The 72,089-nt window shown below is 37.0% G+C and overlaps 2 protein-coding genes across 3 annotated transcripts; one reads left to right on the top strand and one right to left on the bottom strand.

The window, feature by feature from the left end:
* Positions 1-26,662: 26,662 nt before the first annotated feature.
* LOC107780054 (limonoid 21-O-acetyltransferse-like) lies at positions 26,663-32,395 on the top strand. Of its 2 annotated transcripts, none has more exons than XM_075238756.1 (3): positions 26,663-27,064; positions 29,073-29,352; positions 29,492-30,176. In XM_075238756.1, the coding sequence occupies exons 2-3, from the start codon at positions 29,312-29,314 to the stop codon at positions 30,117-30,119; spliced, it is 669 nt and encodes a 222-aa protein (XP_075094857.1). In that variant the 5' UTR covers positions 26,663-27,064; positions 29,073-29,311; the 3' UTR covers positions 30,120-30,176. The 2 variants fall into 2 exon arrangements, with proteins under 2 accessions (XP_075094857.1, XP_016456062.2); XM_016600576.2 differs by lacking the exons at positions 26,663-27,064; positions 29,492-30,176 and adding exons at positions 30,920-30,986; positions 31,075-32,395 and having other exon boundaries at positions 28,226-29,352.
* Positions 32,396-35,929: 3,534 nt separating this feature from the next.
* On the bottom strand, positions 35,930-40,444 carry LOC107780053 (bifunctional riboflavin biosynthesis protein RIBA 1, chloroplastic-like). The gene is given in 7 exon segments (NM_001325296.1): positions 35,930-36,193; positions 36,314-36,610; positions 36,868-36,997; positions 37,614-37,936; positions 38,845-39,066; positions 39,167-39,545; positions 40,395-40,444. Coding segments are annotated over 7 exon segments (1,665 nt in total).
* Between the last annotated feature and the right edge of the window lie 31,645 nt (positions 40,445-72,089).

The following is a 72,089-nucleotide window of genomic DNA, read 5'->3' as shown; positions in this document are numbered from 1 at the left end:
GGATTCGAGACGTGGGTCCCACTGTCGATTTTTAAAATGAATTTCGGATTTTAATCTAGAATATTAGTAAATTCATATGGAATTAATTTCTATGATTCGTGTTGAATGTATTGAATTGTTTGTGACTATATTTGAAGCTTTCGAACATGAATTCGTGAAGCAAAGGTGTATTGAAATCTTGAGTTGGTTGCAAATCGAGATAAGTGTCGTGGTTAACCTTATCTTGAGGGAGTAGGATTTATTTGTCTATTTGCTACATAATTTAACGTACGGGTACAATGTATATGTGAGGTGACGAGTACTTATACGTTGTGGTTGAGTCAAATGATGCGGGAGTAATTTATTTCATTTTGAATAATTGCCTATTTAATTAAGATATTCATGCTTAAGTTATTATTAGTTATTTGATCATTTTTCATGAAATTATTGTTGAATATTTTGGAAGGTGAGGTCGGTATTCTGGTAGTGAATTGATTGATAAGTATATATCCCCGCATTTTAATACTCTTCCGAATTTATATTATTATTTTCATGGTAAGGAAGAGTGTAAAAGCACGAAGGGTAATGTCGTGCCAATTTCACATTATTATTTATTGAATTATGAAGTGAGGAAGAGAGTTAAAGCACAAAGGGTGATGCTATGTCATTTTCAAAGAGTGTAAAAGTACGAAGGGTGATGCCGTGCCAGAAGAGAGTTAAAGCATAAAGGGTGATGTCGTGTCAATCTTATTATTTATTTATCAATTTATGGAAAGAATGAGAGAAAAATTACGAAGGGTGGTGTCGTGCCATTTTCATATTATCAGTTGCTCATTTTATTGTTGAGGAATTAATTGGTTGTTAAGTGATACTTCTCCTGCTGAAATTATTATATCAACCCCCTTCGCATGTTCCCTCCCAAATTATAAATTGTTATTTATTATATATTATTGCTTCGTATTTGTATATACTTGTACAACTTGTTTACGTATGTGTCTTGTCATAGCCATGTCACTACTTCGTCGAGGTTAGGTGTGATGACCCAAAGTGTCATCTTTAAATTTAATAAGTAATTCTGTGTTCTAAGACCTCGAAAGCACTATTTATCATTTCTCGACTTGCGTGCGCAATCAGTATAATTTTTCGGAAAGTTTTTGTGTGAAAAATGGATTAAAATGTGAAATAGAGCTTTAAAACTCAACTGAGTTGACTTTGGTCAACATTTTGAGCAAACGGACTCGGATCAGTATTTTGATAATTCCGGCAGGTCTGTATCGTGATTTGGGACTTAAGCGTATGCCCGGAATCGAATTCCGAGGTCCCTAGCCCGAGATATGAAATTTTGATGAAAAATTAAAAGTTTGAAAGCTTAATGATTTTTAAGAATTTACCGATATAGGATTTATTGACACTGGGTTTGTATTTTGGTTTCAGAGCCCGGTATAGGTCCACTATAATATTTATGACTTGTCTGCCAAAATTGGCGAGAAACAGAGTTGATTTGGCGTGATTCGGATGTCTGGATGTAAAAATATAAGTTTAAAAGTTTTCTTGAAAATTTTTTTTGATTTGGTATCTGATTCGTAGTTCTAGGTGTTAAATTGGTGTTTTGATCACGCGAGCAACTTCGTATGAGGTTTTTGGACTTGTGTGCATGTTTGGTTTGGAGCCCCGAGGGCTCGGATGAGTTTCGGACAACCTACGGACCATTTGAACTTTGAGAAAAATCTGGTTTTTACCTTCTGCTGTCATCTGGTGTTTTGTGCTTCGCGATTGCGAAGCCATTCCTGCAATCGCGAAGAGGAAATTTGGAATGGCACAATTGTGCTTCGCGTTCACGAACCAGGGCACGCGTTAGCGAAGGGTCTAAGTGCAAAGCTTCGCGTTCTCGATCGAATCCTCGCGTTCGCGAAGAGGAAATGAGGCAGAAGTTGGGGTACTCAAATTTGTTCTTCGCGTTCGCATGAAACGGTTCGCGATCGCGTAGGTCTACGTGGTTATGCTTCGCGTTCGCGGATGAGATGTCGCGTTTGCGTAGTGCAAATTGGCAGCCTGTGCAAATTATGCTTCGCGATCGCGAAGAGTAAAATGAACCTGGGCAAAAGTGTTCTACGCAATCGCGAACAAATTTCCGCGATCGCGATGAGTAAAAATCTGAAAAACAGAACTTAAGTTCTAGAAATGGGGTTTCGACCCATGTTCAACCATTTCCAATTTTTGAGCTCGGGCAAGGCGATTCTTGGGCGATTTTTATGAAAAATATTGGGGTAAGTGTTCCTTATCCTATATTGATTATATTTCATGATTCCATACTCATTTATATCATGAACCCATGAAATTTTGGGAGAAAAATCAGATTTTTATAAAATCTTCCAAAAAACGAAAATTTAAGATTTGAAGGTCCATTTAATATCTGAATTTGATAATTTTTGTATGGCTGGACTCATCTCGGAATGGGTGTTCGGATTTCATAAGTTTTTCCAAGATTCGAAATGTGGGCCCCATTGTCAATTTTTAAAGTAAATTTCGAATTTTATCCGGAAATTTAGTAAATTCATATGGAATTAATTCCTATGATTCGTATTGAGTATATCGAATTGTTTGTGAAAAGATTTGAAGCTTTTGAAGATAAATTTAAAAGAAAAAGTTGTGGTTGAGTAATTGATTGATATTGCAAAACTAGGTAAGTGTCGTGGCTAACCTTGACTAGAGGGAATATAACCCTTAAATTATTTGTTATATGAAATGCATGGGAACAACGTATAGGCAAGGGGACGAGTGTCTATACGTCGTCAAATTAATTGTTTGCATAATTATTTGAAAATCATAAATTATTCTAAGACACGAATTAATTGTTATAATAATTATTTCTTCCCCATTCTTTGTCAAATATTAATTTTTGAATTTTTGCAATAATTGTTACATGCTTATTTGATTTATGCGTCTTAATTGTTACTTGACATTTAGCATAGCCTATTTTCTCCCTGATTTTCAAAATAAATTGCTACTTGTCATTGCCTGTTTCATAAATAAATCATAATTATTGTATGCTTGTTGTCTTATAATTTCATATTAATTGTTGCATTTATTGGGGCAATTTCTTTTATAAGAATTGGCAAATGAATATATTGGAGGAGCGGGTTGCCCGCCGCAACGGAAATGAAAATGAATATATATATTGGGGGATCAGGTTGCACGCCGCAACAGACGTATTAAAAAGTATATATTGGGGGATCGGGTTGCACGCCGCAACAGACTTTATTAAAAGTCCATATTGGGGAATCAGGTTGCACGCCGCAACAGACTTATTTAAAAGTCCACATTGGAGGAATCGGGTTGCATGCTGCAACAGAATTATTTAAAAGTCTATATATACTTGATTGAAATAAATATATTGGAGGAATAAAAAGGAATATATTGTGGAAGCGGGTTGCATACTGCAACGAAAATTGATTGAAATAATTGGTTATGACTGGTGAATTGGCTTCAACTATAACAATAAGAGTTACCTGATTTAATTCTATTATTGTGGTTATTATTATTATTGCGTGCAGGTTAATGTAAGTGACCTGCCTTAGCCTCGTCACTACTTCATCGAGGTTAGGCTCAGCACTTACCAGTACATGGGGTCGGTTATACTGATACTACACTCGGCACTTCTTGTGCAGATTTCGGAGTTGGTCCCAACGGCGTACCATAGACTTGCTCGGATTTCAGCTACCAAAGGAGACTTGAGGTATAACTGCACGGCGTCCGCAGTTCTGAAGTCTCCATCTACTTTACTTTAGTTGTGTATTTGTTTTCAGACAGCTTTATTTTATTCAAATTATTTGTATTATTCTAGAAGCTCGTGCACTTATGACGCCAATTCTGGGGTGGTATTTAGACACTGTTATTTTATGAATTATTCACTACATTTCAGACTTTACTTCCGCATTTAATTCTTTGTTATTAATAAATTTTAAATTATTTTTAAAATGGATAATATTATTCTAACATTGGCTTGCCTAGCAAGTGAAATGTTAGGCGCCATCACGGTTCCGAAGGTGGGAATTTCGGGTCGTGACAGTTGGTATCAGAGAACTAGGTTACATAGGTCTCACGAGTCACGAGCAAGCTTAGTAGAGTCTGAAGGATCGGTACGGAGACGTATGTACTTATCTCTCAGAGGCTATGAAGTTTAGGAACAATATCACTTATTTCTTATTCTATCGTGCGATTTTATTCTATTATCATCGATGATTGAACCATTCTACTCTTATTCTCTCGCAGATGGTAAGAACACATAATACCTATACCGATGGACAGGGACCAGATCCCCGGTGGCAACTATGGCCAGGGGTAGAGGTCGAGGCCGAGGTCATGCTAGAGGCCGAGGCCGAGGTAGAGCTCAATCTAGAGCTCGAGCAGCAGCACCTGTTGTAGAACCTCAGGTGGACCTTCAGGAGGAGGTTCTAGTTCAGAATGTACTAGTTGGACCAGTTCAAGTCCCAGAAGGATTCATAGCCACTCCAGTGCTTCAGGGCGCTTTAGTCCGTTTGGTGAGTCTTATGGAGGGCGTGGCCCAGAATGGTACATTTCTAGTGGCACCAGCCGTCTCACAGGCTGGGGGAGGAGCACAAACTCCCACTCCGGAGCAGTTGGCTCCCCAGAATTAGGCTCCAGCAGCCTCGCCAGTTGGGGTAGTTCATCCAGTTGCTGCAGCACAGACCAGTAATAGGCCCGCCATGTCTTTTGAGGCCTTATTGAGACTGGATAAGTTTACTAAGCTCTTTCCAGTTCACTTCAGTAGTACACCTCCTGAGGACCCACAGGATTATCTTGACCGCTGCCATGAGGTACTGCAGAACATGGGTATAGTTGAGACCAATGGGGTTGATTTTGTTGTATTTCAGATGACGGGTTCCGCCAAGAAGTGGTGGAGAGATTATACATTGACCAGACCAGTCAGATCGCCTGCACTTACCTGGGAGCAGTTCTCTCAGCTATTTCTGGAGAAGTTCCTTCCTATCACACTAAGAGAGGATTACCGCAAGCAATTTGAGTGTCTACAGCAGGGCAGTATGACTGTTACTTAGTATGAGTCCCATTTTGTGGATTTGGACCGTCATGCTCTCCTTTTACTACCTACTGAGGGAGAGAGAGTGAGGAGGTTTATTGAGGGACTCACTCACCCCATCAGGCTTCAGATGGCCAAGGAGACCGAAAGCGAGATTTCTTTTCAGGCAACTGCTAATGTCACGAGGAGAATCGATATGGTTCTTGCATAGGAGAGAGGGTAGAGGTCTGATAAGAGGCCTCGTCAGTTCGGTAGTTTTAGTGGTGCCTTGCCTGGAGGCAGGGGTAATTTTGGTAGGGGTCATCCTCCCAGACCGTTTCATTCAGCACTTCATGCATCTCCCGGTGATTCAGGGAGTCACGGTCCTATTATTCCTTACTTTGGGCAGCCAACATTTAGTGCACCTTCAACTCTTATCAGTGCACCACCCCTCCAGAGTTACTACAGTGGTTATCCGGCCCATTCGGGTCAGCTTCAGCTTCAGCAGCCATGGTATCAGGATGGGTGTTATGAGTGTAGGAACATTGGTCGCATCAGGAGTTATTGCCCTAGGTTGGCAAGTAACAGATCTCGGCAGGATTCTCATACCATCATATCGGCACCGGTTGCTTCACCGCCTGCTCAGCTAGCTAGAGGCCGGGGTCAGACAGCTAGAGGTGGAGGTCAGGCCATTAGAGGTGGAGGTCAGGCCATTAGAGTTGGAGGTCATACCGTTAGAGGTGGAGGCCAGCTAGTTAGAGGTCGTCCCAGAGACGTAGTTCAGAGTGGTGGGGCCCAGCCTCGATTTTATGCTTTTCCAGCTAGGCCTGAGGCCGAATCATATGATGTTGTGATCACAGGTATTATTCCAGTTTGCCATAGAGATGCTTCAGTTCTATTTGATCCAGGATCTACTTATTCCTACGTGTCCTATTTTGCTTCATATTTGGTTATGCCTTGTGATTCTCTGAGTGCTTCTGTGTGTGTATCTACACCGGTGGGATATTCTGTTGTAGTAGATCATGCCTATCGTTCGTGTGTGGTTATTATTGATAGTCTTGAGACTAGTGTGGATCTTATACTTCTTAATATGGTAGATTTTGATGTCATCTTGGGTATGGATTGGCTGTCACCTTATCATGATACATTAGATTGTCATGCCAAGACAGTGAATCTAGCTATGCCGGGGTTACCTCGGTTAGAGTGGAAAGGAACTCCTAGTCATTCTGCTAGTAGGGTTATTTCTTATATAAAAGTTCGGCGTATGGTAGAGAAAGGGTGTCTAGCCTATTTGACTTATATTCGCGATCCCAGCGCGGATGTCTCTTCTATGGACTCAGTACCAGTTGTTCGTGAATTTCCAGAAGTATTTCCTGCAGATTTGTCGGGGATGCCACCCGACAGAGATATTGACTTCTGTATTGATTTGGCTCCAGGAACTCAGCCCATTTCTATTCCACCATACCGTATGGCCCCGCCGGAGTTAATTGAAGGAGCAGTTACAAGACTTGCTTGATCAGGGATTCATTAGACCCAGTGTCTCGCCCTGGGGTGCACCAGTACTATTTGTAAAGAAGAAAGATGGCTCTATGCGGATGTGTATAGATTATCGACAGTTGAACAAGGCCGCTATCAAAAACAAATATCCGCTGCCAAGAATTTATGACTTATTTGATCAGCTTCAGGGTGCCAAGGTATTTTCGATGATCGATTTGAGGTCTGGTTACCATCAGTTAAAGATTAGGGCATCTGATGTCCCTAAGACAGCTTTTCGGACTCGATATGGGCATTACAAATTCCTAGTGATGTCATTTGGGTTGACAAATGCCCCAATAACATTTATGGATTTGATGAATCAAGTGTTCAAGCCCTATTTGGATTGTTTTGTGGTTGTATTCGTTGATGATATCTTGATTTACTCCAGCAGTCGAGAGATGCATGAGCAGCATCTTTAGAGTGTGCTTCATACTTTGAAGAATAATTAGTTATATGCCAAAGACATAAAGGTGGATCCTCAGTTGCCTTTTGGGGGCATGTTGTATCCGCAGAAGACATAAAGGTGGATCCTAAGAAGATTGAGGTTGTTTAGAATTGGCCTAGACCTACTTCAGTTATAGAGATCCGGAGTTTTCTGGGTTTGGCAGGTTATTATCGTCGGTTCGTGGAAGGGTTTTCATCTATAGCAAGCACATTGACCAGACTGACCCAGAAAGATGTTCCATTCAGATGGTCAGACGAGTGTGAGTTGAGCTTTCAGAAGCTCAAGACCGCTTTGACTACGGCACCAGCGTTGGTATTACCCACAGGTTCAGGATCGTATACGGTATATTGTGACGCATCTCACATTGGTCTTGGTGCAGTATTAATGTAAGATGGCAGGGTAATTGCATATGCGTCACGGCAGTTGAAAGTTCACGAGAAGAATTATCATGTTCATGACTTAGAATTGGCAACCATTGTTCATGCGCTGAAGATTTGGAGGCATTATCTCTACGGTGTCTCGTGTGAGGTATTTACTGATCATCGTAGCCTTCAGTATCTATTCAAACCAAAAGATCTTAATTTGAGGCAGAGAAGATGGTTAGAATTATTGAAAGACTACGATATCACCATTTTGTATAACCCCGGAAAGGCCAATGTGGAGGCCGATACTTTGAGTAGAAAGGCTGTGAGTATGGGCAGTCTTGCGTATATTCCGGTTGGTGAGAGGCCGTTAGCTGCAGATGTTCAGACCTTGGCTAATCAGTTCGTGAGGTTAGATGTTTCAGAACCCAGTCGGGTTCTAGCTTGCACAGTCGCTCGGTCTTCTTTATATGAGCATATCCGAGAGCGACAGTATGATGATCCTCATTTACTTGTCCTTAAGGACACAGTGCGGCATGATGATGCCAAACAGGTTGTTGTGGGAGAAGATGGAGTTCTACGAATGCAAGGTCGTATTTGTGTGCCTAATGTTGACGGGCTTCGTGAATTAATCCTTGAAGAGGCACACAGTTCCAGGTATTCTATTCATCCAGGTACCGCCAAAATGTATCAAGATTTGCGGCAACATTATTGGTGGAGGAGAATGAAAAAGGATATAGTTGCATATGTAGCTCGGTGTCTGAATTGTCAGCAAGTTAAGTACGAGCATCAGAGACCTGGTGGTTTGCTTCAAAAGTTAGAAATTCCTGAGTGAAAATGGGAGCGTATCACTATGGATTTTGTTGTTGGACTCCCACAGACTCAGAGAAAAGTTGACGTAGTTTGGGTCATTGTGGACAGGTTGACCAAGTCAGCACATTTCATTCCAGTGGCAATTACCTATTCTTCAGAAAGGTTAACTGAAATTTACATTCGTGAGATTGTCCACCTTCACGGTGTGCCCGTGTCTATTATTTCAGATTGAGGTACGCAATTTACCTCACACTTCTAGAGGGCTGTACAGCGTGAATTAGGCATACGGGTTGAGTTGAGTTGAGTACAACATTTCATCCACAGACAGACGGACAGTCAGAGCACACCATTCAGATATTGGAAGATATGCTTCGCGCTTGTGTTATAGACTTTGGAGGTTCTTGGGATTAGTTCTTGCCATTTGCAGAGTTTGCTTATAATAATAGCTACCAGTCGAGCATTCATATGGCTCCATATGAGGCATTATATGCAAGGCAATGCCGTTCGCCATTTGGCTGGTTTGAACCGAGAGAGGCTCGGTTGTTGGGTACCGATTAGGTACAGGATGCCTTGGATAAGGTCAAGATTATTCAGGATCGACTTCGCACAACTCGGTCTAGGCAAAAGAGTTATGCCGGTAAAGTTTGTGATATTGCATTCATGGTTGGAGAAAGAATATTGCTCTGGGTTTCACCTATAAAAGGTGTAATGAGGTTCAGAAAGAAGGGCAAGTTGAGCCCTAGGTATATCGGACCCTTTGAAATTCTTGAAAGGGTGGATAAAGTAGCCTACAGGCTTGCATTACCACCAAGTTTATTTAACGACCCGACTTGTCGTTTTAAGAATTAACGCCCCGTTCAGTGACTTAAGGTCTCAAGCAGCTTCGCAATATGTATTATGACCCGCAGGTGTGGTCGAGTTTAAATTACTGAAGATTCGAAATTAAATTAAAAGAACAATCCTTATTTAGAAGCTTAAATGGAAAGAGTTGATCGGAGAATCGACTTTTGAGCAAACGACTCCGGAATAGAATTTTGATGATGTCAATAGCTCCGTATGGTGATTATGAACTTAGGTGCGTGTCCGAAAAATTATTTGGAGATCTGTAAAGGAATTAAGCTTGAAATGGCGAAAGATGAATATTTGGGACGTTTGACTGGGGGGTTAACTTTTTTATATCGGTGTCGGAATCCAGTTCTGAAAATTTTTCATAGCTCAATTATGTTATTTATGACTTGTGTGTAAAATTTAAGATCAATCGTAATTGATTTGATACGTTTCGGCGCAAAATATAGAAGTTGGAATATTTGAAAACTCATAATTCGATTCGATGCGCGATTCGTAATTTCGCCGTTGTTTGGCGTAGTTTGAAGCCTCAACTAAGTTCGTATTATATTTTGGGACATGTTGGTATATTTGGTTAAGGTCCCAAGGGCCTCGGGTGGATTTCAGAAGCTAAACGGAATGGATTTCGGACAAAGAGGGTTGTTGAAAATTTCTGTTGCAGAGCTGTTCGCCAGATATTTCTGGTGCGTGGAGCCAACTTTGGAAGCTTATATCTCGCAATATAAAATGAATCTGAAAATGTTTAAGACATCAAAGTTGTAGCCCTTTGATTTTAGTTTCCAGAATGTTGAACCATTCATCATTTGGACATTTTTACAGAAAGTTATGATGGATTGAATGAAGGATGGTAGGGCAGTTTTGCCAGAAATTTCTGATGCGTGGAGCCAACTTTGGAAGCTTATATCTCGCAATTCATAAGGAATCAGAAAATTATCAAAACATCAAAGTTGTAGTCCTTTGATTCTAGTTTCCAGAAAGTTAAACCATTCATCATTTAGACATTTGTACATAAAGTTATGATCAATTGAATGAAGACTGGTGCAAGTAAATTCTGGTGTGGACTTTTAGTGACAGAAAATGGACTTTTAGTGACGGAAAATGGACTTTAGTTCATCCGGATGGGCAGAAACTTAAGGATCAAAAATGGTCATTTCCTTTGTTTCGTTTTTGATTTTTGGAGCACGGTTCTTGGGCGATTTTCATGGGAAAATATTGGGGTAAGTGTTTCTTATCCTATATTGATTTTATTTTATGATTCCATACTCATTTACATCATGAATCCGTGAATTTATGGAAGAAAAATCAAGATTTTTGCAAAATCTTCCAAAAATAAAAATTTAAGATTTGGAGGTCAAGTTGTTATCGGAATTTGATAAAATTGGTATGGGTGGACTCATAATTGAATGGGTTGTCGGATTTCGTAACTTTTATCAGATTCCGAGACGTGAGCCCCACGGGCGAATTTTTGAGTTAATTTCGGAATTTTATTGAAAAATGTAGTATTTTCTTATGGAATTGATTCTATAATTTTTGTTGACTCTATCGAATAATTATGACTAGATTCGAGCGGTCCGGAGGTCAATTCAAGCAAGAAGGTAATTTTGGAATATCGTCATAACTTCAAAAAGGTAAGTGCCTTGCCTAACCTCGAGTGGGGGAATTACCCCTTAGGCATCAAGTCTTATGTGCCATTTGTGAAATGTGAAAAGCCATGTACGCGAGGTGACGAGTACGTACTCGGGCTTATATGTGCAAATTTTATTGGATTAAAGTCTTAGGCATTATTGTGTAGTAAATTGGATAATTCCTGGCATTTATTAAATCATCTAATTGCCATGCCTAAATTCTTGTTGTTGAATTTATTTTTATATGACAATTTGATGTGATTGTTACTTGAAAATGTATGTAATTTCGTGAGTATTGCTGGTTTGATATTTCTTGGAATTTAATTTCATTATGAATTTTCCCTATGCAAATATTTAATTAAGCAAGTTTAACAAGAAGTGTTAATATAATTATCTAAATTTGGACTAATGAAGGTGTTGCCCTATGCTGATTATTTTCTATCTCTGTTGACTGTTTTTAAGGTTTTATATACATTGTGTGGAGCCTTGGGCTATTTGTTGTGAAATTAATTGATTTGGTTGTATCTTTGAAATTGTTTGTGGCGATTGAGCAAATTGTGATATGAATTGGTTTTGTTATGTTGCCGTGATAATTTTTCATGTAAATTATTGTGTTGTGTGAGTTATTATTTTGAGGATATAAGGGTGGCATTTCACTGTTGATATTATGTGGGTATAAGGGTGGCATTTCACTGTTATTGTGTTTGTTGGAATATTGTCTGGGCGGAGCGATAAGGGTGGCTAAATGAGGGATAAGGGTGGCAATATGAAGCATAAGGGTGGCTATTGATATTGTCAGGGCGGAGGGATAAGGGAGACTATTATAGAAGTGATAAAGGTGGCTATAGGAGAGATAAGGGTGGCTATTGTCAGGGAAGATATGTGATGATGTGGTGTTGATAATTTTCATGTGATTTTCTTGTGTTTATTTTTATACCTTGTGCAATTTATCTTGTTGTTGGTAAATTGATAACAATCTGATTTATGTTAAAATTGGGAGCATGTGGCTATTGCCAGGCGGATTATAAAATGAAATATGGGCACCAGGTGTCGTGAGTAAATAATGAGGATATTGGCACGTGAATTATCCGTGCAGTTATGGTATGAAATGAGGACACGAGGTGCTGTAATTAAATGATAATGATACTTGGCACGTGAATTGTCCGTGCAGTTGTGATATGAAATGAGGGCACGAAGTGCCGGAGAAATATGATAATTTAATTATGGCACGAAGTGCCGTGGAGATATGCAAAATGAGCTGAGACCCGTATTTACGATAAATATAAAAATGGGATGAGACTCATATTTTTATGATAACAAAATGAGTTGTCACATAGTGACTTTTTAATTGAAGAATTACATTCAAAATATTTATTCGGAAGGATTTTTATTTAGAAAGAATTGTATTTGAAAGATATTTATTTGAGAAAATTATATTTGAAGAGATTTATTGAAAGAATTATATTTGAAAGATAATTATTTGAGAAAATTATATTTAAAAGAGAGTTATTTGGAAGAATTATATGTGAAAGACATTTATTTGAAGAATTTGATTTAATTGGGTGTACTTGTATTTATTATTTGTTGAGCGATATTAATGGTGTTTTGTTGTCTTGCTGTGCATATCAATGGTTGTTTTATGTTGCCCTTATTGTTATTTGTTCATATTATTTTGTATATTATATTGCACAGGTTATTAGACTAGTGAGTGTCTTGACTGTACCTCGTCTCTACTCCACTGAGGTTAGTCTTGATACTTACTGGGTACCGACCGTGGTGTACTCATACTACACTTTTGCATATTTTTGTGTAGAGCCAAGTATTGGAGATATCGGACTCGGACAGAGTTAAAGTGGGATCGCAAGGATTCAAGGTAGAGCTGTTTGGTCGTCGCAGTTCCTTGGAATCTTTCCATTTTATTGTACTGTTATTTATTATTCAAACAATATTGAGTATTCGATCCTTGAGATCATTTCATGTATTCCGTTAGAGTTCGTGACTCACTACTACCAGTCTTGGGAGGTTGTTATATTTGTAATTATTCCGCTGTTAGTTTCTATTTTTTTTAAAAAAATGGTTTGACTTATAATTAAAATCGGCTTACTTAGTCTTAGAGACTAAGTGCCATCACGACGCCTGTGGTGGAATTTTGGGTCGTGACAGTTTATCAGCGGTTCATCTGGTGTTCCATGTGTCTATGCTCCAGAAATATCATGGTGATCCATCTCATACGTTAAATTTCAGCTCAGTCCAAGTGGACAAAGTTTGACTTACGAGGAGGAGCCAGTGTCTATTCTAGCCCAGCAGGTCCGGCAGTTGAGATCTAAGAGTTATCCTACAATTCAGGTGCAATGGAGAGGTTAGCCAGTAGAGGCATCTACCTGGGAGTCCGAGTCGGACATGCGGAGTAAATATCCACACCTTTTATCCAGCTCAGGTACTTTTTCTAACTCCGTTCGAGGACGAATGTTTGTTTTAGAGGTGGAGAATGTGATGACCCAAAGTGTTATCTTTAAATTTAATAAGTAATTATGTGTTCTAAAATCTCGAAAAGTACTATTTATCATTCCTTGACTTGTGTGCGCAGTCCGTATAAATTTTCGAAAAATTTTTATGTGAAAAATGGATTAAAATGTGAAATAGATCTTTAAAACTCAACTGAGTTGACTTTGGTCAATATTTTGAGCAAACAGACTCGGATCAGTATTTTAACAATTTCGGTAGATCCGAATCGTGATTTGGGACTTAGGCGTATACCCAGAATTGAATTCCGAGGTCACTAGCCCGAGATATGGAATTTTGATAAAAAAATTAAAAGTTTGAAAGCTTAATGATTTTAAGAATTTACTGATATTGGATTTATTGACACCGGGTCCGTATTTTGGTTCTGGAGTCCGGTATAGGTCCACTATACTATTTATGACTTGTCTGTCGAAATTAGCGAGAAACGGAGTTGATTTGACGTGATTCGGAGGTCTGGTTGTAAACATATAAGTTTTAAAGTTTTCTTGAAAATTTCCTTTGATTTAGTGTCCGATTCGTAGTTTTAGGTATTAAATTGGTATTTTGATCGCGCGAGCAAGTTCGTATGAGGTTTTGGACTTGTGTGCGTGTTTGGTTTGGAGCCCCGAGGGCTCGGATGAGTTTCAGATAGCCTGCGGACCATTTGAACTTTGAGAAATATATGGTTTTTAGCTTCTGCTGTCATCTGGTGTTTTGTGCTTCGCGATCGCGAAGAGGAAAATTGGACTGGCACAATTGTGCTTCGCGTTCGCGACCGAGGGAACGCGTTCGCGAAGGATCGAAGTACAAAGCTTCGTGTTCGCGAAGAGGAAATGAGGCAGAAGATGGGGTACTCAAATTTGTTCTTTGCGTTCGCATAAAACGGTCCGCGATCGCGTAGGTCTACGGGGTTATGCTTCGCGTTCGTGTATGAGATGTCGCGTTCGCGTAGTGCAAATTGGAAGCCTGTGCAAATTGTGCTTCGCGATCGCGAAGCCATTTCCGCGATCGCGAAGAGTAAAATGAACCTGGACAAAAGTGTTCTACGCGATCGCGATGAGTAAAAATCTGAAAAACAGAACTTAAGTTCTGGAAATGGGGTTTCGACCCATTTTCAACCATTTCCTATTTTTGAGCTCGGGTAAGGCGATTCTTGGGCGATTTTTACGGAAAAATATTGGGGTAAGTGTTCCTTATCCTATATTGATTATATTTCATGATTTCATGCTCATTTATATCATGAATCCGTGAAATTTTGGGAGAAAAATCAGATTTTTATAAAATCTTCCAAAAACGAAAATTTAAGATTTGAAGGTCCATTTGACATCGGAATTTGATAATTTTTGTATGGTTAGACTCGTCTCAGAATGGGTGTTCGAATTTCGTAAGTTTTTCCGAGATTCGAGACGTGGGCTCCACTGTCAATTTTTAAAGTGAATTTCGGATTTTATCCGAAAAATTAGTAAATTCATATGGAATTAATTCATATGATTCGTATTGAGTATATCGAATTATTTGTGAATAGATTTGAAACTTTTGAAGACAAATTTAAAGGGAAAAGCTGTGATCGAGTAATTGATTGATATTGCAAAGCGAGGTAAGTGTCGTGGTTAATCTTGACTTGAGGGAATAGAACCCTTAAATTATTTGTTATGTAAAATGCATGGGAACGACGTATAGGTAAGGTGACGAGTGTCTATACGTCGTCAAATTAATTGTTTGCATAATTATTTAAAAACCATAAATTGTTCTAAGACATGAATTAATTGTTATAATAATTATTTCTTCCCCATTCTTTGTCAAATATTAATTTTTGAATTCTTGCAATAATTGTTACATGCTTATTTGATTTATGAGTCTTAATTGTTACTTGACATTTAGCATATTAAATATCAAACTACCTATTTTCTCCCTGATTTCCAAAATAAATTGCTACTTGTCATTGTCTGTTTCATAAATAAATCATAATTATTGTATGCTTGTTGTCTTATAATTTCATACTAATTGTTGCATTTATTGGGGCAATTTCTTTTATAAGAATTGGTAAATGTATATATTGGAGGAGCGGGTTGCTCGCCGCAACGGAAATGAAAATGAATATATATATTGGGGGATCGGGTTGCACGCCGCAACAGACTTATTAAAAAGTCCATATTGGGGGATCGGGTTGCACGCCGCAACAGATTTTATTAAAAGTCCATATTGGGGGACGGGTTGCACGCCGCAACAGACTTATTTAAAAGTCCATATTGGGGGAATCAGGTTGCATGCCGCAACAGACTTATTTAAAAGTCTATATATACTTGATTGAAATAAATATATTGGAGGATTAAAAAGGAATATATTGTGGAAGCGGGTTGCATACTGCAACGGAAATTGATTAAAATAATTAGTTATGACTGGTGAATTGGCTTCAACTATAACAATAAGAGTTACCTGATTTAATTCTATTATTGTGGTTATTATTATTATTGCGTGCAGGTTAATGTAAGTGACCTGCCTTAGCCTCGTCACTACTTCATCGAGGTTAGGCTTAGCACTTACCAGTACAAGATTTCGGAGTTCTCTCGCGAACGCGATTCCCAAGAGCCCATCCTACGCGAACACGACGACAATTCTTCTGTCTGACACCACGCCATCGTGAACGTTGCACGAGAAAATGATGCTCCTTCCCTCAACCCTACGTGAACTCGACACCACTCATGCGAATGCGAAGAGCAAAAGTTTGCCTGCCAACTCCTCTTCTCCACGATTGTGAGACAAGCTCTGCAAACGCGAAGCATTATCATGTATTAGAAAACCAGTAACTCCAAAACATGAGAAAATTGTCAGAAACCACCTCGAATAACATCCCCCCCCCCTCCGGCGGCCCCATCCAATCACACCAACAAGTCCATATGCCTAATCCAAACTTTTCCTAGGGCTCGAAACACCACAAATAACATCTGAATTCTAACGTTGGCTTGCCTAGCAAGTGAAATGTTAGGCGCCATCACGGTTCCGAAGGTGGGAATTTCAGGTCGTGACAGTAGGCTCGACACTTACGAAGTACATGGGGTCGGTTGTACTCATACTACACTCTACACTTCGTCTGCATATTTTGGAGTTGGTCCCAGCGGCATACCATAGACTTACTCGGATTCAGCTAGCTACAAGAGGAGACTTGAGGTATAACTGTATAGTGTCCGCAGTTCTGAAGTCCCCTTCTATCTTATCTTAGCTGTGTATTATCTTTCAAACAAATCGAATTTTATTCAGACCTTTATTTGTATTATTCTATTAGCTCGTGCACTTGTGACACCAGATTCGGGAATGTATTTGGATAATTCGTTTGTTATGTTTTTTCGCACTTTATTTCAGTAATGGACTTCTGTTTAATTTAATTTATTTAAAAATGGCTAAGATTATTCTAATGTTGGCTTGCCTAGCAAGTGAAATGTTAGACGCCATCACGATCCCGAATGTGGAAATTTCGGGTCGTGACAGATATATAGTCAAATTTCAATTTTCCTCCGAAACATCCTTAAAAAAATACTTCTTTCTTTCTTCCTTTTTCCAATGAGGGACAAAACAACCTCTTTTCAAATACTCTCGTCAAACACTAACTAATCTAACACTCGAGAGTAACTATTTTTACTTTGAGGAATCCAGAAAGAAACTTGTCTGTTTTTTCCTAAAGAATATACATGTAATATTTCTCTAAGGGCAATAAATTTATTCACACCATAAAGTATTCTTTTCTGTTTCTCTTCTTCTTGTTTTGTTCCAACAAAGGTAAATCAATAGTGGAAAAAACAGAATATATCTTAGAAGGATCAGTAATTCTTCTCAACTTCATTTTCGTTTAAAAAGAAACTAAATGAACACAGTTTATTATCGTCTATCAAGGAGATTGAATCTTTATTCTTCATTGCGGTTGTAAGGTGAAAAAAATGAAGCAAACAAGTTTTGCCTAGTAAACTTGTATGGTATACTAGATTTCAGTTGATTGTTACTTACCCAGAAGAAAAAAAAGATTTCAATTGGTTGTCATAAACAGATATAGGAACACTAAAGGAAAGAAAAAGAGCTTTACTTTCCGCTGTCATTCCAAACATGATGGGATTCTGCAAACCAAAACTTAATTCATCATAGCTTTTGACTAAATTGTTTAGAAAGGGGTGGGTGGATTAGGCCTCTCTCTCTCTCTCTCTCTCTCTCTCTCTATATATATATATATATATATATATATATATATATATATATATATATATATATATATATATATATATACTAGTTTCTCCTTGCACGAGTGTCCCATATGAATTAGTATAAACTTTTAAACTATATAGATAATATCAAAACATATGTAAGTAAAGAGTAACTGAATGAAAGGAAAGTACAAATATTGGTATAACCTTTTTCTTATGTAGTTCTAATATATCAAAAATTCTTTGTGACATTTCTTTTTTGATATTTCAACAACACATAGTATAGATGTGAATATGAGTAACGTCATCTATGTTTATAAATGCTTCATGTCTTAAAATTTGCATCTTGTCTTTAAGAAACTGTAGCCTCATCCTTTTTAAGATCACATACCTAGTATTTTGTAAACGTTGTACAAATATTTGACCAACATACGTCTTCTTTAAGATGCCTAGTATATCATTATTAGTTTCATGGTGTTCACTTTGAAAAAAAATAGTAGTTATTCGTGATAGAGATAGTTAATAATTATATTACTAATATTAGAAAATTTAATCGATCTATAAAAATAATAAATTGCATGTACAAGTATTCATTGTTTGATTGGATTATGAATAATTTTGTCTGATTTTGACAGAAGAATATGAGTTGAATTGTTTAAACACAAAGTAACTGTGACTGAGGTGACAGTCAGTCTCACCGACTTAAAATTCTAGATTTGTGCATCGCCTTGCAAGATAATGAAATTTCAGGACAAATAGCAAATAACTTGAATAGTTGATGTATTGGAGGTGTTCATCCCATATAAAATTTGTCATAAGTAGGAAATAGTAAAAATACATTAAAATCATACTAATTTTTCGGCACATGCGTTGTACGTGTATGTTAAAACTCGTAGTGTACGGCATTGTAAAATTATCAATGTTATTAAAACAAAACTTTAAATAAATTATTACGCATGAAAAAATAAAATACAAGTTTTTATTAATGCATGATTAATCATATAGTAACGTGTTTGTTGAGGTTAAAATGATTGGGTCTCGCGCTTACAAGAACTTGATATAAACTGTTCAAATATGTAAAAGTTACGTTGTTTAAAAATAATGGATGTAAATATCTAAAAAAAAGTATCCAAACGATTTCTCAAAGAACTAATAATTATGTATTGCATCTTAAGTCTATATCTTTTATATTTCTCAAAAGTTTCATATATATATATATATATATCACCGTCTCCCCTACAAATTCATTATATATTTCTATGAATTTTTTTTAAAGAAAAGGATTATTATAAACATCATATTATTATGTACATGATGATGTGATTGAAAAGTGAAAACTGCACAACTGCAAGGTAAAATCTGAAATAAAAATAAACACATAAGAATTAGTTAGTAAACAAAACTCAAGAAAATTTCATATATTAGAGCAAACCAAATGCAAGAAAGAGAACTACAAAAGGACAGGAGGTAAATAAATGTAACGACCCGACTTTTCGTTTTGAGTAATTACTCTATTTTCTACTATTTGAAGTCTTGAATAGCTTCATATGATGTATTATGACTTGTGTGCAAAATTTGAAATCAATCGGACTTGATTTGCTATGTTTCGATGTCGATTCTTCAAGAATACGTAGTATTACATTAAGCAAATGAGCTGGAAATTCAGTTTTAATAGAAGTATTAGATCCGTATTGAAATTATGGAGCCATAGCAAAATAAATCGTCGAATTCGGATATCGTATGAGAATTATGCCCATTTCCGTATCAAAAATGATTTCATGTCGTCGTCAGCGTCCAGGGTAGCGTGGGGCGCTATACCTGGCGCTGGGACTGCTGGAGGTACTGGAAAGGGCGCCACAGGCAGCGCCCCATGCCACATGTAGAGCCACAGACGTAAAAACCCCATAAAACGGGGGGTTTTTTGCCATTTTTACTCATTTTTTAGTTTGGGGAGCTCGGTGAAGGCGATTTTTGGGTGATTTTCGCGGAAAAAATATTGGAGTAAGTGTTTCTTATTCTATATTGATTATATTTTATGATTCCATATTTATTTACATCATGAATCTGTGAATTTATGGAAGAAAAATCAGATTTTTATAAAATCTTCCAAAAATGTAAAATGAAGATTTGAAGGTCAATCCGATGTCGGAATTTGATAATTTTGTATGGTTGAACTCGTATCGGAACGGGTGTTCGGATTTTGTGAGTTTCATCAGATTTCGAGACGTGGGACCTACTGTCGATTTTTCGAGCGGAGTTGAGAATTTTTGTAAATTGTTAAATTGTAAGCATTAGAGTAAGTTGTGATTAATTTGCATGTTGTTTGAATAGATACGAGTCGTTTGGCTTGAATTGAGGAGATAGGAAGGCGTATGGAGGTTGATACGCGCGGAATAGTATTTTCGGAGTATTGTACAACTTACTCGGTATTGGATTTGGCTTGTTCGAGGTAAGTAACTTTTCTAATCTTGGAGTTGAGGGTATAAACCCAGAATTATACATGTTATGTGTTTGGTGTTGAGGTGACGCACATGCTAGGTGACGGGCGTGTGGGCGTGCACCGTGTGAACTGTGATTTCGTTATTCCTGCGGAATTGTGTAGTTATCTGAACTTATCTGAAATCATGGAAATCTCCACGTACTAGAGCTATTGAGCTGAGAATCATGTTAAAATCATGTTGAGGCTATATGCAAGTATTATTGAGACCCACATAGGTCATATTGTTGTTGAATTTGTTTAAATTAAAATTTTAAAACTCGTTCAAGTTCATCCATTTCATATCATCTCTCAGTCTCTGTTGCTATTTATTGATTCATTATATCATCATTTTGGGCTAGTTTCATGATATTGTGAGCTCGAGAGACTGGAGAGATTGATGACTGAGTGAGACCGAGGGCCTGATTGTGAGGATAATTATGAGATCGGGCTGCACGCCGCAGCAGGCCATATTAGCTTTATATATTTTATTATTATGGGATCGGACTGTACGCCGCAACAGGCCAGATTGGCTTATTATCGCACGTGAGTTATCCGTGTGGATACATATATTGATACTATAGCACGTGAGTTGTCTGTGCAGCACGCGGGTTGTCCGTGCAAATTATAGCGCTTGGGCTGAAGGAGCCCCTCCGGAGTCTGTACCCACCCCCAGTGAGCGCATGTACCTACTGAGTGCGAGTGCCGAGCGTGAGTGTCGAGTGACTTAGGAGGATTGAGTGACTGTGAGGCATGAATGACTGGGAGGACTGAGTGACTGTGAGGATTGAGTGACTGGGAGGACTGAGTGACTGAAAGGATTGAATAACTGGGAGGACTGAGTGAAATGATATTCTGAGAGTATGCATATGGTTTTATCATTGAGGTTCATCGCATTGACATGCACACTTGGCATACATGCATAGAGATGCATTTTTCTCATGATGTACAGTATCACGTCATTCATGACTTCTCACACATATTGGTATATGGGCATATTGATGCATTTTTCACTGGCTATGTGGAAAGAAAATGAAACATCTTATTTATTGTTGAAAGAAATTTTTGAAAAAAATTACTGTTTCAAACTTACTCATATTTTTGGCAACTTCGGTAAAGGACTTGAGTTTTCACTGATACACTTGAAAGGCAAAGCTATTTTCAGAAATCATGATTAAGTTGAGCATGTTATTCTTGAACTATTACTTGTGCTGCTTTAAATTATATTGTTATGAAATGTTGTTGGCTATTGGTGTTAGACCCCGACTTGTGTTCCAGCTCGTCACTACTTTCAACCTAAGGTTAGGTTTGTTACTTATTGAGTACATATGGTCGGTTGTACTCATACTACACTCCTGCACCTTGCGTGCAGATATTGGATATTGATGTTGCTGCGATCGACGGGAGCTGGATTTGAAGATGTACCTGTGTTCCGGTCATAGCTGCCTCGTGTTCATGGTAGCCTTTGATTTATAAGAATCTGTTTATATACACTTCGAACAGATGATGCATTTATTTCATACCAGTTTTGTAAATTCTAATTTTAGAAACTCATGAGTTGTACTACCAGTCCTTGGGGAGTTTAATAGGGCCAGTTAAATATTATTTGAATTAGATATTTGTAAATTGGCTTACCTAACGGGTTGAGTTAGGTGTCATCACGGCTAGTTGAATTTTGGATCGTGACAATAAATGATTACCAGTCCACACTATATATGTAAAAGAATTAGTTGTCTAAATTCGTAACAGATGAAAGCTAAGGGATCAATGATTTTTTTTTCTTTTTTGGTTTTATTGCATCATTTAATTTAATTAAATGATTAGAAAACTGAAATAACAACCGATCCTTACGGTTTTGAATACTTGGAATTGTAAGGTTGTTGTTCCGATTCAATTTACGTTGAACCAAAGAGGTGACAGGTAAATTAAATATTTAATTAGGAATTAGTTGAACATGTTTAGAAAGAAGTGGATGTGGAGCATTAAAATAGGACTTATGAGCTTCTTATTCACTCATCTTTTTAATTAGGATTACACAATGCATTAAATAACTTAAATGCTCCTGAACGTGATTAACCTTCATGTAATTATAATATAACTATTTCATATTTATTATATAAAATGTTTAATGTTTTATTATATTTTACTTAAAATTAATTTACAACAAGGGCAAAATCGTAATCCAATTTAGAAGGTAGGAGCTTCCCACTTTTAGAGCCCGTTTGGACATAAGAATTTTTTCACTTTTTTTGAAACATTTTTACTTTTTTTCGAAATCAGTATTTGGCAATAAAATTTTCAATAATTACTTGAAGATGAATTTTAGAATTTTTCAAAAATTTGAAAAACTTCCAAAAACTGTTTTTAAAAATCTTCACTCAGATACTCATAAAACTTTATAAACAACCCAAAATTATATTCATGTCCAAACACAACTCTAATTTTCAAATACCATTTTCACTTGAAATTATTTTTCACTTCTTTTTTTTGAAATTTTACAATTCTTATGTCTAAACGCCCACTTAGACAATGGATATTTAAAATCTGACTAAACTGACCGAACCGTACCGTACCGTACCGAACTAATTTTTAGGTTTCTTTTAATAAAATAATATATTTTTATATAAATCTACAACCGTACCGATAATTAGGATAAGTTTTTTATTTTATTGTAATAAACCAAAAAAATACCAAACCGTACCGAATAAATTTACATGTGAAAACTATATTTATATATTAAGTTTAAAAATAATAAAATATTAAATTTTTCCTTGGGCCTTAGAATTATAAAAATGGTTACAAGCCACGTGATTAAAATCAAAATCTTAATTCCCAAATCTATTATGCTACTCCTACTAAACTAAATTATTTTCAGCATATTCACTAACAAGACACAAAGTATTCTACCGATTATGAGTAGCAAACTACAATATATTGAATATGTTTCCTTTCGTATGATTTAGATTTATCTTTTCGAATATTTAATCTTCTATAGACTTTATTCTCGAGTCCCAACTTGGTTAATGTGATGACCCGATAGGTCATCTTATGTTTTAGAACCTAATTTTGTACTTTGAAGCCTTAAATATCTTATTTTAGCCTTTTTCGATTTACGTGGTAGCCCGGGTGTTTTTCCGGAAAGCTTTTATGTTAAAAAGTGAGAAAATATAAAACTTTTGCCTTAAAATCTATTTTAATTGACTTCGGTCAACGTTTTAAGCAAACAGACCCGGATTCGTATTTTGACGGTCCCGGTGGGTCCGTATCGTGATTTGAGACTTGGGCGTATACCCAGAATCGAATTCGGAAGTCCCTAACCCAAGTTATCGGACTTTGTTGAAATATTAAAGTTTGAAAGCTTAATGACTTTGAAAGCTTGACCAATGTCTGATTTTATTGATATCGGGTCCGTATTTTAGTTTCAGAACCCGGTATAGGTCCAATACTATATTTATGACTTGTTTGTCAAATTTGGTGAGAAACGAAGTTGGTTTGACGTGATTCGGACGTCCGGTTGTGAAATTTGAAGTTCATGAGTTTTTCTTAAAAATTTTCTTTGATTTGATGCTAAATTCATAGTTTTAGGTATTATTTTGGCGATTTGATCACGCGAGCAAGTTCGTATGATGTTTTTACACTTGTGTGCATATTTGGTTTAGAGTCCCAAGGGCTCGGGTGAGTTTCAGATAGGCTACAGAGTGGTTTAGACTTAGAACTCGTGTTCTGCAATTTTCTGGTATTGGTCTCTGATCTCGCAATTGCGAGATCAGTGTTCGCATCTGCGAACATCCCAAATTCTACCAGGCTCGCATTTGCGAGCAAATTCTTCGCATTTGCGAAGAGAACCTGGGTCAGCATAAGTTCGCATTTGCGATCAAGAAGTCGCAATTGCGGGGAGGCCAGAGTTCGCATTTGCAACCAACACTTTGCACTGGCGAAGTGAGGCTGGGGCAGGCTTGGTCGCCAATGCGGAAGATCAATATTCACAATTGCGAACAAGTCATCGCATTTACGATGAAAGTAGAGATGGGAAGAACTTCGCATTTGCGATGGTTTCTTCGGTTCGCAAATGCGACATCTGCAACTGATCAAAATGGGACTTAGACGGGATTTTGGTTCATTCTCTCAAATTTTCAAAATAAGAAACCCTAGAGGCAATTTTTCAAAGAATTTTTCTTCGCCATATCATTGGTAAGTGATTCTAAACTAATTTCTTTCAATCTTTCACTACATTTCCTAGGATTTCAAACTAAAATCTTGTGTTTTCATGGTGGAAATTAGGGGTTTTGGGTAGAATTAAGGATTTTTATAAAATGGGGATTTAGACCTCAAATTGAGGTCGGATTTCAAAATAAATTACATAACTGGGCTCGTGAGTGAATGGGTATTCATATTTTGTGACTTTTACCCGATTTCGAGATGTGGGTTCGGGGAGGCTTTTTGGGATAATTTTCTAATTTCTTGCTTTAGCTTTGATTTCATTAATTAAATTAGTTTCTTATAGTTGTATTTATGGTATGTAATTGATTTTGGCTAGATTTGGGCCATTCGAAGTCGGGTATTCGTGGAAAAGGTATTGTTACCAATTGATTGAACTTGGTTCGAGGTAAGTGGCTTGCCTAATCTTGTGTGAGGAAAATCCCCTTAGGATTTGGTACTGTTGTGATATGTGAGCGCCGTGTACGTGAGGTGACGAGTACATACTGTAAAACTCGATTTTTTACTGAGTATCATTCTGTTTTTCTTTTAAATTGAGTTATATCGTTTTAATGAGTATTAGTCTGTTTCCATTCTTATTTGAGCTATTCGAATATGTGTAGTTATCCTATTTAGTCTAATATCGCATGTTTACGTGCTTTAACTGCTTATTTGAAATCTGTGAAGCATGCCTAGTTGATTTTCGGTTTTCCTTGTTCTTTATTAGTATTAACTGTAGAAATCTTGTTTTTAACTGTTGTATTTATCGGTTTGAGCTCTGTGTTTACTTTTGAGAATACGAGGCGGTTCCTCAGGAGTTCTCTCTGCACATTTACTTTTGAGACTACGAGGCGGTACCTCGGGAGTTCTCCCTGCATGTTTACTTTTGGGACTACGAGGCGGTACCTCGGGAGTTCTCCCTGCATGTTTACTTTTGGGACTACGAGGCGGTACCTCGGGAGATCCCCCTGCACATTTACTTTTAAGACTACGAGGCGGTATCTCGGGAGATCTCCTCACATATTTATTTTTGGGACTACGAGACGGTATCTCGGGAGATTCTCTGTTGAGTATTTATTTATTTTTGACTACGAGACGGTATCTCGGGAGCGCCCCTGTTGTTATCACATTGTGTTGTGTTATTATTTCTCTGTGAATTCTTTTTGTTAAATTTCCTGTTTTAGTTCATTTTATTATATCATCTATCTTATTATTATATCCCAGTAGGGCCCGGACCTGACCTCGTCACTACTCTACTGAGGTTAGATTTGGCACCTACTGGGTACTATTATGGTATACTGATGCTACTCTTTTGCACATATTTTGTGTGCAGATCCAGGTGCTTCTTATCAGCCCCACTATTAGCTGAGAGTGCTTGCTATTGTACAGAGACTTCAAGGTAAATCTCCCGCATCCGCAAATCTCGGAGTCCCCCTCTATTCTCTCCTATGTCATTTACCTTCCGTATTTTTTTATTAGACTCTGGTGTATAGAGATTCTAGTTTCCTTCTGTAGCTTGTGACTTATGATGTTTCGGGTTTTGGGAATACTGTGTATTACTAGAGTATTGGTTATTGTACATGCCAAGCGGCATTGTTACTAGTTATTTAGTTATCTGTTGCAGTTAGTTGTTAAGTTTTACTTCCATTTTGTTATTTTCGCATTTTGTTAGGCTTACCTAGTCGTAGAGACTAGGTGCCGTCACGACGTCTTACGGAGGGAGAATTGGGTCGTGACAGTTAATATCTTTCTACTCGTGTGATTTATCTTTTCTTTATCTTTACTTAGTTTCTTTTACGTTATTGTAAAGTAGTTGATGGATCTATACTCTGGTCATCTTTCATGTTTTCTTAATTCATCACTATTTAAACAGTAAACTGTCTAGAGAGTTTTGCTAATTCCTATAAAAGTATGTATGTTATTGCATTCTACTTTTACTAGTGACTTTTACGTGACATTTAAAATATCAAAAATTAAACGATTCGTACCGATACCGAAGAGAAAGCGACATGATTGGGACGGTTTTGAAAAGTTTTATTTTGATTACACATAATAGAATAATCGAAAAATTGGTATGGTACAAATTATATAAAATAACTGACCGAACCGAATCATTGACACCCCTAATACATATTATTGAACAATATCAATAAGCATCTGCCTCTACTTGTTAGGATATGATCACACGAACATTAAAGGAGTAGTTAATAAGACCGAAATTAGCGTAAACTTTGGTAAATCTGAGCATGAATCTCCAGAGAGGAAGTTCAACTCTACTAACTTAAAACATAGAAAAGTTCTCTGACATTCTTCATTCGTTCAGTGGCTTTTTCGACAACTACTCAAACCATCGTGATAAACAATTATGGAAAAGATTTGATTTCTATAGTTTCGCGGGGAATAAAATGATTCCCCATCGGTTAATCATTTTTGTAATTAGACCGACGACTATATTGACCTTTGCTTAACTTTTATGTACTTATCAAGGTTAAAATTCACGAGTCTTAAAAATATCTACCGGTTCTCTGTTAGGTTTTTCAAGTTTATATGTGTTAAGAAACCACCTAAAGTTTGATTAAAGAAAAATCAAGGCAGTACTTTGTGTCATTTCTGGGTTCCCGCTTTATTCCAAACATGATGAGGATATGCAAACCAAAACTTATCCATCAAAGCTTTTGACTTAACTTTTTGGAAAAGGGCGTCCAATTTTTCTTTATTTTTTATATAACGGTGGTATCGGAGCTATCTTGTGCAAAACTCAAATATTAAAGGAAAAACAAGTAAAAGAGAATATAATTATGGATCCACCTACCTTTGATTTAAAGCACCCAAATAAGAACAGGCTAATAAAACCCCAATTTTTGACCTCTCCTAGTTTAGTCCCATAAGCTAGTACTAGTATTTCTCAAAACACTAATAAGTGCTTCCCTTAACTTCCTATTATGCTTAGAACTCTGTGATTGATGCGTTCCACGTAACTACATTTCACTCCGGAATTTCATCAAACATCTGACGAGCATCATCAGGTTTCTGACAAATGGCACATATGTGTGAGGTAAGTTTTTGTATGAATATCAGAAGAGAAACCAATTTGAAATTGCGTTACCGTGATGGGAATTTCCAACTTCTCCCCAACATAACTGAGCAACTGACTTGAGAACTGCTTTATCTTATATTTAGACGTACATTCTTTTATTGAATTGAGTTGTTGAAAGATCATCAATACTTACGGTGTGATATCCTTTTCTGTGTTTTTATCATGACTGTAAATTCTTCATCTTCGCACAAACTTTTATGTTGCTTCAGAGTTCGCTTTAATGTTGAATCCTCACAGTTTGTCTAGCTACTGATTTCAAGTTAATTTTTGGTTTCCGTTGTAATTCCAAGCATGATGAGGTTTGAGGACCTGATGGAAATTTGCAGATTAATCCATCATAGGTGGATAGGAGTTATACTCGGTATATATACATAAAAATAAATTTTTGGCCTAACTAATTTAAATACAAGGGCCAAATATAACCTTATACTTTCGAAAAGGGTTTAAATATAGCTTTCGTTATACTATGAGTCCAAATATATCCATGTCGCTATATTTTGGGTTCAAATATACCCCTCATTTAAACGGAGGGACACGTGTCATCGTCCTGTTGGCAAATTCTAAATATCTCCTAATTAATTAAAAAGACTCATACCCATAACCATACCCATTACCCATATCCGAAAAGTATTTTTCTAAAGCAATTTTTTTGTAAAAATTGAAAAAAAAAAAAAGATTCAACTAAAAAAACTAATACCCATGTAGTCCGCTACTTTAGGAAAGTCTTTTTTTTTTTCAGTTTTTAAAACAAAATATTTTTTTTTCAATTTTTACAAAAACATTGCTTTAAAAAAAACTGAAAAAAATGAAAAATATTTTTTTGTAAAAGCTGAAAAAAAGATTCAACAAAATATTTTCGTTTTTTTAAAACTAATGCACCTGTAGTCCACTCTTTTTTTTTCAGTTTCTATAACAAAATCTTTTTTTTTTTTTCAGTTTTTACAAAAAAATTGCTTTAAAAAAAATTGAAAAAACTGAAAAATATTTTTTTTGTAAAAACTGAAAAAAAAAAAAAGATTTTGTTTTAAAAACTAAAAAAAAGACTTTCCTAAAGTAGTGGACTACAGGTGCATTAGTTTTTTAAAAAATGAAAATATTTTGTTGAACCTTTTTTTTCTTTAGTTTTTACAAAAAAAATTGCTTTAGAAAATTGCTTTTCGGGTATGAGTAATTGGTATGGTTATGGGTATGAGTCTTTTTAATTAATTAGGAGATATTTAAAATTGGTCAACATGACGATGACATGTGTCCCTCCGTTTAAATGAGGGGTATATTTGAATACAAAGTATAGCGGCATGGGTATATTTGGACTCATAGTATAATGAATGGTATATTTAAACCTTTTTCGAAAGTACATGGGTATATTTGATCCTTTTCCAATTTAAAAATCTGATATTTAAAAATCCTTTTTATTGTCAAAAAATTGTTATTGGAGGAATCAAAAGTGAAATTACATATCGAATTAGAACTTCATATAATTGAGGGACTAAAACATTATTATACAAAATTAAATATTATAGCCAGCATTGTCGCCTTGCTATGCGGGAGCGGGCTGCTACGCCAAATGGTCACCATATTTTAAATCTTCTGCAAATCCTTTTAATTCATCATCTTTAACCATAGTCATAACAGATTTATTCCTAGCTAACCGATCATTCATTCTTCCAAAGTTTGATGCACTAATGATGGGACCAAAAATCCATATAGTTTCAAGAAAATTAATAAAACCTTCAAATCCAACTCCAAAGCATCTTCAAAGCTTCAAGTTATCTTTATTTGATCAACTTGCTCCTTCATATCATATCAAGATCATTCTCTATTATAACAACATTGGAGAAAACAAAGCTGCTAATAATTCTCAATTACTTACACAATTGGAGGAACCATTGGCCCACACTTTATCCAAGTTTTACCCACTAGCTGGTAGACTTGTCAAAGATCAAGAACATCTCTTTATTGATTGCAGCGACCAAGGTGTTGAATATTTAGAAGCTAAAGTTGATGGGACACTAGCTGAGTTGCTTCGTCAAGGACTTGATGTTGAAAATTTGGATCAACTTTTACCACAAGAAGTTGGTCCAGCTGACTCTGCCACTAGTCCATTAGTGACTATCCAAACTACTTTATTTTATTGCGGAGGACTTGCTATTGGGGTGTGCGTTTCCCACAAAGTTGCAGATACTTCCACAGTCCTTTCATTCATCAATGGATGGGCCAAAGCAAATCAAGGAGAGAATATCAATAAGGTACTGTGCCCAGTTTTTCCGTTCCTTCATTGTTTTAACTTAAAAACTCTATGGTTCAAAACATTCCTGAACTTGCTGAATACATGGAAGTGAAAATCGTAATGAGAAGATTTCTGTTTGACGGGTCTGATATTGCTAGACTTGAAGAGTTATTCAAGGAAAATGCAACTACTGACCGAGAAATCCAACCTACACGAGTGACATTGGTGACTGCTGTCATATGGAAGGCTTTAATCAGTATGGCTCAAGCCATACATGGCCAATTACGGCCTTCTTTACTAGTCATTGTTATTAACTTGCGGGGAAGAACTGCAGTTGTTCCCATATCCAAAAATGCTTTTGGGAACTCTTGGACTACACTCATTGCTCGCTTTACTCCAACGGGGAATATATTAGAATGGTTTCATTTGGTACCACTGCTGTCCAATGCAGTGAGAAACACTGCCAAGTTCATTAGTAAAGCAAGTAGTGAGGAGATTTCTTTGTTAGCAGCTACGACTTTTAAAGAGGAACAGGAAGGATTTTTGAAAAACAGCGGCATTGATGCATTTATATGTACCAGTTGGAGTAAGTTACCAGCATATGATGCTGACTTTGGTTGGGGAAGGCCTTCTTGGGTTAGCAGTGCACGTCGCTGCTGTGAAATGATCACTCTGTTGGATAGCAAATGTGGTGACGGAATTGAAGCATGGGTGTCTTTGAATGAGAAAGACATGTATGAACTTGAACGTGATAAAGACATTTGTACTTTTATTTCGTCGCAATAAATCATCTAAAAACAGTTAATTCACATCGTAGCAAGTTGTTGACTTTGTTATTTTTCTCTGGCCTTTCTTTATATTAGAACTGATCAGGACAGGTAATGTTGTTTTACATAACAGTAGAATGAAAGATACAGCAATTCATTGAAAATACATTTACTGTGAAGCTTGAGTCATTGAATAATTGTTGCTCGTGAGAGCTTGAAGTGGAGCTAGTAGTATCACCAGCAAAGTGTGATTTTGACCGCTTTGGGTTTCGCCATGGCTGGAGTTTGATCCACTTTCTATGGATTATAGGTTCTCTTGAAGTAAATATACATGCCAGTTGCATATTTTGGAGATTGGAAATAATCCGTTGTAAATGAGAAAAGTCAGCACAAGATAATTAAAGCACCTAAATTTAATCTACCTTGTTTGAATCACATGTTCTCTTGTAGGAAAGTTACATGCATCATGAATATTTTCGAGATTGTGGATGAGATTCCTTTGTAATGAGCAAATTCAAAACATGATAATTAAAGCACCTAAATTCTTTATGAAATTTATGTCGTGTTCATTACAAACGAGGGGAATAAACTAATGCCAACTAGTACAAAGTTGATGAAATGCGGAACATGTCTAAGGATGGGATTAGGCCTCTGTAAGAGAACCTGTTGACTGAGGAATATTTTAAGAACAACTTGAAATTCAGAAATCAACAAAACATAAAAAGAACTCTAGTCCAGAAATTTTGCCCCTTTTTATTTTTAGATATTTCCTTATTAAGAAAAATTCAGAGCTCTTTTTGTTTGTCTTTTTTTCTGTAGTGGATTTCAGGTTGTCAAGTCAATCCTTATGGCCAAGTTGGAGATTCAAATTCAGACAAGGAAAACGGTAAGGCCCTCAACTCCTACCCCAGACCACCTTTGGTTCCTCAATCTTGCATTGTTTGATCAGCTAGCTCGTCGTATCTATGTACCAGTACTACTCCACTACTTCTACTTGCCGAGCAGTGAATGGAACAGCGCAGAAAACACTGAAAGATATGATAAGCTGCAAAAATCTTTGGCTGAGACCTTAGCCAAGTTTTACCCTCTAGCAGGAAGATTTAGAAAAGATGACCTCTCAATTCACTGCAATGATGAAGGTGTTGAATATGTTGAAACCAAAGTCAATGCGATTCTTCCATGGTTGAGCTTTTGGATGATCTTCTTCCAAAAACAGATCTTCCATCAAGCCCATTACTTGGAATCCAAGTAAACATATTCAATTGTGGAGGCCTATTCATTGGAATACAAATTTCTCACATCGTAGCAGATGCTTTCACGTTAGCAACATTTGTCACGTAATGGGCACACATTAGCCAAACAGGAACGACAAAGGGCTGTCTCTCAAGCTTCGGTCACTTGCAATCGCTCTTTCCCACAAGAGTGCTATCAGTACCTCAGCCTTCACCACCTTCCAACAGAGGCGCTAAGATTGCCAGAGGAAGGTTTGTGTTTAATGCTTTAGCAATAGCAAAGCTGAAAGACAAAATTGGCTCAAGTGCCACATTCACAAAACCTACTCGAGTGGTGGTGGTTATGTCGTTAATATGGAATTCTAGTGGGCATTTCCACATCCAAACATGGACAATCAAGGGACTCTACTTTATTCTTTCCCATAAATTTGAGGGGAAAATCAAAGATAACATCTACAGAACATGCTCTAGGGAATTTCTTGATGTCTGGAATTGCTACTCTCGAGGCTAACAAATCAAGAACAGAGTTGAATGATTTTGTTAACTTGGTAGGAAATGCATCAAGGAACACATCTGTAGGCATTGGTAAGGCAAGCATCGATGATATTACCTCTATGGTTGTTAAAAATAACACAGAATTTTCAAACAAGTTTGGTCAGAAAGACAAAATGGACATTTATGCTATGACTAGTTGGTGCAGATTCCCCTGGTATGAAGCCGACTTTGGCTGGGGAAAGCCATTCTGAGTGAGCTCTGTGGATCGATCTATGGAATTAATTAGTCTGTTTGACACAAAAGATGGTGATGGAATAGAAGCATGGTTAGGTTTGAATGAGAATGATATGACTGAATTCGAGAGAGACCCTGACATTTTGACATATTGTCCTCCACTTCAGAAGTAGCATTTGATTCCTCAAATTGGATAAATTGAAACTGCATTTGTCCAGTTGACAATTGTTTATGGTCTGTAACTGGTGTTCCAAATTTTAAGTGTTCTCTTTCATCAGAATTATTTTTCTGCTGTTTGGGATCCTATAAAGAAATTGCTTACATTGATCCAGAACCTGCTAAGCCTTTTTAGGGACTGAGATTTAGCTTTAGTAATTGGCTAATCTTTCTCTTTTTGAGTTTGATGTTTAGATATTAAGATAATTGAGATTTAGCTTAAGTGGTTTTTTTGCCACTTCATTTCTGTTGTTCATGCTCTGAGAATTGCATCCGAATTGAATGGTTTGAAATATCTTGCAGGCATGCTAAAATGTGTAACATATTTTACCAGAATGCAAAGAAGTTTACTCATTTTACGGTATGTCACCATTAAATAGATGACAAAAGAAAACATATTTTTTGTAAGGAATTTAAATTCACTAGCACAACTCCAAGTTTAAGGCAACCTTTACTTTTTCCATAAAATTCACTCATGTCCCGCTTTCACGTATCTGAAAAACTTATCTCCTCCTATTTACTTCATGATGTGAGATTTTCGAAATTCACCATATTACATATTTTATAGAGCCAAACCCTAGTAGCCAAATGCCTTGCTATTAGTTAGGCACCTTGCATTGGTAGTTAGACGTCACATTTTAATCAATTCCATAGTTTTGGAGTTCAATAAACAACAATAATTACTTAAAGAGCAACTTGTGCAAAACTCATTGCGCATATAAAATATGTGACTTCATTTTGATAAGTAAACTTGACTTTTATATTTACAACAACAACAACTCAGTATAATCTCACTAGTGGTGTCTGGGGAGGATAGTGTGTACGCAGATCTTATCCCTACTCTGGGATAGAAAGACTATTTCCGATAGACTCTCGGCTCACTCCCTTGACTATTATATTTGCAAAGTGCAAATAGAGATGGAGACTATGTTGGTGCTTGCTCGGACATGACTTCCATCAAACGCATGGAAAGGTATCAGCGTTATCACAAAAGGTAACAAAAGGGGGGAAAAAACATACTCGTATTCTGTGCAATGAAATTTTAACCATGATTAATTAAACGTTATCATTTAACCGTTAAACGATATATACTCTCACGCTAATTTATGGTTTGAACTTTGATGACATAAATAAGTATTTTTCCCCGCGTAAGGTTTCTTGATGTGAAAGGATTAGACCACTTCCAATTTGTGGCATCCAATTCTAACCAATGACCAACTTTTAAAGAAAGTCCCCTTTGTGTCTCATTTCTTTTTACTTAGGGAAAATGGCCAAATATACCCTTCTATCTTAATTTAACTCATGTTATATTATCGGATCAAATTTACTCTTATCGTTATATTATCGGGTTAAATTTATCCCTACACTCAGCAAACTTTTAAAAATAACCCTTGATCTGTTAAGTAATCCAAAATCTTCCAAATTCCTTTTATTTAAATTACTTGTTGTTCTTCTTGGTCCACTATTTTAATTTCAAAAATTACTATTGATGTGAATGCTAAAGTTAATAGACTATACAAATTATTCATAATTCCTTTTATTATCAATGCACCCATTTCTCTTTTTGTAATAAATAAAATTGGTTTAAAATTTTATTTATTTTTCAATCATTTACATACCGTAGAATTTAGTGGATCTATTTATTGTGTATTACGCGTAACTGATCATCATGTATGTACATGTATATTCAAATATATTTTGTCATTGTCTGGTTAGTATAGAGTTCGATCGACTAACTTAAGAGTACAAAATGTGTAGGCATTTAACTAAAATAAAGTTGAATTAGACAATGTAAAGTCTTCGAGGAACTTCAACTTCAATCACTAATAATTGCAAAGTCTCCATACATTTGGTGCAACGAATTCATTAAAATTTGGATGTTGCAAATACTTTTAGAATTTAGAAAAGTTACCTAATTTAGATTTTTCAATTTACTATACTTTGTTTATTCGGTTCTATTATTTAATATTATTTTCTCTTATTTTGTTTTCTCTAATTCAGAAAGCAGGTAAATGCCAATTATTTCAAAAATAATGGACCAAAAAGAACAACAAGTAATTTAAATAAAAGGAATTTGGGAGATTTTGGATTATTTAACAAATCAAGGGGTATTTTTAAAAGTTTGCTAATTGTAGGGGTAAATTTGGCCCGATAGTATAACGGTAGGGGTAAATTTGGTTTGATAGTATAACAGAGGTTAAATATAGACAATATATGAAAGTAGAGGGGTATATTTGACCCTTTTCCATTTCCCTTATTTTGTCTTTTCTTCTGGCTAGTCATATGCCCCTCTGAAGCGGAGCCTTGGCGGAACTGGTAAAGTTGCTGTCATGTGACCAGGAGGTCACGGGTTCAATCCGTAGAAACAGCCTCTTGCATAAATGCAGGGTAAGGCTGCGTACAATAAACCCTTATGGGTCGGCCCTTCCCCGGACCCCGCGCATCGCGAAAACTTAGTGCACCGGGCTACCCTAGTCATATGCCCCTCTGGCACATATATGGATGATCAATTCTTGGCAACAAAAAGAAAAAGTGCTCTTTAAACTGAGGGTGTGTTTGGTATAATGAAAAATATTTTCCGTGGAAAACAAGTAGTAATTTTACTCATTTTTCGGTGTTTGGTACGCAAATTAAGGAAAATAACTTCTCAAGAGTATTCATAAATAATTTAGATACAATAAACATGAAACCATAAACTTTCGAACTAACAACCTTTCGCACCCACAAATTCCATAAACTTCCGAACCCCTAAACTTTCGAACACGTAAACTCTATAATTTTTAAACCCGCAAACTTCCAAACACATAAACCTCCGAGCTTATAGCTTTGAAACTCGTAAAATTTCGAACCTGTAAACTGAAAAATAAAAAAACCAAAACTGAAATCTGAAAAAAAAAGAAAAAGAAAAAACCTTTTTGGAGAGAGGTGAAGGGGGTTGGGGGTTAGATGTGAGGGTAAGTGGAGTTTTTGAAAAATGTTTTCCTAACTTTTTCTAGGAAAGTCATTTTTCTCCAATTTCAGAAAAATATTTTCCAAACTATTTTGTGCAACCAAACAGCAAAAAATGGGAACATTTCCGTCATACCAAACACACCTTGAAAGTGAAAAAATTCTCCACTTAAGCCTATTTACGAACACCTTTTAATTTTCAAAATACCAATATGCTGCTGCATCATCTTTGGGCAACTTTAAGGTTCAGCTAACTACTTATTATCAGTAAAAGGAATCAAACCAACATCCATCATGTTTAAATTGCCAACAATGACTCATTAACATCAAGTTGCTACCAAGCGTTACAGCCTATAGCAAGATTCCAAATACATTCAGCAATGCAAGAAATACACTCTCTTTCAATGTCTTTTTCCTCCTTTTCACTAACCCTTGAGATGGGACCAAGGACAAAGTGAATCGCGTTACTTTCTTATCAATGCTAATATACATTTAAGGACAAGAAGAATGTCCATATACATAATCTTCACCAAGAAATCATTATTCCATTACAAGCAGCAATAAAACTATGACTAAGATATGAATTATTTGTTATGGTATCCCGAGTTTGCATCCAGGTGATTGCTATGTCTCCAGCAAGTTGTTCACCAACAAGAACATCTTATCAGTTCCCAAGCCTAGAAACATTAATATGTTATGAATTCTATATAGTAGAAATATTCTCCGCGCTTGGTTTACCATTTGATGTGCTGGTGCTGGTGCTGGTTGCAGGGCGAATAAGGTCCAACCCATATACATGGCCCATTTTAGCACGTTTTGTTTCCAGATATTTCTTGTTTTCTTTTGTAATGGGACACAGAAGTGGGACCCTACCAGAAATTGCCAAACCATAACCCTTAAGCCCTCTATATTTTGCAGGATTGTTTGTCATCAACTTCATGGTTCGAACACCAAGATCCCTCAACATCTGCAGAAGGATACAAGTTTAGCTTTGCTATATGATACGTAGATTTACATACAATTTACAGCATGATGCAGAAAGAGCTCATATGTACACCAGATTTTTTTTTTTATAGAAAGTAAGTACCTGCGCACCAATCCCATACTCTCTTGAATCAACGGGCAAACCAAGCTCTTCATTTGCTTCGACAGTATCACGTCCAGCATCTTGTAAATTATAAGCGCGAAGTTTGTGACCCAAACCAATTCCTCTACCCTCATGACCACGGAGGTAAACCAAAACCCCCCTGCCAGCAGCCTCAATTTGTTGCATTGCAAGCGCCAGCTGGTTCCCACAGTCACATCTGGCTGAACCGAATATATCTCCTGTGAGGCACTCTGAGTGTACGCGGACAAGAATATCTTGGCCGTCTCCAATATCTCCCTGTTCATTCCACAAACTCGTCCAAAATCAGTCCCAAACACGAAACGAACTTTGCCAATTAGATATTACCATAGTTTGCATTAATATAAATTTGCTACAAGGATGCCAAACTGTAAGATGGTGTAAGATACAATAGCACACGTGCTCTTCCCCTTTACAATTAAGAAAAAAGATGGAACCTCATGTTTCTACTAGATATACCTAGTTTTGTGATTACTGCTGAAGATAGATGAGAGAATATCCCCAAAGGTGCTCACCTTAACCATAGCAATGTGCTCAATTCCATCTATTATTGACTTGAAGCAATGGGCAGTGAATGGGCCCCACATAGTAGGTAATCTTGCAGCAGAAGCATGCTCTACCAACTGATCTCTTTTCCTCCTATATCTGTATAAAAGGAAGTTCTTGTCAGATGATATACCAAAAATTTAATGTAGTAGAAACAAGTGGAAGAGGGGCTAAAAGAATGCTTGCTTTCAAGCAAACTGGCTTGCTGGACAAAGCAAGGACAACGAAAGTCACATCTAACAAATTTTAAGATATTAGTGCAGCTAAATGCAGACCAAAAGAGAAAAAAATCAAAAGTAGACTTCTTATTCAACATAGAGAACTATCGACTTAAAGGGGAACTGACTGATGTAAAAGCAGGGAAAAAGAACATTTTTAGAAGTTGTTTAGTTAGAAACACAATGTGGATTCATAATTAGGAAGCTATTACAGCTTGGAGCTCCTGGCCATCAAAATAGAACTTTAACACAGCTCTTGGTTTCTCTCAAGGGATAAGGGGCATGAACTTTTGCATAATTTCTTATGCAGTTAGGATGAAAGAAAGATGAAGCTAAAAAGAAAATAGATCCAAAGTAAAAATAAAAAGAAGCTTCTCACTTCAGAACCATCAGAAGTATCTAGTCATCAAGTTACAGAAGGACAAAACAATAAAGCACCAAGGAATTATTCAGAAACAACGATTCCTAATGAAATCAGAAGGAGATCTGCTAACTACCTGATTAAATCAGCAACTGATATGATCTTCAAGTTATGTTCTTTTGCAAATTGACGAAGCTTAGGCAATCTGGCCATGGAACCATCTTCATCCACAATTTCGCATATTACTCCAACGGGGTCTAAGCCAGCTAACATGGCTAGATCCACAGAAGCTTCAGTATGTCCAGCTCGTTTTAGAACCCCACCTGGCCTGTATTTCAAAGGAAAAATATGACCTGGTCGGTTGAAATCCTCAGGCTTCGAATCTCCGGATGCAAGTGCCAGTACTGTCGTTGCTCTATCTTGAGCAGACACCCCTGTAGTTGTTCCATGTTTTGCATCCTGTGTGATTGTTTTACCATCAATACTCCATAAGTATCAATTTAAGAGGATACTACTAGACTAGGGTGCTAAAAGGACAACCAGCAGCAAGAGGAAGCACACACGAGGAATAATTCTCAAAAAGTTTTTTGACTCAGAATCCCAGTAAGAAATTAAATGCTAGCAGTAAATGTTTGTAATAAATGAGCCTTAAGTATGTTGGTTTACATGTTTACCATTAGCAAATGTAGAAGTAAAACAGAGAAGACAAAGATAGTTGTACTCCACACAGCTGCAAGAATTGCAAGACCATATCCTTAAAATATCCCCTGGGGAAACACAGTATTCCGGCATTGACTGGGAGTTAAAGTTAATGCATTTAGGAAAGTGGTAAGCAAAGAAGGCATGCTTGCATATACAAGTTAAACGTAAATTTTAGAATTTCTGTTCTCCTCATCTCTCAAAACAGAACAAATCCACTGTGATTCATTTGATATGTTAAAATAGGGAACACATTTGATAAGTTTCTTTGCACATATTTACTTTTTCATTTTCTGAATTCACGAAGTGTCGAAGTCAGCTTGAGGTCACCACGAATACTTGCTAATGAGGTGCTAATTACATATCTTATGTATCCCAGCAATTATGGTGTTGCACTAAGGTAGTATTCTTTCTATCTACAGACTGCCCACAAATAATACTAATAAGCATTTTTTTAACTCTTGTAACAAATTCATAGCAGAAAATTCATAACATCTTTCTTTCTTTCTTTGGGTCGTATGCTTTAGAAATCAAACAACTTATGTATCAGGGAGGTTTGGAAATGTTAATCCAGATTCTGAAATGAGAACTAGCCTGCCAATAAGCAAGTAAATTTTCCTCCTCCAACAAAGAGACATGCAAAGGTGAGTGATTAAGTTAATACATACCACTGAGACTGTAAATGCTGTACAAAGTTTCTCCTCATTCTTTTTATCGTTTACCATCAGAGGAAGCTGTAACCTCTCCAAGTCTTCCTCTAACATGCTCACACACACTATCCCTGTTCCATGCCTCACAAAGAAAGCCATAGCTTCTGGTGTAGCTTTGGATGCAGCCATTACTAAATCCCCTTCATTTTCTCTGTCTTCATCATCTACAACTAGCACCATCTGCAAAATGGATTGACTTAGTTTACATAACATGAGAGACAAGCTTTTGATGAATTTTAAGAACCATCTTTTTTTCTTTTTGATAAGTTTAAGAACCTACTTTTCCTTGGCGAACGTCTTCGATGGCCTCAGGAACAGATGAGAAACCTTGTGTCGGCCGATCCAAATCGAATTCATCATTATCTAAAGGAAAGCCATTTGTTGTGGGAACAACATCTGCTGCTAGCGTTCCAAAGGCTACAGCATCAGGTTGAGTCTCAGTTCCAGTAAATAGACTACTGAACAGAGAACTGTCACCCCTGGATTGAGAAAGGGCGTCTCCTTCACTCGATAAGAATGTAGATTTAATCTTAAAATCATTCTTGATGGTAAAGTGTGCTCTAGCATTAAGCCGTATGAATGACTCTGAAGAGACCCCATTAACAGAATATACATCTCCAGAGTGCAGTCCATTGAACAACTTGAAGTTCTTTAATGCTCTACAAAAAAAGTGAGCAAATCAGGTAGATGAAAAATCGATATTTAAACGGGTGAATGTTGAATGCTGAACCACATGAAAGATTTGAACATTATAAACTAAGCTGATGCCAATAACTGATCTTAGTAAGTTTTTGCATTGCTAAATATGCTACACCTGAATAAATTTTACATATCCATTTTCCTGCTTAGCATCTTCTCTGTGCTATCCAAAATCTATTTGCTTAAAGTAAGATCAGAAGTAGCAACAAAACTAAACCTTTTTTCTAAACAAAAGACATCATCAACATACACCAATTGTTATCGTCTGTACATAAGTTTTCTGATACTGGTACATATTAAATCTCCTAAAAATCTAACAATCATCTATGCAAAAGCGACTGTGGACTCTTGACACCTTCAAGAGTTCTGTTACTCCTTCTCCCCATATAAGCCCAAAAACATAAAAGCATATAAAAACTTAATAAACCCCCTTTTTTGCAGGAAAGTTTTAAATCTTGCTTCAGGTGCTACTATTAAGCCTCAATCCTTACTAAACAAAAAGGCATAAAAAATTCCATGACAAAGGCAAATATAAGGAGACTTTAAAAGCATTAAAATTGTATAACTAATTGATGCAGATAACTCTCTAAAGTTGAACAAAAACAACAGCATAACTTGCACAAACAAAAGATGCTGAATCCACAGTGTATTCACATAATAAGAACAAAGTCCTCAAACTGATCCAAATTAAACATGCCCAAAAAAGAGAATGAATCCGGTAGAAGGACTACAAAACCCCAAAATCAAATTAGAAATACAGCTCAGTTGCAAAAACACAATTCTTGGAAAATAAGCAAAGAAAAACTTACTCGGAACGAGATAAACATGTTGAAGAGAGAGAAATGTTGATAGAAGCCATTAATGTTGTTTGAACGAAAACAATAAGATTTCAGAAAGGTTTAGGAAATAGGAAGGTTGGAAGAATTAAATGCTATGGTACTTTGCTGGTGATGTCCTATTTCTCACTGACTAATAGGAATCTACTATATAGCTGCCCACAAGTGGAATATTATATCCCCATTGAACCAACAAATGTTTCTTTATTTTTTTAACAGCATGCCGTTTTTTGTTGTTGATAATAAAGTTAACTAATGTGGTTCATATTCCTGTCAAAAAGTATTGTATGGATAACCCTTGGTTCATCGTATTATGTTGTGACAGAGCAAAATTCAAAATTTAAAGTTTATTGGTTCTGAATAAGTCATAAAATTTATAATTCGTTTTAGTTATTGGATTCGCAATTAAATATTTATATATAAATTTTCAAGTATAAATAAAATATTTAAGTAAAAGTGACTGGTTCATCCGAACCCATAAATTATACGGTGTTGTGACAACTAATTTAATATGTATTGGCATGAATAGTGACGATTGTTGAATATATTGGTATGGGTCATGCTTCAGCACGATTACAAGCATGGATCCCCATAATATTCTAGTATTAAAAACTACAATTAAAAATTAGGCATGTGGATAAATGAGTTTGCATACAAAATATTTGAATTAGGAGTGATTATAAATACATATAGGCATAGCGAGGAAATAATGTCGAAGAAACTCTGAAATGCAAATTTTAGAAAAGTTTTTGCAACTCTATATTTGGAGAGACAAAGATAATACCCCATCTTATCAATTTTATGGATATTTATAATATTTTTTTTTAATAATATTAGAGGAACAAATATGTTTGCGCTACTTTATAGAAATATGATATTATCTTCTGGATATCGCTACTCAAATATTAGCAAAATTTGAGATCAAGAGCAACAAATCAATTAGGAAGTTCTAGTCAGTGGACAATAAATATGTTTACGCTATTTTTATTTAATCAAAAATTTGATCCCTACATCTACATGCATGCTAAATGCCTACTAGTTACAACAAGTTAGGAACGCCTACTAATGTGCTACAGTAACATACAATAGAATACTCGCAATTTGTTATTTTTGTTGTATAACTTTTGAAAATACGTGATTAGGAAATAATAAATGGTGCATTTCTAATGTTTAATTATTACTATTATTTTACCTATTATTCGCAATTTTTGCTAAAACAGTCTCAGATTTGAGTCTTGAATATATAGTTATTTTTGTGACAAAACCTTTTAACTTCAAGTAAAGACTTTTCGATGCGAATTTTAAGCTAGTCGAGTCTTAATATAAGTACCGAATACCGTATGGAAACCAGAAAAGGATTATTAAACCGAATCCAAGAAGAAACCAAAAACGATTTGAGTTATGAAAAGAAGGAAGAGGAATGGGCAGAAGCTATGGCCCAATAATACTTGTCTGTTATTAATTGCATATATAACCCATTTGTGGCTCTTATCAGATTCCTATACCAAACTGTGGGTTGGCGACTGGCTGGCTGTAATATTCTGCTGGACCAATCCAATTGCAATAAATAAATAAATCCACGATTCAGATTCAATCCCTGATCCCAGTTTCACCTTTGAACCAATTTCCAATTCCAATTTTGGCTGCTGGTCAAAGTGTGGCCCACTTGCGTCTTCTTTTACTCGTTTTCATTTCGCTTCATCCCCTTTTTATTAGTACATCGTATCTAAGAATGTTCAAAATCGAACTGTACTCGTTAACTGAATCGAAAAAATAATTTATTAACTTATTTGTATCAAATTATCGGAGTAACGGCTGGTGAACGAATTGAAATTTATAATACGATTTAACGATTTGGGGGCTGATTACTCAATTTTCTTATCGGATAAACCGTTAACCCGTTAAAAAAATTATATTTATATTTTTATCCGTATGTATATAAAGTAATTTTTGAAACCCTAAAGTACTCTTTGGAAACTTCAAGACACTCTTTCTTGAATTCCCAACTATTGTTTCCCCTTTCTTTTGCAGTCAAAACATGTTTTGTTTACAATATATTGAAAAGCGTGTACCCAAAATGAAATATGTTAAGAAGTTGCGTGCATCTCTTCTTTCTTTTTCTGTTGTTGGTATACACATGCCTTGATTGTACGGTTGTCCCGAAGAGTAAGGGATAAAAGACACTTCCTTTTAGTGCTTTTTAACATAGCAGTAGTAATTAAATCTGACAAATTACAGAAAAATATTCTTAGCTATGCAACCAAAAGAATTAGGGTTCAAAACTTTTCTATTTGATTTAGCCGATAAACCGCCCGATAATTATTAATCTGATACTAATCCGTCTGTTGTCTTATTGGATGGCTAGCACATTACTATATTTATAATCCGATAACCGATAAGCCGAACAGTTAAGTATAATAATCCGCCCAATCTGCCCGATAAGCACCCCTAGTCGTATCTTTTAAAGAATTTTTTGAACATTCACAAAGTGTAATATACGAGATTTTACTGGGCGTTTGGACATAAGAATTGTAAAATTCCGGAAAAAGTAAAATTTTTTTCCAAGTGAAAACAATATTTGAAAGTTAGAGTTGTGTTTGGACATGAATACAATTTTGGGCTATTTTTGAATTTTGTGAGTTATTTGAAGTGAAAATTTTAAAAAACAGCTTTGTGGAGTTTTTCAAATTTTCGAAAAAATTCGAAATTCATCTTCAAGTGAAAATTAAAATTTTCATGACCAAACGCTGATTTCTAAAAAAAAGTGAATTTTTTTATATAAAAAAAGTGAATTTTTTTGTATGGCCAAACGACCCCTTAATTCTCCTTACTACACAAAAAGTGAATTACTCGTTCTCAAGTAAAAACTTAGGGGAACAATAGTCAATTTGGCCATTTTGAATTGATATTGATAACAATTCTTTGATTATGGAAATAATATAATTTATATAATTTTGTTATGTAAAATAAGATAAGAAGTATTATAACGTTGCAATTATTTAAGATGACAATCAGTATCGAGCTAAACCTGTAAATCTAAAAGGTCAGTTGTAACCTATTCCTATAAAAGCAAGTAAAAACATCATCCGAAAAAAGTCGCCATTATATATTCTAAAGAGGAAAGTAATCGGAGTCTTTGTTATACAAGAATAAAGAGTCTCTCTAAAAACAGTAGTGAGAGAAAGCAAAAAGCTCATTAATAACAACAAACATCTTCACCGCCCATTCAACCAATGATGAACCCAGCAACGTACACTGAACTAACTAATCAAGAAAATGATCAACTACATCGTAGCAAACACAAACCTAAAGATTTGCCTACCTAAGGTGAAGAACCTCATTATGACAAGGTAAATTTTCGAGACACTCTATCCCCACTGCCACCCACAATCCCCACTGATTTTGAAACATCCTTCCTCCAAAAATTATGTATAGACGATGAACAATCTAATCCCTCATACCACCCCCATTTCATACCCATCTCATCAGCTGATAAAACACGCCTATACCGCCTCCGGCACCAATCATTAATTAATTACTAGGTAAAAGAGTTATCTGTTATTTTCTAAAAAAAATAAACTCCAACTACTATGGAAAACCACCGAATCACTTCAACTTATTGATTTGGGTTGTGATTATTACTTCATTAAATTTTTGTGCGTTGAAACTTACAACAAAGTACTCCACCAAGGCCCTTGGTTTATTGGTTCTCAATACCTCACGATCTGTATTTGGGAGCCAAAGTTTAACCCTGCCACTGCCCTTACAACTTTCTCTACTATTTGAATTAGGTTATAAGAATTACCCACTAAATACTATGATCTTCAAATAATTAGCAAAATAGATAAATTAATAGGTACTCTACTTAAAGTAGATACCTGCACAGTACAAACAACTCGGGGTAGATACACCCGCCTTTGTATCCTAGCCCCACTATATACATCTCGCCCCACTAAATTGTTACTAGGAAACCACTTGCAATAAATATACTATGAAGACTCTATTAATCTTTGTATTAAATGTGGCTGCTTGGGACACAATGCCACACAGTGTTCATTAACCCCACGGTCACAAACATCGCCACCCAATATTACTAACCCATTAGAGACAACTTCTAATAACCTTAACAATGAAATTTCGAGTACTTGGAAAACAGTCACTTACTCCAAACCACCCAGGAAAACCACTACTGGAATTAGTAAACCGGCTACCATAAACAACCCAAACCCCCACGTTGAAGACAAAGAACAAAGCTAAGTGGGGTTCATTCCACTACTCATAACACTGACAATATTACCCTAACTAATAGATTTGATTTTTTAAGTACCGATACACTCAATGACATGTCAGAATTCCTTCCCTATGACCCCACCTCTACAACCGCAAAACCTGTTACTTACACCGTCCAAACATCTATTATTACTCTTCCTACATATTTAGGCATCCCTAATACAAATAAAACTCCTACACAATTTACATCCCATAATACTTCCTCTTCCAACTTAAAGAAATCACCCTCTCTTCACCCCTTAATCCGTAAATCTCTTAACAAGAAATTATATCCCACCGCCCACCCTACATAACAGACTTATAATAATTTTACAACTACATACTCTACTAACCTTACCATTATAGACCACTAGAAAACCTCAAACCCTCAACACTACTACACTTCTGATGAACGAAACCTAGAACACCTACCTACCCCAGTGCCACCTCATACACAAGGACCATCCACGCTGCCTGCACCACATCATTCATCTCTTACACATTGCCACCAAACCGAAGAATCATCTACTATCTCTACACATTCACTTCATCATTGACTCAACACCTATGAAGAATGACGGCAATATCACAATACCTATACCATCGACTGTAGCTCCATCACTAATTTTTAGAAGCAAAGAATCCCATCATGAAACACTGCCTTCTAAATGCCCGTCTACATTCCCAATACCATCGTCTACCCCTTCAAATACTTCCCTACAGTCTCATACTGGATTACTTACAACCATTACTACACCATCTAACTACTCTCATACCACAGACAATCATGTATCGTCACGACTACCAAAAGCACCACCACCACCATCAACGCCCGCGTCGTTTCATCAACAACATTCACATCAACCACTATAACTATCCCACCACACCACAACATCTTCCACCACTTGTAAGGCCCCGAAAAAAATTCGCAAAAGAATTTAAGATTTTGTGCTGCCGAGGTAGGCTTACGTATTTGAGGACTAGCCAAGGAGCCAATATCACCCTAGGAGTGGCAGTTGATTCTATATTTGATGATGCGAGTGAGCACCCGAGGGGTGAGGATATTTCTCCAATTACTACACTACCTGATTCTACTATAAGTGATCAAACCACACTTGTCCCTACACCTACTGAGGGTGCAACGGTCCCACCAACTGATATTCCAGTTCCACCCCCAGCTTCCAATTCTGGTGTTTCTGATGGGGATCTTAGGGGAGCCATACAAATTTTCGCTCAGATAGTGGCTTCCCAAGACCAAAGATCGAATGTTGCACCTACTTCTTCTAGTCTGCAAAGGAATTCCACTAGTTCCAAAGTGAACAGATTTATTCAGTCGATCGCATAAGTGGTCTGCGGACTGTAGAACGGTCGCAGACCTGACTAGTGCAGCCCAGTTCTGGGCATCAGTTACCTATTATGCGGTCCATTCTGCGATCGCAGAGTTGAGATCAGAGGGTCCATTTTTTTTTTTTACAACCCGACCTCATTTTGATAAATAGCCTTTAAGGCTTATTTTGAGGCAATCATCTGATGATTTTAGAGAGAGGTGAGAGCATTTTAGATAGAGAAGAAGGAAACCTAACATTCTAATCATCCATCCTTGCCCCAATCTTCAAGAATCAAGGAAGACAATCACAAGATCTTCATCTAATAGGTAAGGTTCTAACCCTAGTCTTCAATTTCGAGTTTAGGTAAAAGATGGGTAATGGGGAGTATGATTATTGGGTGTGGGAGTTGTTTATCCTATATGCATGTACCATCAAGGGTAGTGGGAATATTATTCAGCTCTTTTAGGTAAACTTTGGGTGGTGGGATGAAAGAATCCACCATAGGAGGACCTTGAAACCTTATTGCACACCTAGTGTTTGATAAAATGCTCAAGTGAGCTGGAACTATGAACTCCTTTCTAATTTGTGTTCAATGTTGCTATATCTCTAAATATATCGAAGTGGCTAACTATGCTAGTAACTTAAGGAAAGCTCAAGCAAGGTATGCTAGCTAAACTCCTCTTGTAGAATCGAATCCATGATTTCCTCATATATTGTAATTATGGTTGGCTCAAGCTCTTATATCTCATGTTCCGAGTTGTTCTTATAAACTTGACTTTCTGAATAAAACTCTGTGTCGAAAGATAAATGTTCAAAATGTGTTCTGAATGCCCTTATCCTATTGTTTTATACTTCGAGATTGTATTTAAATGTGACCATGTGTCGAAATGTTATGAATTCAATTATATCTCAATTGCTAGCTATCGTTCCAAATTGTTGAAAAAAAAGCTCCATGTGCCTAAGATTTCTTATTTTCTCATATGTGAACTAAAAGTCATGATTTAGAGATGCTTTATTATTGATAATCCATGATGATCTATGAAAGTGAAAGGGGTGAATATGAAATATGAAATACGGCCGACGTGCCAAGAATGATATTACATTTGTGGCCACTAGTACCAATAAAATGAAAAGATGCGTAAAAGACTATGAAATGAGCTGACAAGTCCTTTATATAATAATGTCATTAATGTCCTATGATCAACCGTAACTAGTACAAGTAAGTGGTAGTATGAACATGAACTGTGGTCGTTACCAAAACGAGAATCATGAACTTAGCAAGTGACCCAAGATGACAAAGAGGTATATGATGAGGTGTAAAAGAGACGTCATATGCTTAATGATGATGATCCATAAGAAAAGAAATTGGGTCCATGTACCATTGAAATCTACTTAATGATTGGCCACACATGTGTTAATGTAATGAGCTATGTCTCTCCATGATGAGTATGAACGATGAAGTGTTCTAATGATCCGGGAACTTATGATCTTAAAAGTAACTTTAGTCATGTCGCTTGAGTTTATATATGATTATATGCATAGTGATGTGTTATGAACCTTATGGACGGTCTATGAAACGCATAGGTATATTGTGTTATGAACCCTATGGACGGTCTACGAAACACATAGGTATAATGTGTTATGAACCCTATGGATGTTCTATGAAACACATAAGTATATTGTGTTATGAACCCTATGGACGGTCTATGAAATGCATAGGTATATTGTGTTATGAACCCTATGGACGGTCTATGAAATGCAAAGATATATTGTGATATGGAACTCTATGGACGGTTTATGAAATGCATGGGTATATTGTGTTATGAATCCTATGGACGGTCTATGAAACGCATAGGTGTATTGTGTATAAAATCCTATGGACGATCTATGAAATGCATATGTGCATTGTACATGGAATCCTATGGACGGTCTATGAAATGCATAGGTGTATTGTGTATGAAATAAATAGGTGTACGGTATGAATAAGTACTATGGACGATCTATGAAACACATAGGTATATAATATGATATGTGAACACTAAGGACGACCTATGAAATGTATAGACGTAAAATAAGAGAGGGATATAGACGGTCTAGTGAGACACATTATTTATGCAGACAATAAGTGCCACTTTCATTGGCCTTGTTTGTACATGTTGTATCAATTGCATTATATTATGTATTCCACGTATAGTTCATATGTATTAGTTGATCCTAAAAGAAGTTTAGAATGATGCAAGTATAATAAGACTTGATATTTGATTCTATGGGATGTTTCGTACTCTCTTGATGTATTTTAAATGCCTCTTACTTGAGTTACCATATTTTCATATGTTGTTCTGTCTGCCTTTCATATGAGTACTATTCCACATGTACTCATGTCTTTTTTGCCTGGGGTGCCGCATCTTTTAATGGATGCAGATAGTTTCATAGCAGGCGGCATCATCAATGATAGCGGTACATCCTCCTCTCAGCTACTTGGTGAGTCACACTTCATATCGGGGTCATGTACCTTTTATTTTCTTATATATTATATTTTGAGGTATAACCGGGGTCTTGTTGCCATTATTATCCTAGTACTCTTTTGTATACGTTAGAGGCTCCATAGAAATGGTGTGGGTTTTACGTTAGTATTGGGAAGGTCAAACTAATGTTGTTGTAAATGTATCACATGTTCCACTTTTAAACTATGGATGTGTAATGTAATATTTTGAGAACATTAAAATGAAGTAACAAATAGTAATGAATTGGTATTGTACACATGATCTCCTTATTGTCTAATTAACGAGAATATGTATTCTCCTTATTCATAAGTGAGTTTGGGTAGAAAGTATCTAACATGCTTGCTTGGCCGGGTTCACTCGGTTGAGCGCCGGTCGAGCTCCTCGAGTTTGGGGCATGACACCACTCACCCTACTTCCCCATGTAGTTAGCCCAATGGCACACCAACCTTAATACCACACTTACCCAGCGTCAGTGACTCCACTAATACTAATTATCCAACTACCACTTCCACAACCAACTCTGGACTTGCCACAACTCTAACAACAGGCAAATGCGATACTTGAGCACACCAACATACTTTCACTGCAGATTCAAGAAGGACTACTCACACCACAACAACAGGACAATGACATGCAACTCCTGCACCAGCAGGACATTGCCACTCTCCAAACCCAAAGTCATCTCACACAATACCAGCAGTGGCAGACAATAATGCATCAATAAGTTCCAACTTAGAGTATACCCCAACAGACCAATTATTGGCCATGGTATGCAGATCATCAACCACAACATGTGGAGGGTCAACTGCATCCACCTCCTCAAATCAACAGGAAATGGAGCTCCAGTTGTCTGTCTCGCCCTTGCACAACCCGCAACAGGTGGAACAACCCCCAATTATGGAGGAAGAAGAAGAAGACATCCCATAGACATTCATAGAATCATTGATATTGAACGACTCACTGACGATATCCATGCCAGAAAATATCGAAACAAATTCATGATCTTCATTCTCCACGCGTTGAGGAAGACATCCTTGAATATCCGTCACGACCCCTACTCCTTGGAAAAGAAATATGTCATCCTGATGATCCTGACTCTCAACGATACCTTACTACCAGCAGTATTATACAACTCACCACATCTTCTGATGTACTTGGAATTATCACTGGCTCCAGGAGGGAGCCCACCGCTCACTCATAATATAATGAAGATCATGTTATGGAACTACCGATGAGCCAATAATCAGGAATTTCATCGCAATTTACAATTTCTTCTAAACTGGGACAATCCCTCCATTTTATGTTTAATTGAAACAAAAATGGCCGATCACACTGCACTTCTACAGGATTATAATTTCACTGATTTAATACAAGTGGCAACACAAGGTTTTATCAGGTGGAATCGTGCTACTATGGCATTCACATGAGTTAACAGTCAATCCGGTCGCAGTTACAAGCCAAGAAATCCATGCGACAGTCCAGATATGCCCTAAATCAAATCCCTGGTTAATTTATGTGGTATATGACAGTACGAAATATAGTAATAGACAAATATTGTGGAATAACCTAAAATAATTCCACCATAACCATAACTCTGCATGGCTATTGTGAGGAGATTTTAATGAAGTCTCTTCCTCCTCTGAAATATTTGGTGGAAATCATATAAATATTCAATATTCAAATGCTTATAATCATTGTATAAACTCCCTTGGCATGATAGACTTAGGTTTCACCGGTTCAAGATTCACTTGGGCAAACAAACCTAAAATGCATACTACTAAAGGTCATTCAAAACTTTTAATCATGGAACGTTTAGATAAATTCTTTGCAAATGACAAATGGATACACTTATTCAAAGATACAACAGTCCATCATCTCCCTCACACCCACTCCGACCACTGCCCGATTCTTCTTGATCTTACCAAACCATTTTCCAAACCACCCCTATATTTAAATTAGAAACGATGTGGTTATAACATCCCAATTTTCTAAATGTTGTTAATTCCACTTGACTAGATAAACCACGGTATTTACATAATATTGACCAATTCACCAATCTAGCAAAACGTTGGAATATTCAAACCTTTGAAAATATATTCTAACAAAAACATTCTACTAGCTAGATTGCGAGGTCTACAAAACATGGATCCCCAAGACAAAAACTCATTTCACTACAACTTAGAAAACCGTCTCATTACTGTCTTTAATAATTTATTAAAATATGAAGAAGATTATTGGACACTCAAGTCACGAATACAATGGCCAAATGATGGGGATGCTAACACCCATTTTTTCATTTATCCACTATTACACGTATAAGAGAAAATTGTATTTTGAGCCTCCAGGACTCCGTAGGAAATTGGACTTTTGACCGAGCTACCATTAAAGACGTAATTGCTAATCATTTTCATATATTATATACTACCCAACTACTGAGTAGTACTATTCTCCACTCCAATTATAACGCAACTCTCACACAAGAGGATGGCAAAATACTCACATCACCTATTACAAAGACATAATTGCTAATCATTTTCATACATTATATACTACCCAACTATTGAGTAGTACTACTCCCCACTCCTCCAATTATAACGCAGGCCTCACACAATTATAACGCAGGCCTAACACAAGAGGATGGCAAAATACTCACATCACCTATTACAACAATCAAAATCTTTAATGTTGTTAACTCCTTCAAACCAATAAAAGCACCAGGCTCGAATGGTCTACACCCGCTATTTTTTAAAAAGTTCTGGCATGCAACCAAACAAGCAGTCACAACGATGTTCATGTCTATTTTTTAGGCCTCCACTGTACCCCTAGACATAAACACTACATTTGTCACCCTCATACCTAAAGTCTAACACCCTAAACACATAACTCAATATTGTCAAATTGGCTTGTGTAATATAATTTACAAAATTATTGCAAAAATTATTGTACATTGGATAATACCTTTCCTACCAAATATTATTAATCCCACTCAAAGTAGTTTTGTCCATGGACGTCGTGCAATTGATAATGCAATTCTAATCCAAGAAGTTATTCACTCTTTCAAAAATAAAAAAGTAAAATTGGTAACCTGATTTTGAAAATAGACCTTTGACCGTTTAGAATGGTTTTTCATACACTTCTCCCTGCAACAACTAAATTTCCCGCAACCTCTAATAAAATTGATAATGTCTTGCGTAACCTCGTCTTCCATCTCCATACTTATTAATGGTAAACCCACACCTTTTTCCAACCAACCAGAGGTATACGACAAGGCGATCCTTTATCACCCTATATCTTTATAATTTGCATGGAATCCCTCTCACGAATGGTAGAACACAAGGCTGACATCTGTCAATGGGAATCAATAACCATTGCTCGCAATGCACCACCACTATCTCATCTCCTCTTCGTTGATGACATCATTCTTCTAGCTAAGGCTACTGAATGAAATGCTTCTTCCGTACTACAAATTTTAACCTTCTAAGCACCCAATCAGGCCATAAAATCAACCTTAATAAATCAAAGATTTTTTTTTCTCGCAAAATGTCTCAAACACAACCCGAAAATTACTAGCTCACCTTCTTATTATACCCCAAGCATCTACTTTTGAAAAATATTTAGGCTTACCAATTACAACACTACAACCTAAATCAATAGACTACCAATATCTATCCCAACTTATGCAATGCAAAACAACCTCCTTCCCCAAAAAACCTTAAAACATATCAATCGTCTTCAACGCAATTTCTTTTGGGGATCCACACCACAAAAACAAAAATCAATTTAATTAATTGGAAATTTGTCATAACTCCTAAAGATCTAGGTGGTCTAGGTATCCCAAAACTCTGCCCAAAAAATATTTCCATGCTTACCAGCCTTAATTGGCATTTCCATCATAACCCTGATTCGCTCTAGGCCACAGTGCTACGATCTAAATATGGCCACTCTGCTATACCAACATCTCCCTACTACTACACATTACTTGCAAAAACGAATTCATCCATCATTTGGAAAAGCATGAACCACACATCCCATATTTGTCGCAGTGGCACTAGTTTGAATATAGCTTCAGGCAAATCAATTCATCTGTGGAATGATTATTGGATTCCTCCCAACTCATCCCTGAGACAACTCATCCAAGGTCCAATTCCAACAAATGAAATCAATAGTTCTCTCAGCATACTTATAACCAATAATAATTGAAATTTTAACAAAATTTTCCTTCGAACTACCATCACATCTTAAGATTCACATTAATCACATAGTTATCCATCACTTGCAACCTGTAAATGATAAGCCCTATTGGCAACATAGACCAAGTGGATCCTTCACTGCCTCATCCGCCTACCAAATAATTACTACAACTCCTAAGCCAACAACCACCCCCTTTCCTCACAAATGGCTCTGGACCATCCCAACTACCAATAGACTTAAACATTTTTTATGGCTTCTTCTGCACCAACGCCTACCCACCACATCCTTCCTCTATGCCAGAAAAATTGCTACTGCAATAACTTGTAAGATATGTCAACACTGCTACGAAGACCTACCCCATATATTCCTTCACTCCAAACCGACAACTCTTATATGGACACATTTTAATATCCCCTTAGCAACAAAGACCTATATCCACTTCCATTATAACAACCACATCCCTATTAACCTCCGAATAATAGTACCTCTCAACATTCTAACTCCTGTAATGTTATGGAATATTTGGCTAACTAGAAATAGATATACTTTTGAACAATCTTTTAACATAGTCAATACCAACAACATCATTGCACAGGCTACTCAAATATATTTTCTTACAAACCCTACCAGAATAATTCCCCAACGCACCCTAATCCCAGTATGCTGGAAGAAACCACCAACAGGATATATCAAACTTAATATTGATGGCTACTTTGATCCAACAACACACAAAGTAGGCCTTGGCGGTGTCTTCCGCAATTTGACTGGCACATGGCTAGGTGGCTTCACAATGCACCTCTCATTTACGAATGTACTACAAACAGAGATACTAACATTTTACCATGGTTTAACGCTAGCAACAACACAAAATATACGTCCATTAATGGTAGAAACTGATTCACAGGTACTAATAAACCTATTATCTATAGGGAACTTAAAATTCTCACATTGTTTTACTGCCTGCAGGTTGATGCTACATAAACTTGGAGTAAAACAACTCTACCTTACCTTCCGGGAAGGAAATGTTAGTATACTGTATTTGCAAAGTAATTCTAAAAATAAAATAACGTAAGAACAGAAATGTAGAAGAAACTGAATTTAATTCGAGTCTACTGAATTCATAATATTTCTTTAAGAAACTTAATCCCCTCCTAGTTACCGAGGTTGTGGATTATTTCCTCCCAGGAGAGAACGGATTACACACTGGTGTAGCGATACTTCAAACCCCAGTGTTTCGGTGAACACAATGATCGGTAGCAAATCACACTTACTGTTGCTTTCTTTCAGTTGAAATAATGCAGAAGAAAGAAGGAGAATTCAGAATTTCATAAGGAAAATCTGAGGGAATGGACTGGTATATATAGCCAATAGATTGGGTTCAAACAAAGAGGTGCAACTCTTCAGGATGTGACTATTCGTGTAAAATGGCCATTATGTAAATGGCTATTTATGCAATAAAACGGAAAAATCAAACGCAGAGGAAAATTAATTTACCGTTACAAAAATGGCTAATCTGGATTAAAATAATATTACATTAATCTTAATATTAACAAATAAATTTGGTCCAAAATATTAATCAATCAATCAGATCATTTGACTAAATCCAAATCCGAAGCCAAAGCCGAAACCGAGCCGAGTGAGTGATGACGACGACGGCGTGAGGCTTGCCTTTTTATAACCTCTTTAAGAGCTAAAAGAAGAGTAATTATATATATACCCATCAAAACACTTTTTCTCCTCTAATATGGAACAATGTCCCTTTGTCAAAGAGGGAAATTCAAATATTTTATTTTTTCCATTATTTCCAATTCACTCTATTTTAAGCTTTAACAAGCTTAAACCCAACAATCCCCCACATGAATGGGGAATGGCTATATCTCGAAAATATGCATGAAAAACTGTGTGATTCGCAAGCAAGGATTAGTCACATCTGGATAAGTAGGTTTCCCTTTGAACTTTTCATAGTGAACTTATGTCGGATATACTCGATCGATCAGTAGATTTGATATCTTTGAACCATCGAATTGTGGCGTATACCTAGACAACCATAAGTCACACACGTTTTTGGTTCTCACTATTGTATTCGTGTCAGCCATGAACACTGCCTGATTTCATAAGTGCGTAGAGAACTGGCCTTGTAAAATTCTCCTTGAAGCGGCTAACACTTCACACTTACACAGGTAATTCTTTAACGTGTCATCCCATAGAAACACTATTTGATATATCTCGTATCAAATTTAAAAACCATTAAAAAACCTTAATGTTTTATTCTTGGTACTGAACATTGTCTCATTACAAGAATGGACCAAAATTTTAGTTGAAAATGTTGAGCCGTCATTAATGACTTTGTTTGATCTCCTTGAACCTAGATCTTGGGATCTCCAGTCTTCTAGGTAGAGTTACCGCCACAATGACTTGTCCTCGGCCATAGTCATATTCCCCTCGATGATCTTTCAATTACCTCTCTAGTTAGACCTTTTGTAAGAGGATCTGACACATTATTGCTTGACTTTACGTAGTCAGTTGTGATAAGCCCCCTAGAGAGTAGCTGCCTAATAGTTGTATGTCTTCGTCATATATGACGAGATTTAACGTTATACATAACGCTCCCAACTCTTCCAATTACCACTTAACTATCGCAATGTATGCATATTGGTATTGACGGTTTGGGCCAAAATGGAATATCTTCCAAGAAATTTCAGAGCCATTCAGCTTCTTTACCGGCTTATTCTAGGCTATGAACTCAACCTCCATTGTAGAGCGGGCAATACACGTTTGTTTGGACGACTTCCAAGATACTGCTCCTCCACTAATAGTGAATACATATCCACTTATGGATTTAGAATCGGTTGAACCGGTGATCCAATTTGCATCATAGTATCCCTCAATTACTACAGGATATTTACTGTAGTGCAAAGCAAAGTTTTGGGTATGTTTTAAATATCCCAAAACTCGTTTCATCGCCATTCAGTGAGATTGACCTGGATTACTTGTGTATCGACTCAATTTACTTATAGCACAAGCTATATCTGGTCGAGTACAATTCATGATATACATTAAACATCCCAACACACGAGCATAATCCAATTGTGATATGCTTTGGCCTTTGTTCTTTGCTAGTGTAAGATTCACATCAATTGGAGTCTTTGCAACTTTAAAATCTAAGTGCTTGAATTTTTTAAGTACTGTTTTAATGTAATGAGATTGCGACAATGCCAGATCTTGAGGAGTCTTATGGATCTTAATACCCAGAATTAAATCGGCAACTCCCAAGTCTTTCATATTAAACTTGCTAGTTAGCATACATTTAGTCGTATTTATGTTGGCAATGTCATTACTCATTATTAACATATCATCCACATATAAGCAAACAATGACTGTGTGATTTAGAATATTTTTAATGTACACACATTTATCACGTTCATTTATCTTAAAATTATTTGACAAAATTGTTTGGTCAAATTTTGCATACCATTATTTGGGTGCTTATTTTAGTCCGTAAAGTGACTTAACAAATCTACATATCTTTTTTTCTTTACTTGAAACCAAAAACCCCTCAGGTTGTTCCATGTGGATTTCTTCCTTCAAATCTCTATTTAAGAAGGACGTCTTAACGTCCATTTGATGAATTTCAAGACTATATACCGCAGCTAATGCTACTAATATTCATATGTACGTAATTCTTGTAACTGGAGAGTATGTATCACAATAGTCAATACCTTCTCGTTGTCTATACCCTTTGACCACAAGTCTTGCCTTATATTTATAAATAGTACCGTCATCTTTTATTTTCCTCTTAAAAATTCATTTAGAACCCAACGGTTTATTTCTAGGAGGAAGATCAACCAACTCACATGTATGGCTGTTCAATATGGATTCTATTTCACTATTGATTGCCTCTATCCAAAATAATGATTCCGAAGAAAACATAGCTTCTATAAATGTTCGGGGTTCATTTTCCAATAAGAAAGTCACAAAATCTAGTCCAAATGAAGTAGACGTTCTTTAACATTTACTACGTCTTAGATCCTCTTGATTAAACATACTTTTTTTAGTTTCTTCCCGAGGACGTTTAGATTCTTCACCAATTGACTCATATTCCTTTTTACACGGATATATATTTTCGAAGAATTCAGTATTATCTAATTCTATAACCGTACTATTATGAATATCGGGATTTTCTGATTTATGAACCAGAAATCGATATGCTTTACTATTGGTTGCATATCCTATGAAAATACAATAAATGGTTTTCGATCCTATCTTTACCCTTTTGGGTTTAGGAACTTTCACTTTTGCCAAACACCCCCATATTTTAAAATAATTCAAGTTGGGCTTCCTTCCTTTCCATTTTTCATATGGAATGAATTGTGTTTTGCTATGGGGTACTCGGTTTAGTATCCGGTTAGCTGTAAGAATGGCTTCCCCCCACAAGTTATGTGGAAAACCAGAACTTATTAACAAAGCGTTCATCACCTCCTTTAATGATCGATTCTTTCTTTCCTCAATCCCATTAGATTGGGGCGTGTAAGGGGCCGTTGTTTGATGAATAATTCCATGTTCTAAACATATTTCCTCAAAAGGAGATTTGTATTCACCACCTCTGTCACTTCTTATCATTTTGGTTTTCTTGTTAAGTTGCGTTTCAACTTCATTTTTATATTGCTTGAACGCATCTATTGCTTTATCTTTACTACTAAGTAAGTAAACATAGCAATAGAGAGTACAATCATCAATAAAAGTTATGAAATATTTTTTTTCACCGCGAGATGATATTGACTTCATGTCGCAAATATCTGTGTGAATTAACTTTAAAGGATTTGAATTCCTTTCAATAGACTTATAAGGATGTTTAACATACTTAGATTCCATACATATTTAATATTTTGATTGGTCGCATTCAAATTTAGGCAGTACTTCCAAATTAATTATTTTTTGCAAGGTTTTATAATTGACATGTCCCAAACGTATATGCCATAAATTATTTGACTCAAGTAAGTAAGCTGAAATTTTATTATTCTCAACAACCATTACATTCAGTTTGAAAAGGCCCTCAGTGAGGTAAACTTTTTCGACAAATATTTCGTTCTTTCTTATTACAGCCTTATCAGATACAAAAATGCACTTATACCCGTTCTTGACGAGAAGTGCAGTAGAGACTAAGTTTTTCCTAACTTCAGGAACATGAAGGACGTTGTTAAGAGTCATCACCTTGCCAGAAGGTATTTTCAGAAATATCTTGCCACATCCTTCAATCTTGGCCGTTGCAGAATTTCCCATAGAAAGCATCTTTTCGGGTCCAATAGGAGCATATATAGTAAACGCTTCTCTAATAGCACAAATATGGCGAATGGCTCTAGAATCAATCCATCATTCCTTGGGATTTCCCACCAGGTTGCATTCAGAAAGCATAGCACACAAGTCATCAATATCCTCGTATTTTTCAACCATGTTTGCTTGACCCTTCTTCTTGTCTTTTTTTGGAGCACGATAATCTGCAGATTTGTGTCCAACTTTCCCGCAGTTGTAGCAATATTTTTTGAACCGCTTCTTGCTTGGGTTACTTTTTTGGTCCAGAAGGCTTCTTTCTCTTTTTTATTATTTTGTGGAACCTCCTCAACAATGTTATCTCCCATTATTGTTGAGTTTTCACGACCTTTCTTTTCAGCAACTTTGTTGTCCTCTTCTATCCTCAACCGAACATTGAGATCTTCAAGCGACATCTCCTTGCATTTGTATTTCAAGTAATGTTTGAAGTCCTTCCACAAAGGAGGCAACTTCGCAATCATCGTTGCAACTTGGAATACTTCATTAATGACAAGACCTTTAATGAAATTATATTAGTAATAATAATATAATTAATACTTTCAACAAAAGTATTAATTCGACTTATACCTTTCAGCAAGGAGATCGTGAATAATCGCTTGCAATTCCTGGACTTGGGTAATAACAGACTTTCTATTTTATAGTCCAAAAATTTTGCGGCAATAATTTTTTTCAACCCGGCATCCTCAGTTTTGTATTTCTTTTCAAGAGCAATCAACATTTTTTTTTGACGTCTCCACATTACTATAGACGTTATACAGATCATCCTCCAGTTTGCTAAGAAGATAATTCTTGTACAAAAAATCAGAATGCTTCCATGCCTCTGTCACAAGGTAGCATTCATTTTCTAGAGTTTCGTCAGACAGAACAGGAACATCTTCCTTAATAAACTTCTGTAGACTTAAAGTCATCAAGTATAAGAAGATCTTCGGCTACCACCGCTTGAAATCAATCCCGAAAATATTTTTGGGCTTTTCTGCAGTGCCAGTGCCAATGTCGGTGTTGTTCGGCTTGTCGATGCATTGGCAGTCACCATAGGAACATGCTAGTTTCCGTTCTCAGACATCATTTCTGTAAAAGAATGACACAAACAAATGTTTAATATACAATGAAGTTTTTATATCTTCAAATCGAATAAACTGGAGTAGAAAATCACGTAGATTTTAATCTCCAACGGAGTAAAAAATCACTAGGATTTTAATCTTCAAATAACAAATAATAAAAAAAAAATAGAATATACGTTAGGATAAAAAATGGAGAAGAAAACCACGAAGGCTTTAATTTCTAAACTGGGAGTAGAAAAACACATAGGTTTTAGTCTCCAGAACAGTATATACAATACAAATACATAGTATATTTATGTTCCTTAAGCTTGTTAGTATACTGTATTTGCAAAGTAATTCTGGATATAAAATAACGTAAGAACAAAAATGTAGAAGAAACATAATTTAATTCGAGCCCACTAAATTCATAATGTTTCCTTAAGAAACTTAATCCCCTTCTAGTACCCGAGGTTGTGGATTATTTTCTTCCAGGATAGAACGGATTACACACTGGTGTAGCGGTACTTCAAACTCCAGTATTTCAGCGAACACAATGATCGGTAGCAAATCACATTTATTATTGCTTTCTTTCAGTTAAAACAATGCAGAAGAAAGAAGAAGAATTCAAAATTTCATACGTAAAATCTGAGGGAATGGCCAGGTATTTATAGCCAATAGGTTGGGTTCAAACGAAGAGATGCAGCTCTTCAGGATGTGTTTGTTCGCGTAAAACAACCATTACATAAATGGTTATTTACACAAAATAAAACGAAAAAATCAAACGCGGAGGAAAATTATTTTACCGTTACAAAAATAGCTAATCTGGATTAAAATAATATTACATTAATATTAATATTAAAAAATAAATTTGGTCCAAAAAATTAATCAATTAATCATTTTCCGGCTATAAATATCATTGTATAAATAGAGAGCTCAATTATCATTGTAATGGACACGAATTTTCCGGCTAACTTACACTACATTCTATACAATATTTTAATATGATTTTACTCTCTCGTTTTTTATCTTATCACGGTTGTGCCCGAAAACCTTGTTCCCGGACTCATTAGCTCTGCTATTTCATCTACATTCTAGGGCTAAGTATTTTATATTTCATCAGTTGTTTCATTACTTTTTGGAACAAATTAATTCACTTGCCTAGAAACCACGAACAAATTCAACTGTATCATTTTTCGGGTATATAGTTTGGCGCCCACCATGGGTCCTAGACAGTCGTGCAATTAAATTGCTCCTTGCCTTTTTTACTAACAAGTTTGATTATTTTTGTCTTAGCAAAAATCACAAAAGAGAGCAGCCTCATTTCGAGGCTACAATCAGTGACACTCGGAATGAGGAGAACGACGCCTCACCGACGCATGACGGGCGATACCCTCGACAGGTTCGGGAGAGGACTCCTAATGATGCTGATGAGGAGCATGTAGCGAGTGCAATGAGGTTCCTGCAAGAGCAACAAGTAATCATTCTAGGCCATCTCATGCGGCAGGATCAGGTTATGATCGAACTAAAGCAGGCGCTATCAGGTGCTTCAAATAATGCAAACAGGCGAGATCCAATTCCTACCGAGGTTCCCGCAAACCAAACGATGTGGAGAGTCGATAACAACACTCCCAGGGGCGAAGTTGGGTCCGATGGGGCCGGGGGGAGCAGATCCGACATCAATAACGATAATGATTTGTTCAAGGCGGAACTTTGCAGTTCATGAAGGAAGTAAATGCCTGCATTGATCAAATCCCGGGCGCACCACCAGTATTGAAGGGCCCGAACTCGAAGAAGTATATTCAGTTACCGTACAAGCCGAGTGCGATCCCGGAATTGATTCGAAGCGGTTCAAAATGCCCGAAGTGCCGAAGTATGACTAAACTTCAGATCCGCAGGATCACATTACCACTTATACAACAGCAGTGAAGCGAAATGATTTTTCTCCTCACGAAATTAAGTCTGTGTTGCTAAAAATATTTGGTGAGACTCTCACAAAGGGAGCTTTAACATGGTATTCACTATTGCCCGAGCATTCCATCGATTCCTTTGAGATGCTCGCGGATTCTTTCATCAAGACTCATGAACTTCAAGATGCCTATTTTTGCCCTACGAGCGGACAGAAGGTCGTAGCAGGAACTTCCGGACAGCATATAGGTTCACCGTTGATAGAAGGACCGATCATGGCCGGAATAACAGATCGCTGCAGGATAGAGAAATCTCGGGGTCACGAGATTCTTCTTACCCAAAGATATCAGAATATAACTTCAATGTCAGTATCGTAGAGTTGGTGTCGGCCATGAGGAATATCAAAGAGGATCGATTCCCAAGACCTATGAAATTCGATCCCAACCAGAGGGATCCCAATATATAGTGTGAATACCATGGCACTAACGGCCACCGGACTGGGGACTGCCGACACCTCCGGGAAGAAGTGGCAATATTGTTAAAAAATGGTCACCTGAGATAATTCCTGAGCGATCGAGCTAAAAACAACTATGGTCGGAACAGGGGCGATGCGAAAACTTTGAAAGCAGGAGAAGAACCTCCACGCCAAACGATCAACATGATCTTCAGAGGGAATGAAATTAGCGGGGTCACCTTTTCGGCAGCGAAGAAGACAAAAGTGTCGATAACCCATAGTAAGAGGCTTCGGGACAACGATATCACGTTCACGGATGAAGATGCAGACGGATTATTACTGCCTCACAATGACGCACTGATAATTTATTTAAAATATGTTAGATTTTAAAATTAAACATGTTTTAGTGTATCCAGGAAGTTCAGCTAATATCATATAATGGAGAGTACTGGAGCAAGCTAGACTCGCCGGAAGCATTATCCCAACAATGAAACTCCTCGCCGGTTTCAACCTCGCAAGCGTGACAACCTGAGGAGAAACTTTTGCTGCTCATGAGCGCTGAGAGAGTAATGAACACAACACTCTTTGAAGTGGTAGATGGACATATGGGGTATAACATCATATTGGGAAGGCCATGGCTGCACGAGATAAAAGTTGTGCCTTCAACATATCACAAATTGTTAATATTTTCGACACCCGAGGGGATCAATCAGATGAGGGGTAATCAACCGGCAGCAAGGGAGATGAATGCAATGTCGGTTTTCTGTGGCAAAGTAAAGGAACATGCGACATAGCAATTACTGGAACCGGCACCTGCCCCCGAACCAGAGGAAGATAACCTGGGGACAGAAGGGTCGGAACAATATCAGGTACCAAGGTATTTTCAAGTACCAAAAGAGACGGACGCGATAAAGTCCACGACAGAAGAACTGGAGCAGGTTGCATTGTTCAAAGAATTCCTAGAAAGGAAATTCCATTTGGGAACAGGACTGTACCCGGAGCACATATCTGCTTTTATTGAATTCCTTAAAACTAACACTGATTGTTCTGCATGGTCGCAAGAAGATATGACAGGCATCCCAACGGAGATAGTCGTACACAAGTTAAGCTTGGATCCCAACATACCTTCGGTAAGGCAAAAGAAGCGCCCTATTGCTGAAGCAAGATATAAATTCGTCAAAGAAGAGGTAACTCGTTTACTTAAGATTGGTTCAATCTGAGAGGTAAGATATCCAGAATGGTTAGCCAATGTAGTAGTAGTACCTAAGAAAAATAATAAATTTCGCATGTGCATAGATTATAAGGATCTTAATAAGGCGTGCTCGAAAGACTCACTCCCATTGCCAAATATCGATCAGATGATTGATGCTACGGCTGAGAATGAGTTAATGAGTTTCCTCGATGCTTATTCTGGGTACAATCAAATCAAGATGAACCTAGAAGATTAGGAAAAGACTTCGTTTATAACAAATTTTGGTATATATTATTACAATGTGATACCTTTCGGGCTAAAAAATGCCAGAGCCACTTATCAACGGCTCGTGAATAAGATGTTTGAAAAACAAATAGGAAAAACTATGGAAGTATACATAGATGATATGCTCGTTAAGTCTTTGAATGCAGGTGACCATTTGAAGCATTTGCAAGAAACATTCGACATCGTGAGGGAGCATAATATGAAACTTAGCCCCGAGAAGTGTGCGTTCGGGGTCAGTTCGGGTAACTTCCTAGGATTCAGAGTATCACAAAGGGTAATTGAGGTAAATCTCGACAAAATCAAGGCCATAGAGGACATCCCGGATCAATTGTCTAACATAAAAGAAGTCCAAAGGTTCACAGGGAGATTGGCAGCTTTGAGCAGGTTCATTTCCCGTTCATCAAAAAAATGTCATCGCTTTTTCGCACTACTCAAAAAGAAAAATAATTTCGAGTGGACATCGGAGTGTCAACAAATTTTGAAGGAATTGGAGAAATATTTGTCAAGCCCTCCATTGCTCTCAAAACCAAAGGAAGGTGAAACATTGCTACTCTACCTCGTGGTTTCAGAAGTTGCGGTGAGTGCAGTTTTAGTATGAGAGGCCAAAGGTACGCAATCTCCCATTTATTATGTTATCAAGATTATAACGGGTGCAGAAACTCGCTACCCACATATGGAAAAGATGGCCTTAGCTCTCGTAATCGCTGCTCGGAAGCTGAGGCCCTACTTCCAGTGCCACCCGATAGTTGTGATAACTACTTTCCCTTTGAGGAATATCCTCTATAAACCTGAGCTCTCGAGTAGATTGGCCAAATGGGCCGTCGAAATGAGCAAATTCGATATAGAGTATAAACCGAGGACTGCAATTTGATATAGATTAGCCAAATGACCGTTTCTTGGCTGACTTCATGGCCGACTTCAGTCCGGGACTATTGCCTCTGACAACTAAGGAGGCAATAATAGTGTCAGAATTGACATCGGGAGTTTGGACCTTATTTACGGACGGAGCTTCAAACGTAAAAGGGTCCGGGCTCGGAATAGTTTTAATCACGCCTTCCGGGGAAATCTTAAGGCAAGCCATCAGAATGATTTCTCTAACTAACAATGAAGCAGAGTATGAATCTTTGATTGCAGGGCTCGAATTGGCTCGGGGGCTTGACTCTGAAGTCATCAAAATCAAATATGATTTGCAGTTAGTGGTAAATCAGATCTACTAAATTTTTGACACCAAAGAGGAATGTATGCAACAATACGTGGTAAAGGTTCATGCTCTATTGGCATGATTCCGGGAGTGGTCAATAAATCATATCCCGAGGGAAGATAACGCAGAGGCAGATGCATTGTCAACTTTGACCTCATCAACAGAAATCCAAGGATCAGAATTCGGGACGGTAGTATAACTGATGAACTCAGCCTTGGACACATATGGTTACTATGAGGTGAATTCGACTAGTTTGGTCTAGGACTGGAGAAATGAAATAATCGATTATCTCGAGCATGGAAAGTTTCCCGAAGACCCCAAAGAATCAAGAGTGTTGCGCACTAAGGCTACATGTTATAGCTTCAAGAAAGGCCAATTGTACAGAAAATCCTTTCAAGGCCCGGTGCTTAGGAGCATTAGAAGCTAACTATGTCATGAGAAAAGTCCATGAAGGGATATCCAGCAACCATTTAGGTGCAGATTCTTTGGTGCTAAAATTAGTTTGGGTAGGATATTACTGGCCCCATATGGAACAAGATGCCAACGATTTCGTATTAAAATGTGATAAGTGCCAATGCTTAGCACCACTAGTACATTAACCGGCAGGACTCCTACATTCGGTTCTGTCCCCGTGGCCATTCATGAAATGGGGGATGAACATCGTCGGACCGCTACCACCGGCTCCCGGAAAGGTAAGATTTCTTTTAATTTTAACTGACTATTTTTGTAAATGGGTGAAGTATGTCCTTATCAGAAGATCGGAGAATGAGAAGTGGTCGACTTCCTGTGAAAAAATATAATTTGCAGGTTTGGAATACCAAAAGAGATTGCATGCGGTAATGGGCCACAGTTTATCGACGCAAAAGTTACAAAGTTCCTTGAAGATTTGAAGATAAAGAGAATTACCTCTTCGCCTTACCACCCGAGCGCAAATGGTCAACCAGAATCAACAAATAAAGTAATTATTCAAAACATCAAGAAAAGGCTGGAAGAAGCAAAAGGCAACTGGCCCGAAGAATTACCTGGAGTTCTATAGGCCTACTGAACAACGGCCAAATCAAGCACACGAGAAACCCTTTTTTTCCTTGTATACGGTGCAGAAGCTTCGATACCGGTGGAAGTGGGGGAAACAACCTTAAGGTATTCCCAGACGAATGAAGAATCGAACAACAAAGCAATGCTAATCGACTTGGAGCTGCTCGAGGAACGTAAGGACTTTGGCCCATGTCAAAATGGCGGCCCAAAATAATAGAATGGAGAGATATTATAATCGAAGAGTCAACCTCCTATATTTCAGAGTAGGAGACTTGGTCTTGAGGAAGGTAACCCAAAACACCCTGGAACTCAACGCGGGCAAGTTAGGCCCAACATGGGAAGGCCCTTATTGGGTTTCAGCCATCACCAGGAAAGGATCATACGAATTGGAGAATCAAAACGGAGACAATTTTCCCAACAACTAGAACGTGGCTCACCTCAAAAGATATTACTGCTGATGAACAACAGTCAAACGAAAAGTATGTGCTGCACTCTTTTTTCCTTCGATCGGTTTTTGTTCCAATTGGGTTTTTCCGGAAAGGTTTTTAACGAGATAGCGACGGAAAACACACTATGAAGACATCAGTGATAAGACCTTTGATAACAAGGCAAACAAGCAAGCTTCCACTCGGGGACGATTAGATAATCTTTTCTTTGATAGAAAATACCCACCGGGAAGTTAAGTTTGCTATCGAACAGGGGTTACCCGACCGTTCCCGAGCACAAACCACTAGAGGACTGTTAGATATTCTTTCGCTCGATAGTATGAGTTCCTAATGGGAAACAAGATATGTTACCGAGTGAAGTATTACCTAGCCATTCATTGGTGGGATCTTCGAAGACACAAGACTTCCAGTGTTCCAAATTCACATTCTTCGCATTTGAACACTGGGGGGGGGGATGATATGAGGATACAGCAACACTGAATGCCAAGCAACACTGAATGCCACGTCAACTGGGGAACGAAAATCCGGAACTGAATACATCATCGGTATAGCCACAAGTCATGGAAATTTCTTTTCTGCATAGCAAAATGCTTATGTACGTTTGAAAATAGAAGGAATTAAATGAAATGAAATTCTTTTGTTTTTATCTTGTTTCTTGCCTGAACGATGATTAATTTTACCATTTGAAAGTTAAACAAGTACTTCAAACGATTGTGCAGTAATGAACAGGAGACATCCTCTTCAAGAGCACCGTATACATAAGAGGGCCCTCTCTTATAAAAACCCTCACGTTAAAGGGTTGGTTCCAGAAGAATCAATGCCCGGAATCCATATGCCATCGAGAAAAATACACCCGAAGCTGCATACGAAAAAGACACAAAAAGCAAACTTGCGTAAATAGTTATAAAAACCCTCACGTTAAAGGGTTGGTTCCGGAAGAATCAATGCTCGAATTCCATAATGCCATCGGGAAAAATACACCCGAAGCTGCATACGAAAATGACACAAAAAGCAAACTTGCGAAAATACTTATTTAAACCCAAATGTAAAAGGGATAATTCTCAGAACCGAAATACTTCGAAGAAAAAGCATATGAGATTACACATAATAAAGCGCGAACAAAACAACATGCGCAGAATACATAAGCAAATACAAAAGTTAAAGACTTGCATGAATATTCAAAACAAGACTCAAACGATACTTGAGCAAAAAATATGTTCTTATTTACAAAGGCGTGTCAGAGTGATAAATGTATAAAATAGAAAAAGCTAAGCTACAGCGTCTCCGGAATCAGAAGGAAAAGAAGTATCCGCATTCCTGAAAATTGGTTTTACCGATGGCTCAATGTCTTCCCCAGCTTGTTCTTCGGCATCATCACCTTCCGATCCCTCTTCAGTATCCGAAAACTCGGAACCAGAATCGGAAGAACCTGGAGCGTCAGACTGCGCAAGGAGTCCATTATTTGTAGCAAACTCAAGCTCTCTGGCCTAAGCAATTTTGGCATCAATGTCAATGATACCGGTCTTGGCCTCTTCCAAGGTTTCTCTCCTCATACTATACATGTAATAAGTTTTTTCAACAATTAGGGAGGTCGCTCGGCGCTTGAGTTCTTCTTTAAGTTGAGAAACTTCGGCGAAAAGGTTTTCTCGGGCAGACCTAATAGATTTGAGACTGACATCGAGCTCACAAACAGTTGAACTATAGAGCCTATTATGCTCGATAGTTTTCCTGTACTTCTCTTCCAACTGGGCATGTTTTGCTACCACAGCAGTGAGCTCTTCACTTTTGGAGTTTAAGGCTCCCTCTAAGTTAATCACTCTTTCAGCGGAGGCAGCCTCACGATCATTTGCAACAAGAACGGCATTCTGGACTTCTACCTATTTAGCCTTGGCTTCGTCAAAACTAACCCTCAGTGGCCCAATTTCTTGGATAAGGGTTGCCACTTCTTGCTCGCTTTGCTGCAAACGAGCCTCCAAAACAATGGCCTCGGTAGCTTTGGTTTCCAGTTCTGAGAGGCGGAGGACAGTTTGGTCCCATTCCGCCAAAAGCTGATCTCGTTCAGAAGTAAGTTCTTCCTTCTCACGAATTAGCCTTTGAAGGCCCTCAGAAGCAAGAAAGTTGGCCTACAAAACAAGAAGAGGTAAAACTTAAAGTATATTTGTTCAAAAGTAGAAGAAATACCAGAAGAAGAAAGGAACGTACCGCTGCGGCGTTATGCATAGCATTTTTCAACAAACACTCCCCAGAGAGTGTCCGAATCTTCTCCCAATCTTTTTCTGAAGCCCAAGGCTTCAGATAGTTAGCAAGTTCCACCGGCCTTGAAAGCAAGTTGCACCTGGTGGAGACCGAAATGGTAACACTCCTCCTCCTCTGTGGATTTTCAGAAGCGGTGGCATAATTTTGCCCCAAATTCCCATGAACTAGGGACTGTGATAGAGGGGCACCTTCTTCATGGTCAGGCGCGGCCGATGGAGATGATGTAGCAACCTTTGTTGGAAGAGTGGATGAAGATGGGAATGATGTAGCAGTTGATGGTGATGGTGAAGGTGGAGATGAAGCTGCTGGAGTTGAAGAGTGAGAAACAGTTGCATCAAATGCAGTTATGGTTGTTTGATGCTCACCAACCAAAGACGGCATGGACCCGGTACTCAGCCTCGCAGTACCGGTTACAGCAATTGGGATCCGAGAGCAAGAATTGGCATTATCCACCAAATTAAATTCTCCCCAAAGTGCTGATACGTCATCTTCAGTTGTTGCAATTGTCTCAATAGGTCGAGCATCCTGTTGAGATGAAGCTCCTTCATCACTAGCTTCTTCATCCTCATCGATCATCACAGTGTCTATGACCATTTCGAAAGGAGGACCAGTCACTATCGCCATCGGAGATGACTCGGGGGGCATCAACCTTTGCCCTCTTAATTTTTTACTCGGCCGCAGAGGAACGTCTTCTTTTTGGTTGCTTTTTCTCTATCCGGGTACTCCGTGAAGAAATGTTTTCGCCTGAAGCAGGCTCGAAAGTGCTTCCTAAAGTAGCCTCGCCACATCAGTAGGATCAGCCAAAACATCCTCCTCGGGGACATCAACTGAGACCGCAGATCGACCTAATTTCGTGAATAAGTCAGAAGGATTCAACAAAGCTCTTCATATACAAAAGTGGAAATGAGGCAAATTAAAATTACCATGATTTTTGGCCTTCCACCCGTATTTGACAGACAGTTCTTTCCACAAGCAGGTTTTGGGTGTTGTGATGTCCAAGATCTTCTGAACCCACCGGTCCAAGCCTTCTATCACCGGTGGGATCCATGAGTCGCTGTAACAAACAAAGGTTGAAGGATCAATACAAGCAGGAGAGAATATTTAGTAAGAAAAGACGTACTAAAGAGAACTTACGAGAGCGGTTCCAAGCAATGAAAGGATGATGTCGTTGTTGGAATAATGTCACTGGTGGTAACTACAACGAACCGTTCTATCCACCCACGGTCGTTGTCGTCGTCCATGCTAGACAACAAAGCATGGTGGCCATGTTTGCAAATGTTATCATTCCCCCGCGAAAGATTTTGGGGGAATAGAGATTCATCATATGAGTTAGGGTTAGCTCATCTCCAGTTTCTAGGCACAGGCATCGAAGGCAGGCAACCGTCCTCTATACTGAAGGACTTACCTATGCCAAACACACTTAGTAGCGAAGGCAAAACTCCGCAATCACAAAATCAAGCTCTCCACTCAGAGAAAACGCACCCAAAGTAAAGGGATACGTGAAAAAATATGTAAACCCTTCCTTGGGAAGGGTCACTCGCTCCAATAGGTCAGGAGAAACGATATCTAACTCGTGGCAGCAACAGTTTTCCTTCACAGCAGGGATACTGGAAGGGCGAATAGAAGAAGAGTACCTACTAACAACCTATGTGCGAGGGTTAGCAGTAGAAAATTTCTCTTCAAAATCTTTTGAAGTACTAAACCTTCTGGGGATGATGGAACCCACTGTTGGAGAAACAGAATCCTCGGTTTTATTCTTGCTCTTTGAAGAACTAGCACATTTTGAAGAGGAAGCCATTGGAATAGAAGGAAGGAAAGTTTCTGGTTTGAGGAAGATCAGAGAAAAGTTGGGAAATAAAGATGTAAAGTAGAAGTTTGAGAGATTATGAAGTACATAAGAGAAGGATGATGCATATAACTAAATCAGGAGAAGACACGTGTTCGGGGCATTAAATGCAGAGAGACAGACGTCTAATCAACAGTCAGTGGCCTTCAAAAGGAATTATAGTAATTCCCGCCAAAAGAATATTTTTACCAACTTTCCGATAATACAAAAGTTATGTCACCGGAAAGTAGGGGAGCTATCTCTATAGGAAAAAATATGACATGACATGTGGCCGCTTAAAGGAAGGACATGTGGAACACAAGATGGAGATGGCCACCGAACGTAGCTATTCCTCTTGTCACCGGAAGAAATAACGATCATAAAAGGAGTATTAAATGCTTTGCGTCCGGTAACATTTAATACGGAATACTCTGCAAGATTAAGGATGATGGCCCGTTACAAAAAATTTGGCATTTATGTCTAACGTTATATATTCATCAATGGCCCTCATAATTGACATTAATGAAGGGCATGATCCTAGGACTTTCTTCCCTAGACATAGCTATAAATAGAGAGCTCAGTTATTATTGTAAGGGACACGAATTTTCTGGCTAACTTACACTACATTCTATACAACATTTTAATATAATTTTATTCTCTTGCTTTTGATCTTATCACGGTTGTGCCCGGAAATTTTGTTCCCGGACTCATTAGCTCTGCTATTTCATCTACATTCTAAGGCTAAATATTTTGCATTTCATCAATTCTTTCATTACTTTTTGAATCAAATTAATTTACTTGTCTAGAAACCACGAACAAATTCAATTGTACCGTTTTTCGGATAAACAATAAGTCTTTTTGACAATCTTACTCAGCTATCATACTTTTACCCATTTAAGTCAGTTTTGGTGTTTATACAATGACTGAAAATATTTTTTTTCTGTTGGAAGATTGGAAAGCAAACTTAAAAGAACTAGCTCTAATACCATATTTAAAAAATCGATCAGCTAAAGACCTTTGGACAATAAATAAAGTAGTATATGAAAATATAAATCCCTTTAAAGATCTATATTATATAAATAAATGATGTGAAACAGTGTATTCTACAACAAGTTAAAATTAGAACCTTTAATCTCAAAAATGGGTGGAGCAACATGTTTGATAGGATTTAACAAGACGTTTAAAAAAATTAACATATTCGCTCATTGAATTAAAACGAACGGCACAAAGAATATGTGACTATTTACTATTCCCTCCGTTTCATAGTTTGACTTGAAACAAAGTTTAAGGAAAAAAAGACTTTTGTAACATATGCCCTAAAAGCTTAAGATGCAAAAATTTTGTGGGGCCATGAAATTTGTATAGCTATAAACGCTTTTCATAAGGGTAAAGTGAGTAAAATAAAAAGTTTAAAGTTGAATTATTTCCAAATATAGAAATGTGTTATTTTATTTGGAACGGACTAATAAGGGAAGTGTGTTATTTAAATTGAAATAGAGAGAGTATATATCTATATCAATCTATATATTATATAAAAAGCACAAATACCCTTAACGAAATGTCGTTCGCCTTTTTTGCCCTTTAAAAGTAGAATTCGTATTGGACAAAATAATAATTAGATTATTTTTCTAATATTTAAAACTTCAAAAATAATTAAAATATTTTATTATTAAATCTTTCCTTGTTTAAACTATGTAAGAATTCCTAATATTTAGGACTTTAATTTTCACTATAACTTTACCTTGTATAAATCATTTCCTTAACTGAACACTGAACAATAGCATAACCATAATATTTTTTCATGATAAATTTTCTAATATTTAGGATTTTGAAATATGAAATGTATAATTTAGCATTGTGATATGCACAACTTACGTCTCCAATAGTAAAACGAAACCGAATTTCGGCTCTTTTTCAATAGTTGTTTAATGAAACATCTTTTCTTTTTAGACTCTTATTATGGTTTCGAAAATTGAAATGCAAGAATTATGCATTTTACATCTCTAAATCAGAGGCGAAGTCAGGATTTGAACCTTATGGGTTTAGAATTGTAATCTTTCTAAGTTACTGTATTCTAAATTAATAAGTTATACATATTCAATGGATTTTTTAAGACAAATACATGATTTGAACAAAACCTACCGGGTTCGGCCAAACCCGCATCGAGCACTGTACCTCCGCCCCTGTCTCTTATTGTTTAAACAAAAACCCTCCTTTATTTAGGAGTTAGGTTAGCTAAAGTTTATTGGCAATTAAATATTTCCAATTATTTTATTTAGGTAAAAATTCTTAATATTTAAAAATTTAAAATTACAAATTGCTTGCTTAATATTTAAAACTTTAAAATTATCTAAGATTTGGACAATTTTACTGATAGGTGATATGTACCTTATTATGTTTTGATGATCT

Source organism: Nicotiana tabacum, chromosome 19, assembly GCF_000715075.1.
Source record: "Nicotiana tabacum cultivar K326 chromosome 19, ASM71507v2, whole genome shotgun sequence".
NCBI lineage: Eukaryota > Viridiplantae > Streptophyta > Magnoliopsida > Solanales > Solanaceae > Nicotiana > Nicotiana tabacum.
Note: the sequence above shows the minus strand (reverse complement) of the source record. Positions and strands in the feature narration are given on the sequence as shown.

Excerpts from the sequence above, each read along its gene's own strand:
- LOC107780054 (XM_016600576.2), top strand. The coding sequence starts at position 28,789 with ATGATGGGACCAAAAATCCATATAGTTTCAAGAAAATTAATAAAACCT. Across the intron at positions 29,353-30,919 it reads AAGGAGAGAATATCAATAAG|TGGATTTCAGGTTGTCAAGT; the intron begins GTACTGTGCCCA and ends TTTTTTCTGTAG. Across the intron at positions 30,987-31,074 it reads AAATTCAGACAAGGAAAACG|TACTACTCCACTACTTCTAC; the intron begins GTAAGGCCCTCA and ends TCTATGTACCAG.